Genomic DNA, 72089 nt, shown 5'->3' with positions numbered 1-72089 from the left:
CAACGTTCTGACTACAATATTCATCCAAAGGACTTAGAGCTTTGATTAGGGTACTATCTTCTCTGGTATGGGTGTAGAGCATATCTGTGAACAGGGTGATAATGCCAGGAGATGATTAACAGCTAATGACACGGGATGACCAGGACTTTCTTTCGGCAGGAATCATTTTATTTTAAAAATTGGCAGCAGATTTGTTCCTGGTACTCAGCAGGTTTCGGAATGCCTGGAATGGCCGAACACCTATGATACGTGACTGCGTTGGAATATTATTATTCAGGAAGAAATGATGAATATGAAGACTTCTGGAAATTTCACATTAATGGATGCAGAGAACCAAAAGAACGATGGCTGCAGCAACGCAAAGTAAAAGATCGCTGAATGGAAGCCAAACTTGGAGCAATTGAAAAACTGGTGCTGGTCACTGAGGACAGAAAATAAAAGATACTCCCCACCTTCCCATAGAGGCAGTGGCTAATGAGGACAGTCTGTTCTGTGTATTGCCAGATACAGGCCAAGTATTGGGTATTTTTGCTTAACTATTTTTTTCCTGGCTACAAGATAGGGTTTAATTCGGAGGGAGATGGAGAGTATTTTCAGAAATTATTGTAATGTAAGAAAAAAAAAAGCACCGGTAAAACTTAAAAAAAAAAAGTTCAGTGCTCCTGTGCTATTGCAGATACCCAGAGGAAACTGGAATCTCAAAGGTTAAACCAGAAGCTTTGTTTAGAGAGAGGCAACATTTACTTCCCAACTTTTGTAGTTGTGATTTTTTAAAAACTGGTGACTGAAAAAGATGAACTGGAGAAATTCAAAACAGAAGAAAACAAAGATGTTTTAAATTCTCCTTTGTCACTGCCAAAATCATTTTTAAGTGAAAGTAAACTGCCCAAAATGGATCATACTGTTTGTTTTCTATGCATGATTGATCGTACTTTTGGGGATTGCATTTTAATGGCGTATTGGGGGGGTCTTTCTGGATTTGGCCATCCAAAACCTATGCGACATAATAACAACCCTGGTGGTTCTTGACAGCGTAGCATATGTCTCTTCACGTGTGGTATTCCTGACCAAAAGGTAATTTTTAAAAATTCTATTAAGGATGAGGCTTTGAGATTTCTGCTTTGCTCATTTTCTTTCTCATTAGACTAAAAAAACTAGGATGATCGCAGTGGGAGGGGAAAGGAGGAAACCAACTAGTGATAGACAATATATCATTAAACATTTATAATAGGCTTCCTATGTGCCAGGCACAGTGCTAAGTGCTGGAACTACAAAGAAAAACAAAACACAAAAACAGTCCCTGCTCTCAAGGACCTTCTATTTTAATGGGGGGATTTTTAATAGGTACATAACAGATACCTATGGAGTAGGTGGAAGGCAACCTTAGCAGGCATGGCTCTAGCAGTTGAGGGATGGGGCAGGACAGGCCCTTTGCAGAGGGTGATCATTGAGTTTAGTCTTGATGATACCAAGAGGCGCAGATGAAGAGGAATAACATTCCAGGCATGGGGAAGAGACCTTACAAAGACTTAGAGAGTGTCATGTCCAAAGAAAGTCACGTAAGCCAATGTGGCTGGATTATAAAATGTGCAGAAGGAAGTAAAATCTAAGAAGGCTGGAAATGGAGAAAGAAGCCAGGCTGTGAAGAGCTTTAAATTCCAAAGGACTTTATCCTCCATTCTGGAGGTCAATAGGGAGCCACTGATGTTTATTGAGAAGGTGAATGGCTTGGCGAGACCAGTATTTTAGGAAAATAGCTTCAGCAGCACTGTGGGAGATAGATGGGAGTGGAGAGAGACTTGAGGCAGGAAAAGCAAATAGAAAGCTATTGCAACAGTCCAGTCCAAGGGTGAGAACCTGCAGTCTTGAGGCCACATGTGACTTTCTAGGTCCTCAGGTGTGACCTTCTAACTGAGTCCAAGTTTTCAGAAGAAATCCTTTTATTAAGGGGGTTTTGTGTGGAGTTTGGATTCAGACAAAGAGCCACACTTGAGGACCTAGAGGGCCACATATGGCCTTGAGGCAGCGGGTTCCCCATTGCTGGTCCAGTCCAAAGGGGATAAAAACCCAAGCTAGGGTGGTTGCTGTGTGACTAGAGAAAATTCAATTTAATATTCAATTCAACTAATATTTATTAAGCAACTACAATGTGCCCAGCATTGTGACAAGAACTAGGGATTTATAAAAAGAGATAAAAGACAGTCCCTGCCCTCAAGGAGCTTACAGTTTGTTGGGGGAGACAACATGCAAACCAATATAATACAAAGCAACTTATATACAGGACAAATAAGAAATAATTAACAAGGGGAAGGCTCTGGAACTAAGCGGGCTGGTGAAAGCTTCCTGGACAATACAGAATTTTAGCTGGGACATATGCCAGAGTTATTGGGAATGTAGAAACAGGACAGTAATGGATTGAATGTGTAGAGTGAGTGAGAGCAAAGGATGAGAATGAACACCAAGGTTATATATCTGGGTGACTGGGAATTCTCCCAGATGGTGCTTTCAACAGTGAAAGGAAAATGTGGGGGAGGGTTGGGTTTGGGGGAAAATGTGAGTTCTGTGAGTTTGAGATGCCTATAAGAAGTGCACTCCATGAAGTGGAATCCAAGGAATCCACAGGTGATTGGTGAAGTGTGTGTGTGTGTGTGTGTGTGTGTGTGTGTGTGTGTGTGAATAACGAGGAAGCATTAAAGATCGTTCTGAAGTTTTGAATTTGGAAGAGAAGCAGAGAATGGTGAAACCATCACAGTTATAGAGAAATTAGCAAGAGGGCAAGGTGAGGCTCTTTAATGAATGAATGATTTGTCATTTGTTAAGCAGCTACTGCGCCAAGTTCGGAGCTAAGCCTGAGGAATACAACTAAGAAAAAAAGCAAGAGTCTCTACTCTCAAAAAATTCACATTTTAATAAGGGGTGACAGCGTGTGAAGAGGGTTCAGCAGCAGGTCGGATGGAAAGGCCCTGGGGACCTTGAGGTACAGAGAGTGAGGCCCAGTGGTCTTCCATCTTTGGGGAAAGATGGGAACTTGCTATATCTTGCACTGTCTCCTTACTAAAATTCTGCACCAGGGAGCAGTCACCATGATCTTCATCATCATAGAATGTAAGTGCCTTGAGGGCAGGGACTGTTTCCATTTCTGTATTGATCATGATCATGATCTATCGACATCCAGCATCAACAGTTTTAGTGGACAGAGTCCTAGACTTGGAGTCGAGAAGTCATGGGTTCAAATTCTGCCAAAGCCACTGAATGGGCTGTGAGCTCCTTAAGGCACTCTCTAAGCCTCAGTTTCATTAGCTGTAAAAGGGAGATGATAATAGCACCTACCTGGGGGTGGGTGGGGATGGGTGGGTGGTGAAGATCAAATGATATGAGGGATATAAAGCATACTATGTAAGGTTGGCATTATAAGCACTTCATTCAGCGGTAGCTAGGTGGTGCGGTGAGTAGAGCGCCGGCCCTGGAGTCAGGAGGACCTGAGTTCAAATTCGACCTCAGACACTTGACACGTGTACTAGCTGTGTGACCTTGGGCAAGTCACTTAACCCCAATTGCTCTGCCAAAACAAAAAAAATTAATGTATAAGCATTTTATTCCTGTTTTGCAGATGAGGAAACTGAGACCCAGCGGGGTTAAGTGACTTGCCTACAGTCATATAGCTAGTGAATGCCCAAAGTGACATTTGAACCCAAGTCTTCCTGATTCCAAGTTCACATTCTGTCCACGTTCCTTCCTCTTAGTATTAGTAGTCAGCTGGTGGGAGACGGGAAAACCCTTGGTCATTTTTCTGAGACCCTTTCTGGGATACACATTCCTTTTGCTCTACTCCCCAGAAACCAAGTTTGCAAGACTTATGTGATAAACCTACAATAAACTCAAATCTTTATTAAACCTTGGGGTAACATTGAAATATTTGGAAATGGGCCTGCAAAATTTCAAAGGCGTGACTGGGGCTTTCTCCTCAAGCACCAAAATGTTGAGCGTACTAACTGCATTTATGTTCATTATCACCTAGTTACAAAGAAGAATTACATTAGGAAGCTATGAGGCTCTTCCTTCTTGGTCACACCCCCAATGAGTCTCTCCCTATCCCAGCCCAACCTCAAGAAATTTTCTGTACAAGTTCTTGGTGGCCCAGGGTCTCCACCATGGGGTCTGCATCCTGTGGTCTCCAACCCAAGTCCCCCTCCCCCAACAGAGTAGTGTCCTAGGGTCTATCCCCCACCAACTACATTTGTCTTTTTTTTTCCTTTTTTTCAAGAAGCATGCAGAAGGAAGAATAACACACATTCAAAATCTTTTAAAATGGTACAGCGAGATAATGTGCTAACAATTCTAATTTGCTGATTTCACGTGTGAAAGTATTGGTGAGTTTATTTGTCCATTTACCACTTATGTATTTAATTGCTGGGAAGATAACATTAAAAAGGCAAAATGACAAATGAAGCAAAAATATTTCAGTGCTAAGTTCTTCTTAGAGCCAGAGAGGAAGAGATTTATTCATACAACTTAATTAACATTTTTTTCTTTGAAAGCATTTTATTTTTTAAAGTTGGTTGTTTTTCTTTTTCAAATTAATAATCCTTTTTAATTAATCTGTTCTTCCCACTCTTCTCTCTCCATCGAACACATTTTTTAAAAAATAGAAGCCTCACTATATAGCTGCATAGACTGGCAAAACATTCCCAATTAACTAAATCCAAAAATGTCTGTCTCTTTCTGGATCTTAAATTCATCACCTCTCTGTCAGGAGGGGAGTGGCATTTTCATACTTTATTTTTGCCCCTTGATTCATCATTGTATTGATCAGAGTTCTAAAGTCTTTCCGAGTTGTTTTTCTCCCTAATGCTGTTATCATTGTTTTAATTGTCCTCCTATGTTCACTTCACTCTGTTACGGTTCATAAATGGCTTTCAGTTATCTCTGAAATTGTCAATTTTATCAATTCTTATGGCTCAATAATATTCCACTATGTTCATACGCAGCAATTTGTTTAACCGTGAGGACAGTCCCTTAGTTTCCAATTTGGGGCTACCATGACAAAAGCAGTTATAGATATTTTTGTTCATGGGGTCTTTTTCTTCTTTCTTTATATCTTTGGGGTTATCAGCTTAATGGTGTAGCTGGGTCAAGGGGCAGATAGATGGTGAAGTGGTTAGAGCTGGATATCAGCTGGAACCAGGAAGACTCATCTTCTTGAGTTCAAATTCCTCCTCAGACACTTACTAGCTGTGTGACCATGAGCAAGTCACTTAACCCTTGTTTGCCTCAGTTTCTTCATCTGTAAAATGAGCTGGAGAAGGAAATGGCAAACTACTCCAGTACCTTTGCCAAGAAAACCCAAACGGGGTCATAAAGAGTCGGACATGACTCAACAACTACAAAAGCTGGGTCAAAAAGTATACACTTGGATGAATTTCTGGGCATTCTCCAGAATTCCTGGAAACTAAATTTGCCTTCAAAATTCAGTTTGGGGGTTGTGTTGTTTTTTTCTTTTAAGATTACTCAGGGTGTCCAAATTGCTAATTAGGGTACCACATGTTACTATTTTTTGTCTCTTTCCCTGATAGAACACTTTACACATTAGGGAGTGAGTGGTCAGAAAAAAATAATTCACATGATGCCATGTGACTAGACTAGAGCCATGGCTGGGAGGGCATTATCCCTCTAAGTGTCACCTACAGGAAGACAGAAAAGGGAGGGTATGTCCCCTGTGATGCTTCCTTTTTTTCCTTCTTTCCTGCTCCATCACGCTCTACATTGGGGCCGCCATCCCATTTTAATGAATTTTGCATTAGCTTCAAGATGATTTGGGCACTGACATTTTGCAAGCATCCTTTTCTTCCCAGCCCCCTCTTCCTCCTGTTTTGCTCACAATCGGGGATGCTTACAGCCATCATAAGGTGCAATTAGCACCGCAGCTCTGGCAGATAATGAGAGGCTCATTGTAAACGCAGTAAAGAGAACAAATAGCATTTCAGGCTGGATTTAATCCCAAATACCTGGAGCATTGTGGTAAGGAGGTGCTGAAAGCCAGGAGAGTCACCATGGTGCAGGAGAAAGGGAAATGGATTTATGATCCAGTGCCCTGGAGAACAACATCTCTCTGGGCCTCCATTTCCTCATCAGTAAAACTAGGAGACTGGACTAAGCAAATCTATGATCCTATGACCCGAGCACACCAACTTTCCCATGAGCAAATGGATGGGAGGAATTAAAATCAACCCGGTCTCTAGATTCAGAAGCCCATGAGTAGTGTGTAATGGGAATCAATTCAGAATTGAGAGGCAGCCACTGCCCAGTGGGTTGAGGGTTGAGTTCCAGGATTATCTTCAAATGGTTGTGGGAGAATCACTTCACCTCTCAATGCCTCAGAAGATGCTAAGGCTATAAATTAGAGACATGTTGCTGATCTGTATTGGTGGAGGGAACTTTCATGCCAGGAATTCCCAGCACAAAAGAACAAAAAAGAAAATCAAAAGAAATAAATCAGAGCTAAAAAGTGTGATGGTGTGTGACTGCGTGTGTTTGAGGGGAGTCTTTTGGTTTCATGTATTATTCTGATTGTTCTCGTGGCCTAAAGATGGCTTGGGAGAAGCTGTTCGTGATGCCATTTGGGGTTTTCTTGGGAGTGGTTTGCCATCTCCTTATCAGTACATTTCACAGTTGAAGAAATTGAGGCAAAAGGGTAAAGTGACTTGCTCAAGGTCACACAGCTAGTATCTGGGGCTGGATTTGAACTCGGGTCTTCTTGACTCCAAGCCCAGTATTCTATCCATTGTGCCACCTAACCTCCCCTGGGAGAATTAGTGGACTGAAATACTGACAAAACAGCAGCTTGGTCAGCTGCTAAGAGCTGACCAAGAGCCCTGGCCTCAGGGATACCAGAACTGGTTCAGTCACTACGCAGTTGCCTTGAGTTGGTCGGTAACAACTCTCTCCTTTCTTTTGCAAAGTTAATTAACAACTGTTAATTAGGCAATCTCCCCTGAGCAGTCTGGGCTGACTCCATGATTCAGGGTCACTGGGTGGAGGGGGCGCTGAGGGAAGTATCCAACCCATAGATTTTTAGGATCACAGATTTAGAGCTGACCTAAAAGGCGTCTCATCCAGGAGTGTCAAACACTGGCTGAGGCAGAGACAGTGTCTGGGTGAGAGTATGGATTAAAGAGTATCAGATTAAAATGTAATTGGGAGACGATTGAACACAATAAATAAACATACAATAAAACATAGATAATGGTAATTTGTGGTTTCCAAGGCAATATAGAGATTCTTATGTATGGCTTAGATCTGGTCCAATCCCTCCATTTTGCTGACAATAAAGTTGAGGCCCCAAAATGAAGTACCCAAGGTCACACAGGTGATTCAATCGCAGGTCTTCTGATTCCAAACACGGTGCTCTTTCTATTTTATTAGCTATGTGATGGTGGGCAGATGACCTATAACCTTTCAGAGCTTTAATTTCCATATCTGTAAAATGAGAATAATGATGCCTGTATTTATCTCATAGGTTTATTGTGTGAGAATTCGAGGAGATCATGTCTGCGAAGAACTTTGCAACCCTTAAAGCCTTATATCAATGCTTCTGCTTCTTCTTTTTCCTCCTTCTCTCCTCCTCCTCCCTCCTCCCCCTCCTCCTCCCTATATCCTCTTCCTCCTCCTCCTCTTTCTCCTCCTCCTTCTCCTCCTCCTCTTTCTCCTCCTCCTTCTCCTCCTCCCCCCCTCCTCCTTCCCCCCTCTTCCTCCTCCTCCTCTCCTCCTCCTCCCTATCTCCTCTTCCTCCTCCTCCTCCTCTTCCTCCTCCTCCCCTCTTCCTCCTCCTCCTCTCCTCCTCCTCCTTCTTCTCTTCCTCCTCCTCTTCCTCCTCATCTTCCTTCTTAATCCAGCACTTTAAGGCTCACAAAGCACTTTACATATATTATCTCATTTCATCCTCACAACAACTACCCGACTGATGAGGAAACTGAGGCTGAGCCTGGTTAAAGGACTTGCCCAAAGCCACATAACTAGTGTTGGAGGGGGAATTTGAACTCAAATCTTCCTAATTCCGCATCTGATGTTTTATCCACTAACTTCCTCAAATCAAATGAAATAATATATGTTAATAGCTTTGCAAACCTTAAAGTGCTTTTTTTTAGTGATGGCAGTAATTAGTATTCTTGTTATTGGTGTTTCATTGCTAGTATTATTATTGGTGAGGATTGCCTCAGGTACCCAATCCTTGTGGCTGTGGTTTCTGAACTGACAGAGGAAGTCTGATATTGACAACTAGAGTTAAACCCTATGGAGACCCCTGGAGCAGTCTCAGGACTACCCCTTTTCCCCCTGGCCCTGCTCATACAGCACATATCCCCAAAGTGAAACAGTCAGCAGCAACAAAGCTGTGGGCCATGAGGGAGGAGGAGAAGCAACAGTCCAGGGCCAATGCAAGAGTCAGCAAGGCTGGCAGCTGGACAGGGCAGGGCAGGGCAGGGCAGGGCAGGTCGAAGAAGAAGTCTGGCTGGGCAAAAAGAGCTTACTCCGATTTGTTGTGCTCCACGAATCGGCCCTGCCCACCCGATCTCTGCATCCTCTTGCACTGGCGAGCAGCTGGGTCAGGCAGGAACTGTGGGAAGACGGGACCCTCTCCCAGCATGCTCCTCTATCTCTTGTTCTACCTGGGCCGGGACTAGGGCACTCGAGGTGGGCACCTTCCTAAGGAGAGAGCATGTAGGAGGATGCTTTTCAACGTGACTTTTTACAAATTGTCATCTTTATTCACTGCCAGAAAATTCTGTCCTCAGAGCATGTAGGTATTTATTTTGCTGTAAGTCAGGTTAGAGAGGCAGCATGGGAGAATGAATGAAAGGCCAGCTTTGGAGTGAGAAAAACTTGGATTCTAGTCCTGATGCTGACATATACTTCCTGCGTGACCACGGGCAGCTCACTCCTTAACCTCTCAGTGTACCATGCAACTCTCTAAGGCCACGTTGCCAATCTGGCTCAATAGAGGGAATTTCCACACCAGGAGTGTCAAGGGTCCCTGACCAAAATATAAAGCTAGGGAAAAACTATTGCTTTTATGGGTTCAACTTTTATTGCTGGAGAAGGCAGGACTTCTGCAAGTGAACCAAAGGGGCCAATTGTGCTGTATGTCAGCGTATGCTTTAGGAAAACTCCGGACATTAAGCCAAGACCTACAGCAAGACGACAGAATGAGCAAAATAGAATCAGTCTTAATTCCTGCTTCTCTTGCCTGGACATCAAGCACAGATGTCCTGCCATGGAGCATCAAGTGCAGAGAAATCATCATTTATTAATTATATTTTCCAGATGGAATGGTAGCCTGAGGTTCGTTCTCTCCTTAAAATGGACACCAAAGATGCTGAGACGCTAAAGTATGTGGCAACTGACCTTAACATGGACTCCTTTGTAATCAGTCCCGGAAACGGGGCTGGCAACGTCAGGCCAAGCTGTTCCCTCTCCCAAGGTGTCTGCTTTAGTCTGTGGGAAGGAGACAGCTCTCTTCTATGAACCATCGCCAGCCACATAAGAAACGGGACTTCAATGAGCCCCGTCTCCACGGTGCCCCAGCGTTTAATTTCACAGATTCCGAGCAGGATCACATCAGCATCACGAGAGCATGCCGGCCCTGTTCTAACATATGGTTGGATGGGTGGCTATGCACAAGGCTGATATCTGATGCAGGCTTGATTACTTTGTTCTGTTCCAGAAATGCTCTATCATCCCATGTAGCAATGGACCTTTACATGCCTCCGAAACTGCTCTTTCCCTGTCAATAGAACCAACCTCTAGCCCAGAATCAACGCAAATACTGTGTAAAGAGCTGAAAGCTTTTAGCTCAGAGTTTATCTGCCAGAAATACTTCCGAGCTTTGGTTATTAATAATACTAATAATTTGGTCCCAAAGGTTATTAAAAGTTATTGGTGGGTTTTTGTTGTTGTTTGTTCACTGGCTCAGTGTGAACATGATCTAATTCTCCAATTTGCCCGCGTTATTATTTTCTTATGGTATTTATGGTGCCCGCAGGAAGGGAAAGACTCTCTTATTAGATGTCATTTTGATTTTCATGGTGTGGATTTTTAACAAAAGAAAGGAATTTTCTCACAATTAAAAAGTCAAATAAAGTGGAAAGGCTGGGAAGTTATTATAAAAGATGATTATTTGAAGATGATTCTCTAAGGATTAATTGGGGGAAAAAAACAAACAGGAGGCAAGTGCTCTATATATTTACAGGTTAAACATTCCATAAGTGGCTTGAAATCCGTCTGCCTTGGCACGACCCGGAGGTAGGTAATTGGCAGAACATCTCGCCAATCCTACTTCTCGTTCCCTTGCGAGCGACACTCACAACAGGCTAATTCTTACCCTTATGTGAGCGCCACAGTAGGGACTCGGCATAATTTGCTGATATGATATCAAAAATAGCATTAAGGTAATTACATTTTGCACTTGTAATATTTCACAGGCAATAATCTGCTTGAAAATTGCACTTTTGAGGCAACCCAATCATTTAAAACTTTTTTTTTAATGGAATGACAATGAAGCTGCCTTACTTGATTTTTTCAAAATTCATATATATATATATATATATATATATATATATATATATATATATATGTATGTATGTATGTATGTATGTATGTATAAAGGCAATCATTAACCCAGCCATCTATCCAGGGTTAGAGGACCCTGAGTTATAAAATGCTTCTATCATGTACAGTTTCTTTTAATTATACTATTTCTGAGAAACTCTGAAAAAATTCCTTCTCTTCAAGGTGTAGTGGGAAGAAAAACGGCACTAGGAGGGAGTGTGGCACTGTAGAAATAACACTCGCTGTGAAGTCAGAGAACTTGGGTTCAAATCCCATCACTGATACTTACCAACTGGGTGACCATGGACAGTTCACTTAACTGCCCTGTACCTCAATTTCCTCTTCCATAAAATGAGGGGGCTGGGCTAGATGGCTCTGAAATCCCATTGAGCTCTAGAACTAATATCTAATGTCATGGGTTTTAGAGCCTCTTCTACCACTGATTGGCTGAGTGACCTTAGGCCATATGCTTTATCTCTCTGAGTCTCAGTTGCCATGTTTACCTACTAGGAGGCTGGACCAGATCTTCTGATGTCACATCTAGCTCAAGAATTTTAGGAACATAGACTTAGACCTGGAAGGGACCTTAGAAACCCTCAAGCCTCACCCCTTCCTCTTACAGATAAGGAAAATGAGGCACATATTAAAAAACTTTCCAAAAGTCAGTAGAAAGAGTTTTGGAATTGAGATCTGAGGACCTGGGTTCAAATCCTGGCTCTATCATTTATTCCTTTTATGATCTTGAATGAGTGACTTCCTTCCTGGGCCTCAGTTTCCTTCATTTGTAAAATGAGAGGGGTTGGACTAGATGACCCCTAAGATCCCTGTTGGCTCTATGTCTATGATTTGATGACTCCAAATCCTGTTCATTTTCTGTTTCTGTTTTGCTTAGAAATAGAGAATTTACCATGCATCCAATTGTGACCCTTTCCTTTTCACCACTTAAAATATTTTGGCATCACCTTTTTAATTGCTATATGTGTAATACGAATGAATTATGTAATGATTCATTATGGGACAGCTAGGGGGTGCAATGGATAGCGCTGGCCCTAGAGTCAGGAAGACCTAAATTCAAATCTGGCCTCAGACACTTACTTAGCTGTGTGACCCTGGTCAAGTCACTTAACCCTGTTTGCCTCAGTTTCCTTATATGTAAAATGAGCTGAAGAAGGCAATGGCAAACCCCTTTGGTATTTTTGCCAAGAAAACTTCAAATGGGACCACGAAGAGTCAGACAGAACTAGAAAATGACTCAACGACAAAATTTCATTATCTCCACTTCATATTTTTTCTTTTCATTATATTCATTTCATTTCACAAAGTATGATTCAATTCAACAGAAAGTCTTATAAACTAAGCCAACTTTTCATTTGCAAGGGTCTGTCATAGTCCTCCTTGACACTGTAGTGGTTTGAACGCTGTGTCTCACTCTGATCACTCTCATTCCGAACTTCCTTTTCCCCAGCTCTTCCACCAAATATGCTTATGATTTTAAGCTAGGAATTTCACTTCTCCAGTATCAACTTCCTTGTGACCTTGGGTGGGTTCTTTTCTCTCGTTGGGCACCAGTCTCTCCAACTCGTATAAATGAAAAGATTGGAGGAGATGATTTCTAAAATGAGGTTGTTGGACTATTAAATTGTTGAAGTATTTGATTCAATTAAACAGACATTTAATTTCCTACTATGTGAATGGGCATAACCTCACTCAAACTGAGAACCTGAAAAGACCTTAGTCTTAGAGGGCCAGGGTCTCCCATTGCATCTTGGGACATCTCTAGTCATCCTAATGAATATCTGGCCACTGGACCCAGATGGCTCTGGAGGAGAAAGTGAGGCTAGTGACTTTGCACAACCCTCCCTCACTTAAATCAAAGTCAACTGCAAGTCATGTCATCATCTCCCTGACGTCATGGTCCTCTTCGAGGATGAAAGACAAACACAGTAATGTGAATGGCACTGTGCTAGGCCCTGGGAGTCCTCTGAGGTCCTTTTTAGCACTAAATTTATGATCCTTTTGCGGCACCCCCTCCAGGTTCCTTCTCTCCAACTTGACATTCAAAAATTTGTAGGTTGAGTTCCAGGGGTGACTCTTCCCAGGTTCAAAGGCACTCTGCAGATGAACCTACCTAAAACTACAGCTCATGAGTTCCCATGAGTGGGCTTACTTTTAATAGTCTGACAGTAGACACAATTAACTCAAAGCAAAGGTATTTACTAACAAAGCATAATGATAACAGTAGCTATAAAATATTCCCCCCACCCCAAAACTGGCATCAAGTTCCCCACCCATACACATATGGAAGGAGAAGGCACAAACTTAAAATGTACTGGTAGTGAAGCAAAAGTGAAGGGAACACATGTGGCCTACACAGCTCACATCTCTGATATTGTAGAACTCTAATGTGCCTTCCTAGAGACCACCATTAGACACCACAGAGCAAAACCCACTAGGAAAGCTGTAGGAACCCTTTGTTTCCTCTTCCCCACTGGACCCTGTTCACTCAGAATTGGCCATGGCAGGGGAAGGTTGGGAAAAGAAGAGATCAAGCATTTATTAAGTGTCTACTATATACTGGGGAATGTGCTAAGGACTTTGCAAATATTATTTCATTCGATCCTCACAGCAACTCTATGATGTAGGGGGCTATTATTATCTTCATTTTTCAGTTGGAACCGAGGCAGACAGAGGGTAAGTGACTTGTCTAAGGTCATGAAACTAATAAGTATCTGAGGTCAGATTTGAACTCAGGTCTTTCTACTTCCAAGTCTATCATTCTATCCACTGTCATCTAACCCTAACCCCAATTCTATGTTCCTCCTATATAAAATGAAGGGAGTGGACTAGATCATCTCCAAGGTTCTTTCCTCTTAAAATTCTATTTACATTATAACTTTATTATATATTTAAAAGGAGTAGCAAGTTGTACATAATAGATTTGCAGTTTCATGTGCAATCTTTTTTTGTTATACTACATTACGGAAGTGCTTATTTTATTCTATAAATTAAAAATAAAATAAATATTTCAAAGAAACTATTCCAGTAAAAAATAATTCTATGACTACATCTGATGGGAGTTTTGTAAAAGGCAATGGATTTGTCTAGAGAATATTGTGTCTTAAGAGAACAGGGACAACCCTAATGATTCAGATGTATAACAGGGGGTTTATTGCTGAGGCATGCCAAATACCTCCAAGTCCTTTCTGCAATTATGCCCCATCCTTCCTTTTTCATCCATTAATTGAATCCTCTACATCCCCCGTCCCCCAGAAAAATTAACTTCTATTCTTTACCACTTGAATAGATTTGGATTGGGTGGAGATGGGTAACAGACTTATCATTGCACTTGGAGCATGTAGGACCAATGGAGTTTGGAGTAAGAAGGTGTGGTGCATCTTAGGTATGTACACTGGGGTCTCAAACGCTCCTTTGCCCCATCACTGTCTGCCTCGTGCCATATTTCTTCAGGGTTATCTTTACTCTCAACATCCTGGAACACTGTTTTGCGGTACTAAAGACCTGGAAGCAAAGTGGATGTCCATCCATTGAGGAGTCACTGTAAATCTGGGAGAGTCACTGTGGGCCTCCATTTTCTTATCAGTAGTACATGGATGGTCTCTATGATCCCTTGCAGCTCTGGATCAGGTGACTCCTACTACATATTTGCCAAATCGGTTCTGACAATGTCACTCAGGTGCTTATCGCTTATAATTTTAACATCATTTCCATATTGTCATTGAACTATATTAAAAACCTTTTCACAGACGGAGGAATGTTTGCTGTTGTTTTCCGCTTAAAGGCAACATTGAAATTGACCTGAAAGAGGCAAGAACCGGCCTTCACCCACTAACACGACATGAAAGTTTTATCAGAGTGGGAATTTTCTGTCACAGAGAATCAGTATCAGTGCACATTTTACTAGTGGTTTTCACTAAATCTCTATGAAAAGTGCCAACAGGAGGACCCTTTGGTTTCAGAGGTGGTGACAGTACATTGTTGCGGAAAGACCTGTGGACTTGGAGTCTGGGGATCTGGGTGAGAGTCTGTGTTTGCTTCAACCTGTGTGACCTTGGACAAATCACCCAACCTCCCTGAGACTCAGTCTCACCATCTGTAAAAGGGGAGGCATTTGGACTGGTTGACCTCTACTCTATAGGGTTACAATTAAAAGCAGAGTGATGTGTTGGAGAGAGTACTGACTTTGGGATCAAAAGACTCGAATTAGAATCCCAGTACTGCTAGCAAGTCACTTAACCTTGTTTGCCTCAGTTTCCTCATCTGTCAGATGAGCTGGAGAAAGAAATGGCAAACCACTCCAGTATCTCTGCCCAGAAAACCCCAAATGGGGTCATGCAAAATCAATCAGACATGACTGAAAACAACTAAACAACACCTTTACCCTATTTCTTGAAAAATGACTGGACTGAATCGCTATTTATTATTAATTTGGCAGGTCACAATCTCTCCAGACCTCATAATCTTCATCTGTAAAATGAGGGGTTGGTTGGTTGGACAGTCTCCAGGGTCTTTTCCAGATCTCTAGTTCTGAAGGTGTTTTGATCCTCAGTTTTCTTATCTATATAAGGGGAATAATGATATTTGGATGACCTATCTTGTAGGTTTTTACAAAGATCAAATGGGACGTTATAACGTCGTTCTTTTTATAAAGTTCTAAATGATTATGAGCTACTGTCATTATGAAGAGACAGAGAATTGAAGGCCAGTCTTTCAGGGTTTTCAAAGATAAGGTAAGATAATGTAACATGAAGCACTTTATAAAATGCTAAATAATTATGAGTTACTATCATTATGGAGAGAGAATATCAGAAAGATAAAGACCAATTTCTGATGCTTAGCACTTTTGGGAAGGACAGAGTTTTGAGGTTTTTAAAAATTTTACATCTCTCCCACCTCCATGTCTTTGCTCCTGTCATTTTCTATACATGAAATGCCTTTATCTGCCACACTCTTATTTTCTGTTGAAATCCTATCCACTCTTCAGATCCTAGCTTATATGCTTTCTCCTCTGTGAAACCTTTCCTGACTCATGCTCAGAATCATCTTTTCCACTCAGATCTGTACATATTATTTCATGCATTGTGTGCTTCACTTCATTTAATGGTTATTTGTGCATATGATATAACCTTTTCTAGAGTGTAAGCTCCACAAGGGCAAGGAACGTGTCATATCTAAGTGTTGCATCTCTTCTGGCACCCACCACAGTGTTCCATAGCCAGTAAGTTCTTAATAAATGTATGTTGAATTATACATATCTTTTTCCAGTGAAAGATAGTCACTGCTCTATAATTAATTCATTAAAGTCCCTGTGATTGTCATATTTGAGGAAGAGTTCTCTTAGAATTTGGAACGTCAGTTAACAAAGGCAAGTGTCTTTGTCCTTCACATCCCCAGCACCCAAAAGGAAGTTTACAGATGTACGATGATGTAATGGGCAAAGCATTGCATTGAAAAAGGCCAAAGACCTGAGTTTAAACTCAGGCAAGGTCACTTGCTCCCCAGGTGACATTGGGCAAGTTTCTGATCCTCAATTTCCTCAACTATAAGATGAGGAAAGTAACAAAGATCTCCAAGAAGAGATTGGTTAGCCACTCGTTGGATATGTTAGAATAGAAATTCCTTTGTGTATAGGTTGAAATAGATAGCTATTGAGGTCTGCTCTAAACTCTCAAATTCTGTGATCCTGACAATAGGACTTCTAATATCCCTGCTATACCACAATCCTTGAATCAAATATGTAACATTTGGTCCTATATCTGAAGTAAGAAATAGAGATTGAATTCCAGTGGATGGAGAACTAGGGACAAGCCTGGCAGTTCAATACAAAGAGAAGTGACCTTGAGGCTTTACCTGTGCTAAGAATAAGTTCCTGGAATACCCAAGCCTGAATTCATGCCATATGTAGATTTAAAGATGGAAAGGGACCTTAGAGATATTATGGACCAGCACGTCCCATGTTGCAGATGGGAAGACTGAGACCAAAAGAAGTAAAGAAAATTGCAAGTCCAATTGCCTTCCTTCACTGGCAACAATCCCAGCTAAGATTCTGAAATTTTGCCAGGGTGGAGGCTGATGGGCCTGGGCCAGCCCTAACTTGGGGACAGTAAAAGGGTTTGCTTTTCTAGGAAATGGTTATTCTATGTGACTCAACTACAGAGAAAATTACGTGAAAGAATGTCTCCCCAGCTGTTCATGATGAGATTATAATTTTATTCAAGCTTCCTAGAGAAATCCAAAAACTCAAGGGAAAAATCTCAGATATCCCTCCCCCATGTGATCAGGGATGGGGATGATAACTTCATTCTTCCAGAAGCTGGGGCTCCCCTAAACTAATGACTCAAAAGGAGCCCTTGTCTCTGGGTTCCTCTGTTGTTTTTTAATACAACACTACATTTTGTCTGGGTGGGAAGGAGGGATGGAGGCAGGGACCACTGGGAAAATCACTGAATTACTCTGTGCCACGAGGGGCCCCAGGGGTTCCTCGAGTCGATTCTCTCCTACTGCTCTGAACTTTATCTAAATTTAAAGCAAAATATTCTGTTAACCAACAAAGATTTATTGAGCATCCTCTGGGGGACTGTGCATTGCAGAGGAAATGAAAAGCTTTGTAGGGGGATAGGATGAGGGGCAGTTTTGGTGTAATGGGAACAGAGTGAGAAGAACTGAGTTCAAGTCCCAACTCTGCCATTTATTAGCTGTGTGACTCTAAGCAAGTCCATTAACCTATGTTTTCCTCAGTTTCCTCATCTGTAAAGTGAGGGCAATAATAGCATCTAACTCCCAGGGCTGTTGTGAGGATCACATGAGAGAACATTTGCAAAGTGCTTAGCGCATTGCTTGGCACATAGTAAGCACTATATAAATGTTAGCTATTATTATTATTGTTATGAGACGTGTGACCCTGGGCAAGTCACTTAATCACTGTCTGCCTCAGTTTCCTCACATGTAAAGTAGGAATAATGATAGCACCTACTTTCTGGGGTTGTTCTGAGGATCAGATGAGATCTTCCACCTGAAGATTGCAAGCCCTCATGGAGGATATGAACTGAAAAGGCTGTGAATTTGGGTCTTTGGTAACATATTGAAAATCTGTTTTCTGAGAACCGCCAAGCTACGAAGAAATGGCAAGTGCATCCACAACAGGTCTCAAAAGCCAAGTACTCAAGACTGGAGAGAATGGATCCCACTACAATGAAATCACAAATCATCGAAGCAACAAAGTGCCTACCACATAGTATTGTAGGAAAAGTGCTTTGAAATCCTAAAGGTACTATAGAAATTGTGAGTGATTCTCCTAAGTATGACAATCGTAATCTCTGAACCAAAAATCAGGACATATGATAGGTAAGAGATTTTCTCATTTTATTTATGGTTTTTATGAGAAAAATCTTGTATAAACAGTTATAAAATCTTCCATTAAAATTACAAACATTCAATCATATTTAGACACGTAATGAATCATCTTTACTAGAAATAAAAAGATTATGTGTAGAGATACACGAAATTTTGACAAAAGTGTCTATGCATAATATACACATGTACAATATATACATAGACATATATGTATGTATGTGTCATTCATTGTATATATCTACGTATGTGTCTGTCTGCCTGTCTATCTATCTATCTATCTATCTATCTATCTATCTATCTATCTATCTATCTACCTATCCCTGTAGATTTCCCTCCTCTAAAAGACTGATTAGAGGCTTCTTTCTAATAACCATCTCTATGACTCCTAACCCCAACCCAGAAATCTACCTTAGGAACATCCGGATATGAATTATGCTACAATATTGTCTTTAGCAGAGTCTGAAGATAGTAGGTCCTTACTAAAGGTTTGTTACCTTGAATTGAATTAAACTAGACAGTTATCTTTCCCCCTATAAGTGAGTTACAGTCCCCTCAAATTCCTTGTACTACAACTAGAAAGGTCCTAGCAGCAAGAGTGGAATCTTGGGTTGCAGTGCATCACCTCCTTCTGGCTCCTCTGGTGGGTTGTTGTGGATCCAGGAGCTTCTCATTGATCTGGTTTTTTTCTAGCATCCCTTTCTCTTAGTGGGATCGTGGCCATTGGTCCAGTCCCCTCACTTCTGCCTACACCCCCACAGTCACTCCCAGTATCTGTCTCTCGGCATTGTTTTCTGACTCTTACAGGTCACTCCATGCCGTCCTTACCCAGCAGAGATTGTTATATTCACCTATAGAGACTCGCTCTCCCTCAGCAACCCATTCTCAGAGCTTTTCATGTATATGCACAATTAGGTCCAACTCTAGCTAATAATGCAGCTGGAAAGGGCTGGCCTCCCTCCTTTCTCTTGGCACGTGCCCGTGTCTTACATATCAGTCACTTTCCTCATTTACCTGCTCTTGAGCCTGGGGGAAGGGGGGAAATGTTTCTCTCCTACTTGTTTGAACAACTCAGCTCACTTGATCATTTACATTCTCTCTCTTTTTTAATGTTTTCAGATGCTTCTTAGCAAGTGTCTGAGTAATTAATTTGGATTAGCAAGAGAGAGTTTACAAATTGTATGCTAATTCATTAGGGGGGTGGTATGAGACAGTGGAAAAAAGGCTGAATTTCAAGTCAGAGGACTAGAGTTTGAATCCGGCGCTTAAGCCTCGGTTTCTTCATCTGGAAGTCCTTTTGATATCTAGAACTACATCCCTATGATATTTTCAATGATCTCCAAAAGTTGTTCAACTACAAAAATTACCCGTGGAAGGAAGCAATGGCACCAGGCAGTGAGGAGCGAATTTGCGCATTATCTTTGTTTTTAGAATGCTAATGTTCAGTTATTCCTTAACAAAATATTAGCGTGTCTAGTCCATTTCAGTGATTTGTGAGGGCAGCATCATGTAGGGGAAACAACTTTGTTTTTGGAGTCAGAGGCTTTGAGTTTGAATTTTGGTTCTGCTACTTACTACCTGTGGGATCTTAAATGAGTATTTTAGACTTTCTTTGCCTCAGTTTCCTCATATTTAAAATGAAGAGGAAGGAAAAAAGGGAGGGAAGGAAGGAGGGAGAGAGAACGCAAGCAAGCAAGAAAGATGAGGGAAGGAGGGAGGATGGAAGAGAGGAAGGAAGGAAAAGTGAAAGGAAAGAAAGATGAAAGGATGAGGGAGGAAGACAAAAGAGGAAGGAAGGAGAGAAGTAATGAAGGAAAGAAAGAAGGTAGAAAAAGAAGGATGAGAGGAAGAAAGATAAGAGAGATGAGGAAGAAAGGAAGGAGAAGAAAGAAAGATGGGAGAGGAAGGAAGGCAGGTAGGAAGGATGGAAGGAAGGGAGGGAGAAAGGGAGCGAGGGAAGGAGGGAGGGAGAAAGGAAACACATTCTTACTTTTTGACACAAGGGAGTAAGCTCCAAGTGTATGCTTTGGTTTACTATCAAAATGAGTATTTTGAATCCCCAAGGATCTAAATGCAAATTCAAACAAATAGCTTGGGCCGGGAGGGAGCTTACAGTTAGCTTTTCTTTGTGGAGATGAAAAACTTGGAACAGGAGACAGCAGGCTGTGCTTTCCTCTAAGATGTTGTTGAACTTGATGGGAATCTTGGGGGGTGGTGCTCTAGTCACCTTTTAGCACCTCTCCTCCTAGCCCCAGGGTAGGCTTCTATTGGTAAGTGGCGAAGGTTGGTGACAGTAGAACGAGGAGTGGCTGCAGTGTGAGATAGGAATAGAGGAAGAGTCCAGATTTAAAGGGATAATTATAAGATGAAATTTGGTTCATTTTTTGTTTGTACACTCTTGCATGATTAAACCAATAAAGTCAGTCCCCTGTCCTTTGTTTCCAGTCCCATCCCCAGGAGTTTTAGCCCCATGTCATCCGGGTGGGCCTGATTAAACAAGAGAAACTCAATCTCTCCCTTACCCCTCTCCATCATTACCACCGCATTATCTTGCTCTTCAGACTGATTTTTAATTTTTATATTTGCCATTACAAGTGATTTAGGGGGACATTCATTGCCTGGCTTGCCCTGAGTCATTAAATTTGCCTAGGTTGAATAGCCCGATGTTCACCTGAAATTAACCAAATCGGAGACATTATCTTGCTGGATTTTCAGCGGGCTGAGAAATAGACCAAAGACTCCAGTCTCCTTCTCTCCTCCAGTGCTTAAGGGAAAAAATATTTTAATTGATAAAAGAGGTAATTAGCCAAGTCTAAAAGGTGCCTGCTAATTATGCTGTATATCTTACAGAGTTACTTTGCCTATGGTTTCCAGAATGGAACTAAGTTGTTCTAAATTTTGTTTTACCCCACATCCATTTATACTGATGGAATAATTGGAAGAGGATTTGCCTCGGTAAGGTGCTAGGATATCTTTGTAAGCTGTATTGAAATGGACTTTGGGCCAAATTGATACAAGGAATCATCTACCCTTACCAATTAAATTTGTAGCCTTGGTTATATTGAAGAAGTTAGATCAACCAGTTATAGATGGAAGAAATGCCGGCCCTGATGTCTGTGATCACTTCTGAATAACCAGGGCATGAATTTCTTAAATGGACCAATAAGTTAAAACTCAAAACAGCCAGAAATTGGATGGAGCCAAGCTAAAGCAGTTGTTACCAGGTCCTAATTTGCCATTCTGGAGAAAAAAAAAAGCTAGGGAAAAGGAAGGTCAAAGGTGGTAGCACTCCCAGAGATCCAATATGGCAGCATACTTTAACCGTAGAAAAGGGATAGGGAAGAAATTCAGTAGGTGAGATAAGAAAATTTGACCGCTATCCAGATGGTAACGGATAAACTTCTTATATGATCTTTAGTGCAGTAGATAGAGTGCTAGACTTGGAGTCAGTTCAAATTCAGCCCCAGATACATACCAGCTGCATGACCTTGGGAAAGTCACTTAACCTCTATTTCCCTCAGTTTCCTCACCTGTAAAATGAGAAGCACCTACTTCCCAGGGTTGTTGTGAGGATGAAATGAGATATTTATAAAGTGCTTAGCACAATGCCTCGTACATAGTAAGCTCTATATAAATGCAGGCTATTATGATTATTATGATCGGGCAGGAGAGTGGCACAGTGGATAGGGTGTCAGCCCTGTAATTCTTGCTACTTTGGAGAATGAGCCTGGTGAATATTCCGAGCTAGAGTAGGGCTAAAGCTCACCAGGTGTCTGTACTAAATTGAACACCAATATGGAGAAGACCCAAGAACAGAAGTCCATTTGGATATCTAAGGAGGGGCAAACTAGCTTAGATCAGAGACAGAGAAAGTCAAAGCTCCCATGTCCATCCCCTCGTGCCTGGACTATTGCGATCTATCCTTCATTCAGCCACTGAAGTGATTTTCCGAAAATCCCTTTTTATGGATATGTAGATATATACCCTCCTTCCTCAGGCTGCCATGGCAGACTGTGACCTGGAGCTGGGTCTACAGCAAGAGATTCTGCTGGACTGACAAGATCAAGAAAAGCAACAGCAACAGTGGAACTATGAAGCACCCGCTCTGTTCTAGGCATTGAGAAATCAGGGAACAAAAAGAAGTCCTTGCTCTTAAGGGCAGAGACTGTAATACAGCTGTAATATACAAAATAAATGTAAAATAAATACTGGGCAGTTTGTTCGGGGCACTAGCAGCTGGGGGATCAAGCTGGGGGTCAGGAAGGCTTTAGGAAAGGGGTGGCTTTTGAGCTGAGCTTTAAAGGACACTGTAGATGCTAAAAGGTAGAGGCTGGGGGCAGTGCAGCAGACAGATGGGCAGCCCAAGGGTTGTACTGTTAAGATGTTTGTGTGTGTATGTGTGTGTGTGTATACATACATATATATACACATATATACACACATATACATATATACACACGTACATACACATATGCATATGTAAACCTTCTGTTTGCCTATATACATGTGTCTATGTATCCTATATCTCATATATGTGTGTGTGTGTGTTCTATATCTATCTATCTATCTATCTATCTACCTACTTTCTATATTTTCTCTAAATTTTTTGATCTCTACTCTTTCCTAGGGCTTCTACGGACTTGACGCCTTCTTTTCAAACTCTCTTGGAGATCTTTGTATAGGTATGTGTATGTGTGTATGAATGTGTGTGTGCGTATATACATAGATATATAGAGAGTGTGTGCATATATATAGATATATAGAGAGGTATATGTGTGTATATTTGCTATGTGTGTATATAGTGTATATGTGTATATGTCTATACATGTATGTATACATATGTGTATTAATAGAGAAAGGCATTTGGTGTGCTGGATGGATCCTCTGTGGTAGACTTATGGAAGACATAGATAAGAATCACAGAGTATGGTATGAGAAGACAGGGGTTGCAATCTGCACATCTGGAGGGAGTACCCTACTAGCTGAGACCATGGGGTCATTAAAGGTCTTTAAGCTCATATCTAAAATGGGTTTTATTCACTCTCAAAGCTCTAAGAGCTACAAATACCCCTAGTCAGAGACTTTCTGTCCCTTGCAAGTTCACAGCCAAATTTGACCTTTGGAAGCTCAGGCACAGTGTCTTGAGGACTCAGTCCGGCCCCAGGTGAGTCCAAGGGGTTGAAATTTATTCTTAGCTGAGGTCACTGTGGGGAGATTCAGCAGGCCAGAGTGTCTCGCCCCTCAGTGGCAAGTAACCAACCATAGAATGTGGACCTTTCCCACCCTCAATAAATACCCTGGCACTTCCCACAGAGCTGTTTAGAAGACTGGGTAAACTGCTGTCAAGGGTGTATTTGTTTCCAGTTTCTCCCACTCCCTCTTCTGTCAGACTAGCTGTTTTTCTACTGACCACAAACATCACACACATTTCTGTTCTACACACTCAGCGTGTGTCCAAATTCCTACCAGGAGCCACAGGCCCAATATACCAGTGGTCTTTTAACCGAATTCAGGGGGTCACAAGATCCTAAATTTAGAGCTTCAAGGAAATTTAGAGGCCACTTAGTCTAGCTCCCTCATTTTATAGATGAGAACATAGAGGCTTAAGGACATTAATTAAGTGACTTGTCCAAGGTCGCGTGGGTAGTAAGGGTCAGAGACAAGATTTGATCCTAAGTCCTTCCTCTGACTCTTTTCTGACTGAATCATAAAGTCATAAATTTATAACTGATTTTAAATTTATTTATTTATTTTTAGTTTTCAACATTCGCTTTCATAAGATTTTGAGTTCTAAATTTCCCCCACCCCATGATGGGAAACGATCTGATACAGGTTGTACGTGTACAATTATATTAAACACACTTTCCACATTAATCATGTTGTGAAAGAAGAATCAGAACAAAAGGGAAAAACTATGAGAAAGAAAAAATAAAAAAAGAGAAGGTAGTATGTATGTTTCGATCTGCATCTGGACTCCATATTCCTTCTCTGGATGTGGAAGGCATTTCCCACCAAGAGTCTTTTGGAATTGTCTTAGATTCTTGCATTGCTGACTTTAAATGCCATCTCATCTAACTCCATGATTTTACAAAGAAGGAACTGAGGAGGGAAGAAATTACTTCCTCAATGTCATACAGAGAATGGGATTTGAACTCAGCTCCTTTGACTGCAAAGCCAGCGCTCCTTCCATTGAGGCACAGTGCCAGGCAGTTATGTCTGGAAGGCTCCACCGAAGGGCATGGTCTCTACGAGACCTCAATAGCTACTTGAGAAATGCATCTTCCTAAGAGTTTTTCCAGAATGAGAATGATTTGGAAATAGGGTGTTTTGGTTCATTGAATTTTCAGATTAACTGAGAGTTGCCATATATTCCCAGACTTGGATTACCACTTTTCAAAAGATTCATGGATTTATAGTTGGAAAGGATCTTAGAAATGAGCTAGTCTGAACACTCTGATTCTAAAGATGGGGAAACTGAGGCCCAGAAGAGAGGAAATTACTTACCTAAGGTCACTCAAAGAGTAGCCAAAATTTGTATTCTGGCTTTCTAACTCCAAATTCAGTACTCTTTGCACTGTACTCTGCTGCTTCTAAAATTAAAATACAATTCATTCATTCAAAAAACAATTAAGGAAGAAACAATTGTTCAAGACACTGGAAGAAATACAAAATCTACATAGAAGGCTTCTCTTGGAGTTTAATAAACACAGGTAATTATAATATATAATATTACATAGTAAATTTGTTGTTCAGTCATTTTTCAGACATATCTGACTCTTTGTGACCCCATTGGGAGTTTTTTTTTTTAGAAAAGATACTGGAGTAGTTTGCCATTTCCTTCTCCAGCTCATTTTACAGATGAGGAAACTGAGGCAAACAGGTTAAGTGACTGGCCCAGGGTCGTACAGCTAGTAAGTGTCTGAGACTAGATTTGAACTCACAAAGATGAGTCTTCCTGACTCCAGGCCCAGTACTCTATCCACTGCGTAACCTAGCTACCCTAAAAAAAAAAAATACATAATACCAAAGGTAATCTGAGCGTAATTTAATCATAAATTGGTTGATTCAGTATGTCCTTCAAAAATGAAAATTTATCAAATACCTACCAGAGCCAGGCACTGTGAAACTCAGGTTGTGGCTCAGGGTTATGGGACACATTTTAGCTTACTTGAGCTTCCTGATAAATTGGATTGTGGATAGCACCAATGAAGGCTCTGGGGAGGTGTGGGTCACCATTGTCTTACGTGATAGACCTATTGTCTGGTGAAAAGACAAAGATCAAAGAATTGGGATGCTGGAGACCTGGGAGGTTTTGATACAAAGAAGGTTTTGATGAGATCTTGGACAAGAAGAGGCAGCAGGGGCTGTGGAAATTATGCTGTGTTTGGAGTAAAAGGACCCAGCTTCAAAGACTGGCTCTACCATTCTTACCTCTGTAGGACCCTAGCCTGATCATTTCCCTTTTGGACACTGCCAAATAAAATGGAAGGGAGGGGTGTTAGACTAGCTGGCATCCAAAATGTATATATTAAATCAGATGATTTCTGAGCTTATCTACAGCTTTAAAATTCTGTGCTTCTGTGATTATACTGTCCCCCTGCCCCACCTCCCCCCCCCCCCACTCTTCTGATTTCATCAGCAAGGAGGACTCCCTGATGTGGACACTTTCTCCAAGGGTACAGATCAGCAACCCTTCTTTAATTTAGAGTTGAGGGGGCATAATCTGGGGCCCTGAGAGATTAATCATCTCCCACATGAGAGATAAGGACCCATCCAATGAAAAGGTGACCTCCAGCTGTCCCAAAGTGGGGTGGGCTACTTTAGGAGGTTGCCGGTTCTCTCTTGCTAAAGATTTCCCCTATATTGGTTGGCTTTTTGTCTCTTGTGTAGGAGAGAGGAATTCCTATTAAGGTATGGATTATACTTAGTGGCCAGGAGAATACCTTCCAACTCTGAGTCTGTGATTCTTTCACATTTTATTCTAGATCAGAAAGATCAGGAGCTAGGAAGGTATACAGTAGACACTTAATAAATGTTTCCTTTGTCCTCTTGTATGGAATTTTTTAAAAATATATTTCTAATGCAAGACCACTCACTGCACAAGATAAAACAATGCTTCAAGAAAACCAGCTTAATTAGTATTTGATGCCAGACTTCAAAAACAGGCCAATTGATTTTTCAGCTTAAGCTTCATCTTATAAATAGGAGCCTGAAAAATCTGGGTGCATGTTCATTCATTCATTTAACAAGCATCTATTAAGCCTGTCCCACATGCCAAGTAATTTGGAGGGGGGAGGGAGGAAGATGCTAGCAACCGAAGGAATTAAAATCAGCTTCTTGTAGTAGATAATACTTGAACATAACTTGGAAGAAAAGGAAGGAAGGAATATGGTGAGAAGCCTTTTAAAAATATTTATATTTTTGTTATATTTTGAGTTCCAAGTCTCTCTCCCTTCCTCCCAACCCTACGCTACAGAGGGCCACCATTTGACACAGTTATATAAATATATGTAAAACCACACTATTTCTCAGTTCTTTCTCTGGAGATGGATAGCATCTTCCTTTATTTATAAGTCCTTTGTAATTGATTTGAATATTCATATCACTCAGAATCCTCTTAGTTGTTCACAGATACTCTTTGAATAATATTGCTGTTCCTGTAACCAACATTCTCTTGGTTCTGCTCATTTCACTCTTCATTATTTCATGCAAAGCTTTCCATGGTTTTCTAAAATCAGCCTGCTTGTCATTTCTTACGGTGCAGTAATATTCCATCACAGGGGAAAGTCCTTAAAAGCCACACAGATGTAAGAAATGGGAGGAAGAGTTTTGTTTCCACAGAACTAAAGGTGTACTTCCCCCACCTCCCCCACCCCAGCTTTAGCAAAAACCAGGCCTCAAGGTCGGTCAGGTGAGAGATCAGAGATTTGTACGCATGTGCATGCTTTTTGAGAAGGCAGTCAGGGGAATTAGAGAGGCCAAACCGCTTGAACCAGTTCAAGCTCATCTAGGGTCTGGTCTTGGTCAAGAATCCAGGCCTACTGATTTGCACAATTTGCATATGTTAAAGAGGGAAAGTAGGGGAAGTAAAGGACTGTAGTTTAATCCTAAACTAAGACAAGGAAAATCTAATTAACTTCACTTTTGCTTCTGTATCCTTATTATCCTACCTATATAAACTGTATAACCTAGGAAAACTATGTAAAAAAATAAAGATTGTAAACTAACCATAACTCTAGCAGGAGTGGAAAGAATGGTTACCCCTGCTCCTGCAGCTGTATCAGTGTGAGTGTTCCAGTGAGCACTACACCTGCTCTCTTGAGGAGCATAATAAAATGCCTTCCTCTGCCAACTCTAGTTCTGAGTTCTTTGGGTGAGAATGGGCAAATCACATGGATTTTCCTAAGGTTAAGGAAAGGAAAGCAATGAACAGTGGAAGCCTGTCTTGGGCTTACTTCCTGATCCTGCCTTGGGGAGTCCTGCGATCCCTACAGCGGTGTTAAGAGGGTGACCACTTGGGATTTCCCTGGGGAACCCTGTGGTCTGCACAGCCTTCTTAAGGGGACATCACTTGGGGCTTCTGGCCCTGTCTCGGCAGCCTTGTGATCTTACTGCCGTCCTAACGGGCCATCACTTGGGTCCTCCTTAGGGTCTGACCCCTAGGAGGCCCTGTGATCCCCACAGATTAAGGGGGGCTACCACTTGGTCTTTCTCTGGAAGTCCTGTGGTCTGTACAGCCTTCCCTAGGGATTATCACAGGGTTCTTCCTCGGGACTTTGGCCCTGCGTAGGAAGTCCAGTGATCCCCAAAGCCGCGTGTTCTCACAATTTGGGGAAGTCCAGTGATCCCCAAAACCACATTTCTCACACAGAGAAGGTGGAAGTTTTTTGCCCACTGGCTAGAGGGAGCCACCAGAGTTTTCTGAGTAGGGGCAAGATGTGGTGGAATTTGCGCTTAACAAATCTTGTGAGCTCTGTGGAGGATGAGGAGTATTAGGGAGAGAAGTGGAGACAAGGAGACCATCCTAGGAGTATTGGAAAGACCTGAACAATGTGAGTTTCTAAACTTGTACTGAGCAAAAGTCATTTTTTGCAAACAGAAATAACAATGGAAAATTGCTTTGGGTTCGTAAATTACACCAGGTTGTCACAAAATGTCGTATTTATTTTTGAATAACAGAAATACTTACTGAACACTGACTTTGCCAACTGTAGCAAATGAATGTCACTTTGGTTTTGACTGCCCAGAAGTCTTGGAAGTTTCTCCTTTTTCTGTTAACAGTGCTCTCTGATGGAATTGCATTGTTCCCCTAACCTGGAATTGGAGGCAAAACTGGGGGGCTTGACATATTGCCCTTGACATAGGCCATGTTGGCTGCTATGCAGCAGCAAGATGTTACAGGAGGGGCAGGAAAGGTGGGTTGTTGTTAAATCGGTTTTTTAGTTGTGTCTGATTCTTTGTGACTCCATTTAGGGTTTTCTTGGCAGAGATACTGGAGTGCTTTGCCATTTCCTTCTCCAACTAATTTTATACATGAGGAAACCGAGGCAAACGGGTGAAGTGACTCACCCAGAGTCACACAGATAGTAAGTGTCTGAGGCCAGATTTGAACTCAGGAAGGTGAGTCTTCCTGACTCCAGGCCCAGGACTTTATGCACTGCTCTACCTAGCTGCCCTGGAAAAGTGGGGAAGAACCACAGATTTTGAGTTTGAGTCCCACAAAAATAGGATAAATTAGAACTTCAACGTAATGCAGGATACCCCAGCTCATTCATTCAACCCTGTGCTTCTCACGTTTGTCTTTGGGTCAATATGAGCCAATAGCCAGGAAGGCTATTGTGTTGTTAAGGTTGAATTAAATGGACTTGAAATGTGAAAACCAGAGAAACAGGTTTTCCTTTGCATTTAGGCCACTCAGAAAAGAGGAGCGTTTTCCTTCTTTTCACTTTCCAAAAACTGGAGGCCATTTGGCCAGGAGAAGTAGAGGAGGATTGTCAGTAACATGTAAGCTTCTTGAAGACTGGGACTGTTTGAATTTTTGTCATTGTATCCTCAGCACCTAGGACAGGATCAGGTACCTAGTAGATGCATATTGAATGAATGCACTCATTTCAACCCGGCAAGCATTTATTAAGCTCCTACCAGGTCAGTTAGTCAGGCAGTAAATATTTATGAAGTCCATGCTATGTACCAGGCACTATGCTAAGGGCTGGAGATACAAAAAGAGGCAAAAGATAGTTCCTGCGCTGAAGGAGATTCCAATCTAATGGAGGAGACAATAAGCAAACAATATGTACCCCAAAACCTATATATACATATAGGAGATAATTAACAGAGGGAGGTCACTAGAATTAACAGTGGTCGGAAGAGGCTTCCTGTAGGAAAGCCAAGAAGTAGAGATGAGAAGAGCATTCCATGGAATAGCCAAGAAAATGCCAAGAGCTGAGAGATAGAGAGCTTGGTTTGTGAACAGCAAGATCAAAGAGGCTGTGGGGTTGGAGAGGGGTGGGAGTGTAAGGTGTAAAGGTGAATTGTGTGTTGGAGGTTGGGTGGGTGATATTATGAAGAGCTTTGAATGCCAAACGGAGGATTTTAGATTTGATCCTTGAGTCCATAGGGAGCCGCTGGAGTTTATTGACCTGGAGATAACATGGCCAGCATGGAAGGGACCTCAGAGGCCCTTTAATCCAGCCTCTGCATTTTACAGATAAGGAAACTGAAGCCCAGGGAGCACCAGTGACTTACCCAACATCACACAGCTAGTATCAGAGGTGGGTTTTGAAGCCAAGCCTAGACCAAGGCCTCTTTCCCTTGTACCGCACTGTTCACCATGGGGTTCTTAAACTGGGGGCTGTGAGCTTCAGTAGTTTTTCAATATATTTGGTTTCCTTTTGTACATTTAAAAAAAATTATCCTGAGAAGGAATCAATAAGCTTTAGCATATTGCCAAGCTCCCTACTCGTGCCTTCCTATGAGATTACTTCTCGTTTACACTATCTATATGTTCTAAGTATTGTTTACTAACAAGAAAAACAAGGGATTCTCCTCCCCTTGGAATGTGAGCTCGCCAGAGCATGGAGTGTGTTTTTCCTTTCTTATACCCCCAGTGCTCAGCACAATGTCTGGCACATAGTAGGTGCTTAATAAATGCTTCTTAACAATGATGATGATGATGATGGTGGTGGTGGTGGTGGTGATGACGATGATGAAACCCTGCCTAGAGAGAAGGCAAAAACCTCATTGTAACTCTTTGTTCAGGTTTCTCTCCCTTCTAGTAGAAAGTAAGTTTCTTGAGGATAGAGATTATTTCATTTTTGTCTCTGTAACCCCAGTACCTAATACATTGCCCGGCACCTAGTAGACACTTAATACTTGTTGAACTGAACCAAATGGAGGCCAAATGTGATGCCAACCAGTAGCCAAATTGTTAACTCTGTTCATGCTGGCTGTTTTGGGGTGCTGATGGCTTCATGCACTAGTGAACAAGAAAATAATCTCAAGAATCTGAGTGATTCTAAAAAACCTTCGGGTGGAGAGGAGCATTTTTTCTAACGAAATTTTTGCCACATCACAATTCATTACCGAGACCTGCAGGGTCTGACAAGGGAAGCACAAAATGTGTCCTCATGTTGCTAGGCCAGATTATATCTCCAAGCAATTAATGCTTTTAGTCACATTAAGCCTAGAAATAATGCTTTCTGACATTACAGTATTTCCCATTACAACCGCATTCTGTTGCATTGGTGCATAATCGGACTTGAAATATATTACCTAGGAAGAATATGTTTCTCTTTGAAACAGTCAAACCTCATTAGAAATCCAGGGCTTGAAAAAATCACGTTGTTAACAGTTATGTCCCCTAGCAAAGTTTTGCTTCTCCTAAACAGCGTTAAGCCCAGACCCAACAGCCCCGTCTCTCCCAAGTCTTTCCTCTTCATTGCACTGGAAGGAGAGCCCAGAATGCATTTAACATGGGCTGATTCTCCACGTGTCTCTCTTCTCACCTTTTTGAAACTCTGTTGATACTAAATGGAAGGTATTTTGTACACAAGAGGGTTCCACAGTTCAATGGTTAGAGACAAGGGGTTGAGAAACTAGGTGTCACAAGGTTGATTATGACCAGAGCCTCACCTGTTTCAAAGACAGTGTGGCATGTATTAGAAAATCCTGCTTCTGACACACACTTTGCTACCATGGGTGAGTGACTGGACTTCTCAATGCCCACAATGACCTAAGATTGTAAGTCTCAGACGAATTGTCCATCAGTATTGCTGGGGAGAGTTTTTATCCCCACCCTAATGGATTCATAGGTCTAGGCAGAAATGTGTGTATATAACATTTTTGTCTATATAGCCTATATATACTCTTGATCTATCACTTAAACATTTCTGGGTCTCAGTTTCCTCATCCATAAAATCAGAGCTTTGCTCACTTCAAGGTGAACATTCCCTGCGAAGATTGCAATTCATCTATGCCTGCCCATCTGGTGCCATCCTCAGCCATGACCTCCAGTGTTTGCCAGGGAATCTATCCAATATGCCAGGAACCTTCCTTGATTTTTCTTGCTATCATGTGTACACAGGCTATCCATTGCTTGCCTCTTGTTACAAATACAAAATATTATTACTACAAACATTCTTATTAAAGATGATCTTCAGCTGGAACATCTATTTTCCCTAACATGCCAAACTCATGTTTTATATCTGTTTGAAAGTAAGGAGTCATTTCTTAACCACATAATCCTACATTGTAGAAATGCAAGCTGGAAAAAAATGGAACCTCCCTATATATTTACTCATGGCAGATTCTTCCAAGAAATGTTCCCCTTGGTTAAGGTTACCACTCTGTCTTTAAAAAAAAAAACAAAACACAATAATAAGCCTGACCCGTAAACCCATAAGCTAGCAGAGATACAAAAAGTATTTTGAGCCAGGCCACTGGCAAAATGCATAGAGACCCTACAAAGCCGGGCAAATCTTAAACATTCTGATTTGGTTTCAAATTTCAGTGCTGTCCCCTGAGGATCCATTAAAACTTTTCACTTCTTCGTGAATAATGACGTCATCTACATTAGTTACAAAATCAAGAGACAGGACACAGATAATTCCCATCAGGATCCTTTATTGTTATTGATCTCCAAACTTGTGAGGATGTTCTCACTCATCCTGCTGGCCCCATCCCCCCTCCTTTGCTCCACAGTTATGGTGGATGGTTGGTGAGAACTGACCAACTGAGCCTTTGTTCACATTGAAGACTCAGACTAAATTCAACATAATCTCGGAAAAATTCTCTCCTTTATTTGAAAATGAAAAAAATAAAGAACTAGCCATTTCCTTCTACTCATTAGAATGTTTGAGAGGCAATATGGTGGTAGATGGAGGGTTGAGTGGTCAGAAGACCTGAGTACAAATCCTCCTTTTTGAGATGACTGAGTGAAGGGGAAAAGTTACTAAATCTTTTAGTGCCCCAAGCTACACTAAATAAATCCCAGTGAAATTGCAGGATTTGCCTGGAGAAATGGAGTTTTCCCAGAGGGGAGTTGCTCAGCAATCCCAAGACCAAGAGGGAAAAAGATTCAAATGCCTCCAGGCAGAGGCTCAAAGAGCCTCTCATTCTTTCTCCACCTTTGTCTAACCCAGGGGTGAGGAATCTAAGGCCTCCAGGCCACATGTGGTCCTCTAGGTTCTCAAGTGCAGCCCTCTGACTGAATTCAAACAAGACTGCACCTAAGGACCAAGACAGCTATGTGGCCTCGAGGTCCCACCCCTGGTCTAACCACTCTTGCATTATTTAAAAAAAGAGTTGGGTGGGTTTATTGTACACATTAACAGGTCCGTACAGAACAAAAATACAAAGATTATAGAAACCATTTACAGTAACATCTCATGTTATCAAGTTCAGATGAAAGAGAGATTTCCAATGGAAGCTTTCCAGGACTTATCTACAATGAGGAAAGTTGACTGTCAACTTGAAAGCTTCCCTTTACTCACCCAAAGGGCCGCCTGAAGACCATGTTCATCCCAGACCCCACCCCCTACAATTCTCAGTGATTTGATGGAATGTCTTGACATTGCTCAAATTTTATTTCCCTCTATTTAAGAAAAACAAAAACAAAAAACAAAGAAAAAGCCCTTTAAGAGCTCTGCGTTGCCAAAGTACATTCCCCAAACAATACTGCCACCTATTGAGAACAGAAGACATTTTGAGAGATATCTAAGACAAACGTGAGGACTAAATTTCTTCGGGTGAAATCCCAGGTAACAGACTATTTTCCATCCCCGTAATGAGGTAATAAAACTGCTTGGTTGGAGACACGCTGGTGCAAATTAGAAGACCATGTCGACTGTGGCAGCCAGCAAGGAAGCTGGCCAGAGTCTAAGATTCTACAGGGAGGGAGCATCATAGCTCATCGTGATTCTTTGTGAGGTCTTCCCCATAGTTGGTAGCCTGGCTGCCGACGAACATGTTCCAGTTCTCCAGTATCTCTTCTTTGGTTAGCTTCTGATCCTGTAGAGGAGGAAGAATGGGGGGAGGGGAAAAAGGGGAGAAAGCTTTTTTAGTGGGGTGATATCATGATAGGGATGTTATGATTCAGTTGTTTCAGTCATGTCGGACTCTTTGTGACCCCACCATTTGGGGTTTTCTTGGCAAAGATACTGGAGTGGTTTGCTGTTTCCTTTTCCAGCTCATTTTACAGATGAGGAAACTGAGGCAAAGAGGGTTAAGTGACTTGCCTAGGGTCACACAGATAGTAAGTATCTGAGGCTAGATTTGAACTCAGGTCTTCCTGACTCCAGGCTCTATCCCCAAGCCATTTAGCTGGGGACAGAAAGCTAGATTTGTGAGTTAGGAAGAACTACATTCAAAAAAATCGCAGTTATGTGATTGTGGAATGCACTGCCCCTGCTGCCCTCTGCCTCACAGAATCTCACCTCCTTTAACGCTCAGTTCTGCCTTGGGCATGAAGGCTTCCCCAATTTCCCCAGTGGCTAGTGCCCTCCCACCCAAACACCCTTGTATCTCCTCTGTATATATATATATATATATATATATATGTATATGATCTTAAGCATGCTCTCCCCTCTGACAGAATGTAAGCTTCCACAGGGAAGGACTTTTGATCTTTGTATCTCCAGCATCTAACATGGTGTCTAGCACACATGGCAGGTTACTTAACCTCAGCGGACCTCTTCGTCTTTAAAATGAGGGACTTGGACCAAACGATCTCTGAGTTTCCTTCAGCTCCAAGTTTATGAGCCTATGAACCTAGGACTTCTTACTTGTTTTTAAGCCTTGGACATTATCCGGGTAGTTTCTCCCAGACCTCAGTTTCCTCGTCTGTAACATGACGGGATTGTACCAGATGGCTTTTGAGATACTGGATTTGGAGTCAGAAGACTTGGGTTTAAATCCCACCTTACTGTGTGATTTTGGGCAAATGACTTAATCTCTATCAGCTCCGTTTCCTTATCTGTAAAATAAAGCATTGGGCTGGATGGGCTCTGAGATCCCTTCCAGTCCTAAACGCTATGACCCTTTGGGTAATCTAAGCGTGAAGAACAGCACAATGATAAAAATCATTGGCAACTCCACCATGTGGGCCAGGGTCAAAATGACCAAAGAAGAGACAACTCGAAGCAGTCTGAGGCAAGCTGGTTGAAAGCAAGGAATGCTCCCCTACCTTGTCCTGGTCTGACTCATACACCAAGTGCCTTGCCTCTGCTTGGGCATGGTCATAATCTTGGGGAAGAATCCAGTGCCGAATCTCCTCTTTGTCCATCTTCCCATCCTTGTTCAAATCCCGGAAATCTGAAAACTGCTCCCGTTCAGTGACCACCCAGTCTGGCTCTGGGCCATTCTCCTCGTGGGCAAACATATCAGCTGGAAAGGAAGGAAATGCTGGTTTTAAAATGTTCTCTTCACATAATATTACAATCAGTGCAGAAGTTAAAGATGGAGAAATCCCAACTGATTCCTTAGGGAAGATATCAGCAAACCTAAAGATTTCAGGCCATTCCCCTATTCCCACCAAAATGGACAGCTGAGATCACAGGGTCAGCATGATGTGATGGGAAGAGCACCAGATTTGGGAAGGAAAACCTGGCCTCCAACCCTGGGTTTTTTGACTTTGGGTAAGCCTTTCTCCCCTCTCTGGGTCCCAGTTTGCTCATCTATAAGACTGAGATTAGGTTAGATGGTTTTCATGGTCCCTTTACAGATTATATATTTAGAGCTAAAAGGGATCGCAGAAGCCAATCAGTCCAGCTACTCCATTTTGCTGATGAAAGGAAATGACTCACCCACAGTCTTACCACTAGTAAGTTTCTTAGGTGTGATGTGAACCCAAGCCCTCAGACTTCCAAGTCCAGCGCCCTATTCACTAGACCGTGAAACTTCTCAGAATTAGAATCAACTCTAGGCCTCTAATTCTGATTCTATAACCTCCCTCAGCCTTTCTAAACCCCACTTTCCTCATCTGTAAGATGGAGATACTAATACCTGCAGTAATTATTTTACAGGATTGGTCTTTATGTAAACAAGTACATAAAGCATGTTGTTAATATAAAGCAGTATACAAACACACAGGTTTTGTTGGAGGTTTTTTTTTTAAGCCACCTAGGTTGTACATTGTTTCTCAAGGGCCAACCCCTAAAGTCATAAGCATGGCTAGATGGTATTGCTTGAGGGTATGGATGTAGCTGTTAGGAATCTTAGAGGGTATGGAGTCCAATCCTCTCGTCTTACAGCTCAGAATACTGACCCAACTAAAATCCTACCTTCTATAGCCTTCTCCCATCCCTCTTAATTCCAGTGCCTTTCTCCTGTTAATTATTTCCTATTTGTCATGCACATAGCTTGTGTGTGTGTGTGTGCGTGTATTTGTGTGTGTGTATGCACACACATATATACATACATACATACGTGTGTGTTGTTTCCCCCATTAGACTGTAAGCTCCTTGAGGGCAGGGACAGTCTTTTGTCTCCTTTTGTATCCCCAGCACTTAGCACAGTGCCAGGCTAATAAGTGTTTTTGTGGACAGCTAGGTAGCAGTGCATAGAGCGCCTGTCCTAGAGTCAGAAAGATTCATCTTCCTGACCTCAGACACTAGCTGTGTGACCCTGGGCAAGTCAATTAACCCTGTTTGCCTCAGTTTCCTCATCTGTAAAATGAGCTGGAGAAAGAAATAGCAAACCACTCCAGTATCTTTCCCAAGAAAACCCCGCACGGGGTCATAAAGAGTTGGACACAACTGAAATCACTGAACAACAAAAACAATAAATGTTTATTGAGTAATTAATTATTGAGTGATTAAGTGATTTGCCCAAGGTTACACAAGCTTGAGATGGAAGACCTAAACTTTGAACCAAGACCTTCTAAAGCCAGTATCCTTTGTGCCACACCATGCTTGCCTAGTGCAAAAGACAAAAATGTCCCTTCCAGGCAAAGCCAACTCCCAGGGTCAGGTCTCTAGCTCTTCGCCATCCCTGGGCAGAGTTCAAAAGGCACTGGACAAAGGGGGCACAGCTAATCAAAGAAGCTCCAGTGTTTGTTTGAATCAACCGGCTGCCTCCTGTCAATTCGATTCGGTCACAACTGTCAATTTGATACCTCCCCCCTCCCTCCAACTCCGAATGCTTCCCTCGATTATGTACTAGATGAGGGGAAGACACCTGGTACACACACTTATAAGACACCTGTCAACATCTGTTATTGCAGGGAGGGAGTGCCGCCAAATGTACTTTAATTACAGAGAGCGCAGGCTTGTCTGTTATTTCTGTTGGACGTGAAAAGCGTCCAGATCTTAAGGATAAATATGATTTATAATGATTAGAAAAGCTCCGCTTTTAATTAGCATGACACGTGCTGGGTTGTAGCACTGTATGATGACAGCCTTAGAAACAGATGAGATTTTAAACTTGGGCTTTCATGGATTGAAGCAGCTTTGGAGAGGAGAGAAGGTACTACAATGCTTCCTCACCAGCCAGCTTTTTGTTAATGAAAGGTATCTGGGGACACTAAAGGCAGGTGTCTGAGTAATGCAGTGGATAGAGATCGGGACCTTAAGAGTTTAAAAGACCCGAATTCTAATTCTGCCCCAAGTCATTTATTAGCTGAGTGACCCAGGACCAATCACTTGACAGTGGTCTGCCTCAGTTTCAGTATTTCAGCATTAGAAATAATGCTAGGTCTTCCTCCTGGATGTATTGTGAGGATAAAATGAATTAATATTTGTACTAGTGTTTTGTGAACTCTAAAATGAGATACAAAAATTAGCTATGAGAATGGGTAGTCAGTGCAAGCAGCGATAACACCATCAATTTACAAAAGTTGTAGCTACAAGTCAACCCCCCAAATGGGACAAGATTCCTTGAGGACAGGGACTGTTTCCACTTTTGTACTTGTATGCCCAATGCCCAGCACAAGGAGTGATATATTAGAGAACCACAGAATTTCAGAGTTGAAAGAGACCTAAGCAGCCATCCAATCCAACCCTTATCCAAAAGGAATCCCCCACCACAGAACATGACAAGTGGTGATCTGGCGTCCACTTAAAGATCTCCAAAGAAAGGGGAATCCATCACTTCAAGGCAGCCCATTTCACTCTGGGATAATTCTGAGTGGGCAGGAAATTTCTCCTGACTTCAAGCTTCAATTTGCCTCTTTGCAACTATTATCCAAAGCTCCTGGTTCTTCTGTCTTCTGTGGTCAAGCAGAACAAGTCTAACACAGTAGGCTCTTAGTAAGTGTTTATAATGAATGACTAACTTAATAAATGGCTAATTTGATGAATGAATAAACTTGTTTTTAGCTTACACTGGACCCTTATGGCCAAAAATGTGAGATAGAACCCTCAAAGTGGGAGCAGATGATACAAATATGGAAAGGATCCCCAAAGAGTACAAGGGTATAGTGATGAGCCCAATCAAAGAAGAAATTTCATAGGGATAAACATAAAATTTTATGCTTAAGTTAAAAAAAATCCATTTCACAAGCACGAGATGGAAGAATCACCAATACGCAAGGTCAGGGTTTTGGGGCCCCAAGAATTCACAGGTGATTATGAGAATTCTGGTCTAGGGATCACAGAGTCATGGCCTGTAAACCTTTGAGACCAGCTAGTTGTATGATCTGCCCATCAAGGATTTAAGCCAAGATGGGATTTAGAGGTCATTTAGTCCAACCCTCTCACTCTACAGAGAAGGAAGCTGTAGCCCAGAGAGGTACAATGCCTTGCCCAAAGTCACACAGCCTAATTCAGGAGACATTCTAAGGCTTAAACACAGACTTTCCCTCCCTAAATCCAGGGATCTTTCCATCTCTCAATCTCCCTCACTCCCCCCCGATATATATGTATAGATATGTATATACACACATATATGTATATACACATTAATGTGTGTGTGCACGTGTGTGTGTGTGTGTGTGTGTGTGTGTGTATTTTGGCTTTTCTTTGTATCCCCAACACTTAGGATATGCTGTTGTTGTTCAGTCATGTCTGACTCTTCATGACCTCATTTGGGGTTTTCTTGGTAAAGATACTGGAGTGGTTTGCCATTTCTTTCTCCAGCTCATTTTACAGATGAGGAAACTGAGGCAAACAGGGCAAAGTGACTTGCCCAGGATCACACAGCTGGTAAGCTGTCTGAGGCAGGATTTGAACTTAAGTCTTCCTGACTCCAGACCCAGTGCTCTATTGACTGCACCACCAAGCTGTTCTAGTGCTTAGCACATAGTAGGCACCAAATATATGCTTTGTTGTTGACCATATTGAAGTAACTTGGACAAATAAGAAGAGGTGGATCTAGAATCCAGGTCATGTGACTCAATCAATAAACATGTAAACAATAATCTGGTATTCAGTCAATAAACATTTATTAAGCACCTATTATGTGCCAGACACTATACTAAGTTCAGAAGACACAAAAAGAGGCAAAAGAAAGTCCCTCTTCTCAAAGAACTCATATTCTAATGGGAGAGACAACATGCAAACAACTATGTACAAACAAGTTATATATAGGATAAATTGGAAATAATCAACCAAAGGAAGGCACTAGAATTAAGGGGAATTGGAAAAGCTTCCTGTAGAAGGCAGGATTTTAGCTGAACCTTGAAAGAAGACTGGAAAGCCAAGAGGTAGAGATGAGAAGAGAGCATTCCAGGTATTGGTGAAAATGTCCAGAACTGGGAGATGGAGATTCATTTAAGCGGAGGGCTCCCCTAAGGGGCTCTTGAAATATTCCACTCAGAAAAACAGAACTGTCCTTTCTGGGGGGACACCATCATTAAGTAAAGTGAGGCTGAGCTGTAATTTTGCTCCAGTGTCCAGTTTTAAGCCCTCCTTCCAAGAGACACCAAGCCCTGGGTCATCCTTGATCCTCAGCTCATCTCCTCCTACACTATACCTAGGTGTGGACGGGACAGTCTTGTGCAGGGGACAGAGAGCTGGACTTGCAATCAGCACCACCAGAGCTGAAATGGTAGATGCCCCACCGGCAGCTCCAATTCAATACTCACCAATGTACTCGTCCTGATCCACGAATCCATCACCATTCTTGTCGATATCTTCCAGCGTCTCCTGAGTAGGGAAGGCGGGAGGTGGGGGTGGGGAGAAAAATGAAAAACTTCTCCGATGTGAAAGTAGTGGATTTCCCAACTGCCTGGCTATCAAAGGCACATCCGAAAGAGGGCTAGTCTTTTAATACTGGTCAACTCTCAAAGCAAGGAATTAAGAGCACAGAAAAATCCCAAAACCAAGATTTAAAAAAGACTATTGGAATCAATTATTTATTTCTGTAGCAAATTTAATATCCTAACTGCGCTTTTTTGGGGTTTGTTTACATTTTTTTCATTTCTATCTTGTTTTCACATCATCTACTGTTCCTGATAACATTCTGACACTGCCCCATCTTTCTGGTCTTATCTCAAATCACTCCCCTCCTTTCACTGACTCCAGCGAAACTACAGTTTTAGGTTGGGTCCAGTTTCTGGCCACCTCTGGGTCCTTGCTTATCACCTTTTTTTTTTGTTTAGAAGGCCCTCTACCTCCCTGACTCCCTCCACCCCCAACATACCTTTCCTTCAAATACCACAAATGATAAGCACCCCAGTAAAGCTTTCCCCGACCCACTCTGACATTTGCTGCCCAAATAACTTTGGCCAGGTCATTAATTTTTCTGTGCCTCAGTTTCCCCATCTGAAAAATGAAGGGGTTGCACAATTGACTGGTAAGGTCTCTTCCCCAGCTTTCGTTCTGTGATCCTACCATTATTTCATTCCCCTGTCCTAGCACTGTGTTGTTTCTTACCAAGACTACAATATCCTTCATGTGCTCAAACTCCTCCGGGTGCATGAAGGCAGTGAATTCCTCCCGAGTAGCTGCTTTATCACCATCAAGGTCAGCTGTGTTGAACCTCCTCTCATCACGGGGCAGCATCTTCTTAAAAGTGTGTTGATCAGATCCATCTTGAAACTCTTCTGGGTTCTCTAGATGGAACGTGAAGAAAAAAAAGTAGGACATAAGCTCCCCAGGGGCAGGATTATCTTTGCATCCTCAGTGCCCATCACAGAGCCTGGCACACAGCAGGAGCTTAATAAATGTTTATTAGGTTGAACATAAGTTCCATCACTGCTGCCTGAAAACTGAAGCTCTTTCTTCCTTTCCAAACTTTCAGTCACCAAGTTGAAGGGACTATGGAAAAATGTTAGTTATGGCCAGACTGTGGCAGGTCTCAAATGCCAGGCTAGGAAATACCATACAATTTAGCACGATATACCTATTTGTTCTTTAGTTGTCATGTATGTTAGTCTCCTCTCTCTCTCTCTCCCCACCCCCTCTCCCTCTCCCTCTCCCTCTCCCTCTCCCTCTCTCTTTCTCTCTCTCTCTCTCTCTCTCTCTCTCTCTCTCTCTCTCTCTCTCTCTCTCTCTCTCTCTCTCTCTCTATCTCCTCTGCTTGTCTATCTGTTTCTCTCCCAGGCCTGTGGTTTCATCCCTGTAGGGAACTTCCACTGTGGAAACTACCTCTACTAGCAGAGATGAGCAACTGATCTGTAACTTAGAGTCTTAAATCGTTGCCTGGGGCACTTGCTCAGGGTCATACAACCAGTATATGTTACGGGCAGGACTTGAACCGAAGTTTTCCTTGTTCTAAAGCTGACCCTCTGACTATTGTATCTCCCAGTGTGTTAGCCTAATCTCTCCAAAATCTTAATGTGGGACAATGTCTTGTATTTTTAAAATTTTTATTTTTGTATTATTTTATATTTTGTATCATTTTATATTTTTAATTAAATTTTTATTTTTAACTATCTGGTTGCCCAAATGAGTAGACATCCTACCTTAAAAAAAAGGTCAGAGACAGAAGCACAAAAAATCAGCAGTAAGACTTCCCCAGAGCAGCGATTGAGGGATGAGGGAGAGAGACAATGCGTTTCCATGCCTTCCCCCTTTGAGTAGAGAGGTGAGGGACTACTATCAAATATGATTGCTTAAATATTTGTATTTTGTTAGAAGGAAGGGTTCAAGTTTGGGGTTGGGGAATAGTTTTTAAAAAGATAACATGTTTCCTGAAAGAAGTAAATAATTTTAGCCATCAAAAAATGACTAGTAGGTGATCCTCTTACCCAAGTAGTAGCCATATGTAGCCTGCTTATATTCTTCCCAGGAAATCTTCTCATCTTTGTTTCGATCGTAATCTTTCCAGACTTTTGCCACGTTTTCATAGATGTACCGTTTCTGTACTCGTTTGATCCAGGTTTTCAGCTCCTCAGTTGTGACAAAGCCATCTCCATCACTGTCTATTCTGCCAACAATCTTTCTGTAATGAGAAACCGGGGGTTACTGGGAGGGCAAAGGTGGTCACGGCATGGGAGAAAACAGAAAACCTGACTATCTAAGCATCTCCCGTTCAGGAAAGCTGCCAGGCGCTGCTTTTGGCTGGACCAGCATTTCCCAAACTAATTTGGCCACAGAACAATGTGGGGCTTGAAACAGACGAATGGAACCCCATCGATGCCCATTGGGGGAGGAATCAGAGGGTTTGGCATGGCTCCCAAAAAAAGAGGAGGGGGAATCCTGGAGCAAAATAAGGTATTGGCTCTGTTTTCGCACTGAAAAGCTGTTGCGCAAAAAACATATTTTAAATAAATACATAAAAGAAATGGCACTAGCAAGCGATTCTTCTCACTTAGACATATCCTGTGGAACCCAGGGCCTCCCACGAACAGTTTTGGATTTTGGAAAATGCTGGTGGGTGTAATCATAGGGATGACTTCACTTTGTATCTGATTTATGTTCCTTTTTTCATTCAGACCTACACTTGTGATTTTATCATTGCTGCTGGAAACCTCCCTGGAGAGGAACCCCACCTCTCTGCCAGTGCTGATCAATACCTGCTCCTGGGAGCCCTGAGAGCTTAAAGGATTTCCTCTATGTCTTATATATTTATCAATCAACATTTATTAAGAAAGTGCCTACTATACACCAGGCACTGTGCTAATCAATCACCTAGGATACAAAAAGAGGATAAAGATAGTCCCTCTGGAAGCTTAAAATCTTATCAGTTAACTCATCAGATGCTTAGTTTCTATTTTATGTAGCAGTTATTGTTAGGGTGTATTCCATTCCCTTCCACTGGACTGTGAGCTCCATGAAGGCAGGAACTATATTTTACTGGTCATTGCATTTTCCCAGTCAATGCTCATTATGATTCAATAATGCAGAGAGGTCCCACTGGAAATTCCTCTACTAAGACAGGTCTGAACCTTGCTCACTTATTGAAATGAATGGGGGAACAGAAGAAAAAATTTGGATGAGTATCAAATAATCACAGCAAGGATAACATAGAGTTCTATAGCTTACAATGTGTGTTATAGACATTATTCTATTAGAGCCTAACAACAAGCCTATGAGGTAGGCACTACAGGCATCCCCATTTTACAGACATGGAGACTGAGGCCCAGATAGATAAAGTGATTAGCAAAGGGTCACATATCTAGTAAGTGTCAGAGACAGGATTTGAAGCCAGGACTTCATTAATGCAAGTCCTAGGGGCAAAGATATTTTATGGGACTTTTAAAAACTGCATTATTTGTCTCAGATACTCTACTGAGGCCTGAAGGCTACAAAATCTTGTCTGAGATGAATTACTCACAAAAATTCCAACTTCTCATATTGCTTGGTCACAATAACTGTGGACTTTAGATACTCAAGAAACACTTTAGGCCACTTTGTGTTCACTCCTTTCAGTCATGTCTGACTTTGTGGCCTCATTTGGGTTTTCTTTGCAAAGATACTGGAGCGGTTTGCCATTTCCCTCTCCAATTCAATTTACAGATGAGAAAACTGAGGCAAACGGGGTGAAGTGACTTTGCCCAAGGTCACACAACTAGAAAGAGTCCAAGGCCACCATTTGAACCCAGACCTTCCTGACTCCAGGCCAGGCACTCTATCCACTGCACCACCTAGCTGCCCTTAGTGTAGTAACCAAGAGAGTAGGTCTAAGAGACAGGAAGACCTGGGTTCAAGTCCCACCTTAGACACATATTGGCTGAATTACCTTGAGCAAATCACTCTTTTTCTTCATTTCCTTTTTTAATGTATATAATTTTTTTTTATTTTGGTAAATGGTATTTTAGTTTTTCCAATTACATGTAAAGATCATTTTCAACATTCATTTTTTATAAGCTTTTGAGTTTCAAATTTTTTCTCCCTCCTTCCCATCCCCCTTCCCCAAGACAGGAAGCAATCTGCTATAGGTTACATGTGTGTAATCACAGGAACACAGCAAATCACTTTTAATCCCTCGGCATTCCAGGAAACTCTCCAAGACAAAGTCCCCCAACAGCTGCCAGTCTTTGTTGGTAGAGGGAGTCTACAAAATGAGAGCTCCCTGCACCAAAAAAAGTCATGAGTCTATACCAGAAACCAGAGATAGAAACTAGAGACATAGTCCCAGAATCTCATGAGTTGAAAGGGGTCATGGAATCACTGATCTGAAGCTAGATGGAAGCTCAGGAACCGAGATCATTCTCTTAGAACAGCCCCTAATAAGTGTTCTTCCAATATCTTCTTCTTCTTCTTCTTCTTCTAGGAGAGTCCCCTAAGGGAGAACCCATCACACCTGCAGAGGCAGACCATTCCCCTTCTAGATGGCTGGAATTGTTAGGAAGTTTGGCCTGACAATAAGCCCAAACTGGACTCCTCATACCTGCCAGGCAGAGGTCCCATAACTCTGCCCTCTGGGGCCTTTCCATGAGGGCTGGGCAGAGTGTGCTGGAGCCAGCTCACATCAGCTCACAGAGCTGACAGGTAAGTTTTCGGTGGGCACTTTTATACCTTGGAAATCAGCAAACACAAATCTGGGCTTGATTTATTGTTTTTGTTAATTGTCTACACTTAAGTGATGGAGGGGCAGCTAGGTGGTGCAGTGGATAGAGTACCAGTCCTGGAGTCAGGAGGATCTGAGCTCAAATATGGCCTGGGCAAGTCCTTTAAGCCCTATTACCTTAAAAAAAAGTGATGGAGAAGATGTTAATGATTTTTTAAAAGAGCTGGTTGTTAAACATTGACTAACACATCCCTGGGGAAAGGACTGGGTTTTACTGCTCTCTAGGTGTTCACAGAAATGGGCAGCTAGGTGGTGCAGTGGATAGAGCCCTGGGCCTGAAGACAGGAAGATCCCATTCAAATATGGCCTCAGACACTAGCTTTACGCCCTTGGGCAAGTCACTTAACTCTTATTTGATCTCAGTTCCTTGTCTTTAAAATGGGGGCACACTGGAGAAGGAAATAGCAAAGCACTCCAGTATCTTTGCCAAAAAAAAACCCCAAATGGGATCACAAAGAGCTGGACTAGACTGAATGACTGAACAACAGTGACAGCGTGTTCCCAGTAGATGCTCATTATGCTTCTATCGGTGTAGGAGCTTCCAGGAAGAACTTTCTCTTCCAGGGCAGGTCAGTACCTTCTCTGGACCTTCCAGTCTTAGGAAACTGCTTAGGACACTGAGACTTTGGCTAAGTGCAGCTTAGATCTAGAGCACTGAAGGATTAGACCACAATGCTTACTTCATTTATTATACAGTAGTTTTACTGAGTCGCACAAGTTAGTTTATGTCAAAGAAGAAACTCAGACCAGGTCTTCCTGTCTCCCAAGGCCTAGCTTCTGACAAGCAGCTGGAGGGCTCAGCCTACTGAGTTCATGATTCCAAATTCCAAAATCCTCCTGCTTCAATCATTCCACACATTTCTGATGCTCCAGGCCCACTAATGAATAGGGTTCGAGCCCTACAGGGCAGGGGCCTATCAAAAGCCTTCATTGTTAAGTCAGAACGACAGGGGTGGAGTGGCTGGGTCTCCCTTGGTGAGAAGAACACAGAGTTGTTTACACCTACCACTTTGAAGGCCAGAAATCTGCTTTCAGGGAGTTCAGCAAATAGGATATCTAGCCAAGACCCATCATTAACTTCCACATCTCCAAGGAAAAGGTTAGGCTGGAAGATCTGAAAGCACTGGCCACTAGCACTGTGGACAGAGAGATGGCCTTAGAGTCAGGAGGCCCAGGATTCAAATTCTACCTCACATGCTTAATGCTGGTATGACCCTGGGCAAGGTCTGTAGTCAATCAGGGACTTAGTTTCCCCATTTGTAGACTGGAGATGATACCCAGACTACCTACCTCCCAAGGTTTAAATGTGTAAAGTACCACCTACCCCACTCCTTTCTATGAATGCTGGTGGTACAGTGGTCAGGGCTCTTCTGATTAACTACCCAATCAGCTTCAAAATGCCTGTGTCCAAAGTTCTGACTCCTACTTATTACTTTTCCTTTGGTGTCTAAACACACAGGCCTAAGGGAAAGGACCTTGAGTGGAGTGTAGTGGAGTGACTCATACATCTGGCATCAGAGGACCAGGGTCCAAATCCTGCCTCTGAGGTTAACTGCTTGTGTGACCTTAGGAAAAGTCACTGAAATTCCCTGTGCCTCAGTTGCCTCTTCCATAAAATGAAGGGGCTGGATGAAATGGCCTCTCAAATCCTTTCCCAGTCTCCAACTACAATCCTATGACATTCAGCTGGGAAAGGCTATACAGCCTAATGGAAAGATAATTTGGAGTCAGGAGAGGCCCAGGTTCAAATCCTGCCTCAAATACTAAGAGAGTACCCACAAGCAAATCAATTAACCTTTCTAAGCCTCTTTTTGCTTATCTGTAAAATGGGGTAATAATATGGTACCTACAACACAGAGTTGTGATGAGGATCAGGTGAATGGGAAATACTGTGAAAACCTCACCATGCAGTGCCGGCTCTAATTCCCCTGAAGGATCCCCAGGTAGAATTCCAGAAATAATCAACCTACAACCCAGTATTCCTCCCAAAACCAAGCTGACATTTATCAGAGAGGCTTTTAAGGTTCACAGAGTGATTTGCACACCTCATTTCACTGGATCCTCACAACCCCTATGAGACAGACACTGTGGGTATCATCATCTCCATTTGACAGATGAAGAACTCGAGACTCAGAGAGATGAATTGAACTTCACCTTCAAATTAAGTCATCATCCACCCTATGTGATTCAGTGGCCCAGGTTCAGATTCCAGCTCTGCTACTTGCCACTTGGAACTCAAAGCAAGTCATTTCTATGGGCCTTACTGTACTTACCCATCTAGAAAACGGGTGTGTTGGCCCCTGACTTTCTATCCATGATCCTGATTCTAAGCATCAGAAGTGGAAATCAAGCCCAGGGCTTTTCTGGCTCTTTCAGGACCCTAGCAATCCACAGCCAGTGACCAACACATAAGATTTTAGAAATCATTTAAGTTCAAAATCAACCTTTCATTTTCCAGGGGCCCAACCATCTCTTAACAGTAATGGGTCAGCTAATAGTGGGGGTGGGGGTGGAGTTCTGAAAGAACTCCCTGGGAAATCCTGAGATGGAGAAATGCCAACAAATTCCCTATAGTGTTTTTTTCTGATTCTGTTGAGCTTTAGATGACATTAACTAGAGCAGGGGTGGGGAGCCTTCGACCTCGAGGCCACTTCACCCCTGATACTAGTAGCCAGCAGATAACAAGCAGCTTGGGGTAGAGGGAAGCTCACGAATTTGGAGCCTGGCTGAATTCCAGCTTCTATACTTATTTATCTGTGTGACCTTGGCCAAGTCACTTCTCTCTAAAACAAAGGGGTAAGACTAGACGATCACTAAGGTCCCTTTCAGTTGATTCGGCTGAGGGTGATACCACCTTCTCATTTCCCTCCGATCCCTCAAACTCCTTTCTGATAGAGGTTGGGGGCTGCCTAAAATTTGAATTTGTCTTGGCGGCAGGATAAGGAGTTGCAGGGGATAAGGTTTTTTGGGTTGGGTTTTTTGTTTGTTTGTTTGTTTTTTTGGTAACTTTCTTAAAAGAGGGCTGAAGACTCGTCGGTCCAAGTTGGAAATTTCTTCCATTGTCATCTCCCTCCTGTCCCCTCCCCTCTGATGCAATAATGGGGGGTGGGAGGAGAGGCGGAGGGGGAGCTCTCTCTGCTTCCTTCCCTCCCTTCCTCTGCCACGTTATCACTTATCAGGGGAGGGGAGAAGGGTTTCGTTTTTCTGGTGCAGACAGAAGTTAGGGGAGCTACCCCAGCCCAGGCCCGGGATCCTTTGAGATCGCCCTGCCCACTCCGGTCTTCACTGCTCCCAGGGGCCTCTCCCAACTTTGTCCCAAGTTCCAGCCAGGCCCGGCCCGGTGGGCAGTCCCAACGCTGCCCTGCCCAGAGCCCTGCCCCCAGACCAGCCGGGGAGCCGGACTCACTTTCTCTTTGCCCAAGAGGGTGCGGGCTCCCAGCACCTGCCCCGCGGCTTCTCCCTCGTGCCCCCGGGGCCCCAGCCTGCCCGCCTCACCCCAGCCTCTCCTTGCTCTCCTCCGGAGTGAGCTGATCAAACGTCTTGGCTTCCTCCTTGCCCAGGAAGGCCTCGTGGTCGTACTGGAAGCTCTGGTTGTCCTCGGCGGGCCGCTCGCCCAGCTCCGAGTCGGGCCGCACCACGCGCTCCTTGCGCACGGTGGGCTTAGCCCGCAGCTGTCCGGGCCCCAGCAGCAGCAGCATCAGGAGCCCCAGCCCCGGGCAGCCCAGCGCCATGGTCGGTCCAGCGGCCGCCGCCGGGGAGGAAGGACTTGAGAAAGAAGGGAGGCGGAGGGAACTCTCTGAAGGGCCGGGCCGTGCCGGGCTGGGCCGGGCTGGGCTGGGCTGGGCTGCGAGGCGCTGAGATCGGCGCGCTGTCCAGTGAGCCCAGGCACAGTCTAGGACTCCCCCTGCACGGCGGGCGGGGCAGCTCCTAAGGGGAGGGGGTACCGGAGGAGGGGCGGGGACGGGAACGGGCTTGCCCTCCCCCTGCCCTCCGAAGGGCCCGCCCCTTCTGCCTGCAGGGGGCTGGCAAGGGGAGAATCTTCCCTGGAATGGGCACAGACCGAACTAGGGCTTTTGCACACACGTGCACGGAGCTGTGTCCATTGGACCGGATCCGGGCTAGGGGTGGGGGCAGAGGAGGGGAGAGAGCAGCGCCACGTAGCCGGACTCGCTGAGAGAGAGAGAGAGCAGGAGGGAGGGCGCAGAGGGGCTGGGAGAGGGGGAGCTAGGGGCTAGGGGCAGGGGATGAGCTCTGTGCCCCTCCCCTGCCTGCAGAAGAGAAGAAGCGGGAGGCGGGACAGGATGGAGGGAACTCAACCAAGAAAGTCGAGTGAAAAAAAAAAAGTCACATGTTGGAAATAGAATTCCCACTCTTCACTTCCCCTTTCCCCCGAAACTAAATCCCACCAAGCCAGCATTGCAGTCTACAGCCAGTAAAATGGAAGCTCCTGAAAGACGCTGAATAGCTCTTGTTTGAAGACACCAGCACACGACACTCAATCCGCAGCATCATGGATTTAGAGCTGAGCGGAACCTTAAAGGCCAGTCCTCTCATTTTACACACGGGGAAACTGAGGTTTAGAGGCAAGAAGTGACTTGCCCACTTCACCACAGGCAGCAAGGGGGCGAAAATTCAAATTTGAATTCAGATCCTTTTACTTCAAATCCAGTAGTACTCTCTCCACGGTGCCAACCTGCCTCCAGTAATAAAGACTTGCTTGAATTACCTGGAAGTTAAGTCACTTATACAGGACCACAAAGTAGCTGAGAAGAAATTTGAACCCGGACTTCAGATATCTCATTCTACTATTTTTTTTGTGTGTGTGTATCTTCTTTTTATATCGCTAACTCCCAGCCCAGCCTCTTGCGCATAGTAGGTATTTAATTCAAATTCAATTCCGTTCAGATTAGCAAGTATTTATTAAGGACCTGCTGCGAGTCGGTGCTAGGCAGGACCTGGAGATACAAAGATTGTGAAACAGAATTAGTACTAAAGAAACTTTGATGCTCCGGGCGTGGGGGTGGGGAGGGGCATGGGGCAGGGGGTGGGGTGAGGGATGGAGGGGGAGGGAAGAGAAAAGAGATTCTGTATCAGTTAGTCAATCAACGTGCATCTCTTAAGTTCTTACTAGGGGCCAAGATCTGGGCCAGACAGCCCTCAGGGAATTCAAATTATAAAGTCACTGACAACATGTAAGTAAACACTGTCCTTCGTTTTCTTTTTTTTAAAAAATATATTTAATTTTTTAAATAACTACGTGTAAAAACAATTTTTAACATTCATTTAAAAAAAAATTTGAGTTTCAAATTCTCTCCCTTCCCCATTGAGAAAGCAAGCAATTTGATGTAGGTTATGCATGTGCAGTAGTGCAAAACATATTTCTATATTAGTCATGTTTTGAAAGAAAACACAGACCAAAACAAAATCAAGAAGAATTTTAAAAAGTATGTTTTGTTCTTCATTCACACTCCATTCTTTCTCTGGAAAAAGAAAGGATGGGAGGAAGGAAGGAAGGAAGGAAGGAAGGAAGGAAGGAAGGAAGGAAGGAAGTGTAGCAACAATCTGCTAGCAGCTGCTATAGGGATGTAAGACCCGCCAACAACCAGCACACAGAAAGCTGCCAACACAAGTTCTTTGATCTGCTTTACTAAGAAAAGCAATGTTAAGGGGTTAACAATCTTAGTTTAATCAAACATACATATTAGGTCAGGGGGAAAAGATCAGCCCCCTGAATTTCAAGGCAAATACAAACAGAAATTACAAACAGTTACCAGAGAAGAACCAACATCTAGGTTACAAAGCTGGGGGGCGATTACAGCTTGCCCAGAGTCTCAACACTCCTTCCATGAGTGTGCCCCAAAAGTCAAAAGCCAAGCTCTCCTCAATTGTATCCCGTTCAGAGCCCTGAGGGATCTGACCTCACCTAGGCTGGGTGTGGGAAATTTCCCCATGCCCAGTATCACATCATATACAAATCAATGACTACCAATTATCTCAATGCCATTTGTTTCAACAATTCAGCTAGCAGCTGCTGTGGGGGTGAAAAACCAACATAAGCCCAACAATTAGAATGCTGCAAGCACAGGTTCTTTTGATCTGCTTTACTAAGGAAACCAATGTTAAGGGGTTAACAATCTTACTTAATCCAACATACAAATATCCTTCACTCAGCTCAGGGGGAAAAGCCAGTGCCCTGAGCTTCAGAGCAAATACAAACAGAGCAAATAAACATGAATCGAAGGACAGATTTCCAACTGACAAAATCACAATATACAGTTACCAGAGAAGCATCAACATCTGAGTTTTCTCCAAAGCGGGGTGGGGTGGAGGGAGCTCATAACAACTGCTGGCCCAGAGTCACTCACCCATCCTGCTGTGGCTCAGAACTCTAAGACAAACAGATCCCACTTTATCTGCCCCATTCAAACAAAGGCCAGAATCATTAAAGGCACTTAAGAGAAGAACAGCAAAAAGTCCCACCTTAATTACTATTACAGGAAGGCAGAAAGGCAGGAAGGCTGGCAGGAAGGAAGGAAGGAAGGAAGGGAAAATAGTATGCTTCAGTCTATTCAGACAGTTTCAGTTCTTTCTCTGGAGGCATAGCATTTTTCATCATGAGTCATTTGGGATTGTCTTGGATCATTGTATTGCTGAGAAGAGCTAAGTCTATCATTGATCATTGCACAGTATTGCTGCTACTGTGTACAGTGTTCTCCTGGCTCTGCTCACTTTACATCATTTCATGTAAGTATTTCTAGGTTTTTCTGAGAGCATCCTGCTCATCATTTCTTATAGCACAGTAGTATTCCATCACAATCATATGCCACCACTTGTTCAGCCATTCCACAATTGATGGGTATGCCCTCAATTTCAAGTTCTTTGCCACCACAAAAAGAGCTGTTATAAATGTTTTTGTCAATGTGGGTCCTTTCTTTCCTTCCTTCCTCCCTTCCTCCCTCCCTTTCTTTCTCTCTCTCTCTGTTCCTCCCCCCTGCCCCCCATCTGTTTGGGATACCTAGTAGTGGTATTTCTGAGTCAATAGGTATGTGTGGTTTTATAGCCCTTTGGACGCAGTTCCCAATTGCTCTCCAGAACAGTTGGATCAGTTGAGACAATGCATTATTGTCTCAATTTTCCTACATACTCTCCAACATTTGTAATTTTCCTTTTTCTATCAAATTAGCCAATCTGATAGATGTGGAGTAGTAGCTCAGAGTTGTTTTAATTTGCATTTCTCTAATCAATAGTGATTTAGAGCATTTTTCATATGACTATAAATAGCTTTAATTATTTCATCTGAAAACTACCTGTTCATATCCTTTGACCATTTATCAATTGGGGATTGGCTCTTATTTTTATAAATTTAACTCAGTTTTCTATATATTTGAGAAATGATGCCTTTATCAGTGAACTTACTGTAAAAATATTTTCATGGTTATGATTACTGTGTATTTCCCTCTATCCTGTTTTCCCCCCTTTTATCCTACTTTCTCTCCTTTCACTGTCCATCCTCAAAAATATTTTGCTTCTGACCACTACTTCCTTCAATCCTCCCTCCCTTCTAGCAGCATCCCCTTGTTTCTTATTGCCTTCCCTTCTTACCTTCTTGTAGAGTAAGATAGATTTCTATACCCAATTGAATGTGTATGATATTCCATCTTTGAGATGGAATGAGAGTAAGAGTCAAGTGCTTCCCTCCTACTCCCACATCTTCCTGTCCACTGTAAAATTTGGGAGAGCTCAGTCAAGCCCCTGCCTTTTCTCTGCCATCTTGGCTCTACCCCTCATTCTTAGGTTTTAAAAAGGACCATTTACCTCAAGATGTTTAGGTAAAACAGTGGATAATGGGTGATGTCTCGGCTTGCTTGTGAATTGGATTTAAGTGAGGCAGAGTTGTGTAAAGTCATCAGGTTGATTCTCTCTTCCAAAGTCATCAAAGTCCAATGGCAGGACAAAAGTCAAAATGACTGGCGATGGCCTGAAATGCTGTGGAAAACCTTGGCTTCTTCAATGTCTGACCAAGCTCTAAAAGCTCAATAGAGCTTATTTCAGTCACCTTCATGGCCTTAAGAACAAATTATTCTTATCTGACCATCCCACCAAGGGAAGACATCCCCCCAACAGATACACCTCTGGTATGAGGGATTGCTGAGTCTTTTTCAGGGCTACTTATCACCTTAGGTGTCCACCTAATTCACCCAACTCTCACTGGTGGCTCCAAGAAGCTGTAGCATGAGCACAGGCCACACTCTGGTAAAAACCTTCTTGGCAGATGGGCTAAACCAGGCTGAGGAAAATGGATAGACATCAGGTATTCTGAGAGGGAAGGGTTGGGAGGAAATTTAAAGGTCTCTGCAGAAAGTGGGATTAGATCTGAGTCTTGGAGAAAGCCAAGGAAGCTAAAAGGCAGAACTGAGGAGGGGGAATTTTCCAGGTATGGGCAAGTAAGTCAAGAGATAGAATGTCCTATGAGAGCTTCTGCAAATTAGGCTGGATTATATAGTGCATAGAAGAGATTCACATGTAAGAACACTGGAAACAGAGAAGAGAACCATTGGTAAGGGCCTTAAATGCCAAAACAAGGATTTTATTTTGGATTTAGGGGGAAATAGGGAGCCACTTGGGGAGAAGATAAGGGAAGGAAGATGGTAGGCAACATGGTCAGATCCGCATTTTGGAAAAATCACTTTGAAGATGAGTGTAAATTGGATTAGTGTTGATAGACTGGAGGCAGAGAGACTGATTAGAAGGCTATTGAAATAGTCCTGGTGAAAGAAGATGAAAGCCTGCATTAAGATGGCAGCTGCATGGTTATAAAGAAAGGGACATATGCAAGAGATGTTGTTAAGGTAGAAATGACAAGATTTGGCAAGAGATGGGCTATGTGGAGTGAGTGCAAGTGTGAGTTGAGGATATCATCAAGGCTGGGAGCCTAGGTGACTGGGAGGATAGTTTTGTCCCAGGAGAATAATAAAACTGTTGGAAAGAGGGGCATGTTTGGGGTTCAGTTTCCTAGGCTGTTCTCCATCAGGGTATAAGGGGGGATCATGATAAAAGTGGTAGGTGTACTCACTGATGGAAGTAGAAGAAAAGTTTTTGAAGACATGGGTGGCTAATAGCCACCCCTCCAAGGGCTTGTTCCCAATGGCCATCACTTCAACCTTTGATTATTGCAATGGCCTGCCGGGGGTGGGGGGCGGGGGAAGGAGGAGCGGAGTTCTGCCTGCCTCAAGACTCTCCCTACTCCAGTTCATCCTTCATTCAGCCACTAAAGTGATTTTCCTAAAATGCAGGTCTGATCATGTCACCCCCCTCCCCACCCCCTCACCCCCCACATAATAATCTCCAGTAGTTCCTTATTGCTTCCGGAATCAAATCCAAAATCCCCTGTTTGGCTTTCAAAGCCTTTCATAATCCAGTCCCCTCCTACCTTTCCAGTCCTCCTACACCTTACTCCCCCATATGTACTTTCCAGTCCGGTGACACTGACTTCCTGGAACTTTCTCTCAGGAGACACTCCATCTCTCAGTTCAGGGCATTTTCTCTGGCTGTCTCCTATGTTCCCCCTCCTCTGCTCTGACTACTGATTTCCTAAAGTTCCATTTAAAATTCCACCTTCTACAGAAAGCCTTCCCCAACCCCTCTGAATTCAATTGACTTCCCTTTATTAATAATTTCTTATTTATCCTTTATATAGCTCACTTTGTAGGGTTGGTTTTTTTTTTGCATGTTGTCTCCTCTTTAGATTGTAAACTCCTTGAGGACAGGGACTGTCTTTTGACTTTTTTTGGTAACCCCAGCCTGGCTTATAGTAGGTGCTTAATAAATGTTTACTAATTTATTGATAAAGTTTGGGATTTAGGTGTAGGTTTCAGCAGTCAAGGTGGTGGGGACAGTTTGACTTGCCTGGTGCATGACGATTGCTATCTGTCTCCTAGAATGCCCTGCTGCTTCCACTCCACTGGCTCATCTGCTTTCTGAGTGGCAGTTGGGGAGGAGCAGATGGTCAGCCCCTTCTCTACAGAAGCTGCATCCTTAGATGATGGCTGTGAGGACTAGGTTGGGTATAAGCAGGACCAGTGGTCTGAGGAGGGTTTGGGGCTGCGGCGCCCAGAACTGTCCAGTCTATTTGGATTTCAATATAATTGATCTCCTTTGGAATCCTATGAACTTTGTCCATCTAAAAACCTTCTTAAAAGGGGTCCTTAGGCTTCACTAGACTACTAAGGGGGTTCATCTCTCACACACACACACACACACACACACACACACACACACACACACACAAACAACCTCTGTGACTCATTTTTGTGTTACAAGGACATTTCTCCAGGCAATGAAATCCAACAGATCTTGGGGAGAAAGTGGTTTTGAAAGGTAGTCACCAAATAAACCTCCTAAAAGCAGCAGGAGCTAAACCTTGCAGACAGGATGAGGAAAACTGGATTGAGCTTGGCTGGGAGAAGGGGGAGATTCTTGGCAAAAAAAAAAGAAGTTACCTCTACTTCATAGAGACTGATAAAGGGGTGAACCTGTCATCAGTCCAGACCTTCCCTCTCCTCTTGGACCTTTCCCAGCACATAATACATGCACATGTGTGTATGCATGTGCACTGTGTACACACGTATATTGTGTTGTGCATGTGTGTACTGTGCATATGTATATGTCTGCATCACAGTGTTTGTGTATGTGCATATACATGTGTATTTGTACATGCATGCACTTATGTGTATACAGATACACATGTATGGTATATGGATATGTGTGTATATGTATACTTGTGTTTGTATGCATGCATATGTGTGTATGTCTATCTATACACATGTCAATATGTGGCTGTATGTGTATTGTATGTTGTATGTATGTATATATGTATTTATGTGTGTATGTGTGTGTATACATATATACACACAAGCCTCATAGGGAGAAAACCACTAACCAGATAATCTGCCCACAAGGTAACTTCACCCTTGGGGCCAATCTAATCAGGAAGAAGATAATAACAGCTTACATGCCACAGCCTCTTTTCTCCTAGGCTCCTTCACTGACAGGGGTTATCACATTGCCTTTCAGATATCCCTGTGGGTTCACCAAAAATCATTAGGAAGTCAGGTGTTGATCAGCAAAGTCCTAACCAGAGCCATCTCTCCCATCCCCATAGTTCCCCATTACTTTGTGCTTTTCTTCTTGGCATTTGCTGTCTCTTTTGGTCTTCTCACGTCCCATGGTCCAATCCCTCCCACAGAGCCAGTGGGCTGTAAGGAATCCCGGGATCCTTGGAGCCTCAGAGCAGAGGCACCTCTATGGTTCTTCTCTGGATCTTTCCCAGAGTTGAGAAGAGAAGAAATGTTTGTGCAATGGATAGGTGCCAGTGTATCCATTGTTTGGTAGAAAAAAGCTCCCCTATAGGGCTGCCTTTTAGGGATATGGTATTTTCAAACCTGGAGAGTTTTCAGATACAGTTCTTTCACTGAGAATATTGGTATAGGGAATTGAGAGCTGGCCTCACAGTTAGGGAGCCCCAGGTTCTAGGCCTACCTCCTGACACTAGTTTAGCTGTACCCTTGACCTCTTGGTACCCCCAGGCAACTCTCTCTCACTCCAAGCTCCACCAGCATTGGGAAAGGGGGTTTCCTCATGGAGACTTCCTGGTAGCAATGAAATTACAAAACTGATAAACAAATAAATGAATAAATTGCCTCCCCAGTCCTAATCCTGTCTGGAGCAACCTCGGAATTTTTGCAGATACAGGTTTTAGAACATGAAGTAAGTGCTTACTACATGACCTTAAAGGCCATGAATAGAGCCTTGGATTCAGGAAAATGTGAATTCAAATCCTGCCTCAGAGGCTTACCACCTGTGTGACCCTGAGGAAAGTCATTTCATTTCCTTCAGCCTCAGTTTCCTCATCAATCTATCAGCCAATAAACATTGAGTAAGCCAGGCTCTGTGCTAAGTGCTGGTGTGCTAAGATCATCGATAAAATGAAGGGGTTAGACTTAGTGACATCTAGATGTATCATCTTCAGATAGGATGGTATAGTGTAAAGCGTGTTAGATTTGAAAGCCAGAGGATCTGGGTTCCAATCTTGGCTTTGGAAATTATTATGTATTTAACTTAAACCCTCTGAACCTAAATTTTCTCAGTTGTAAAATAAAGTCAGTGTCTAAGATGCCTTCAATGATGTCGATCCTCCTACTTTACAGATGAGATTCAGAGAGGTTAATCAACTCGGGCAAGGTCCCAAAAGAATCAAGTAAACTTTTTCTTCCCCAATTTTTAAACATTTTAAACATCCTTGAGATGGTAAGCAATCAGTATAGGTTATATATGTGCAATTAAGTAAAACATTTCCATATTAGTCATTTTGTACAAGATGACTCAAATAAAAGGAAAAAAAAAGAAAGAAAGTGAAAAAATAGCATGCTTCAGTCTGTATTCAATCAATATCAGTCCTTTCTCTGGAGGCTGATAGTAAGCTTCATCATTACTTCTTTGGGATTGTCTGGAATCATAGCACTGTTGAGAACAGCTAAGTCATTCATGGTTCCTCATCAAGCAATATTGCTGTTTTTATGTACAACGCTGTTCTGGTTCTGTTCGCTTCACTTTGTATCAGTTCATGTAAGTCTTTCCAGGGTTTTCTGAGATCATCCTGCTACAATCAAGTAAACTTTTGTTGAATAGACTGAAATGAAGTTAAAAGAGTAGTCTTGTCCTTTGGATTAATGGTTGTGGCAAGCATGGTCCCAGAGTTCCATCATCTTAGTTAAACCTATAGGATCCCAATGAGTTATAGTCAGTCAGCCCTGAAACAGCCCTCCAATATGGCACTGAGAACCACTGACTTTCTGTGGAGGTCAGACATAGTGAGCTTATGAGATAGAGCTTGAGACTCTCTCTATCTCAAGGTCATGAGTTCAAGCCTAAAATTGGGCATAATCATTATTTGAGGAAACTACGTCCTGGGGTAGAAAGAACACTGGATTTGGAGGTAGGGAATGTGGGCTCAAATCCCAATTGTGCTACTTAATAAATATCTCCATGTGTGACCTGGGGCAAGTCATTAACTTGGTAGGTCCTCAGTTTCTTCATCTGTAAAATGAGGGGTGTAGGCTAAATGACCTTCAAGATACCTTCCAGCTCAAAGGTGTGATGGAATGACCCAGTCTATGAGTGAACAAGCATTTATTATTTTGTCATTGTGAATTGGACCAAGTAAATAAGAATAACAATAGCTACCATTTAATAAAGCACCTACTATGTGTGAGGCACTGTGCTAAGCACTTTACAAATACTATCTCATCTGATCCTCACAGCAACCCTGGGAGGTAGGTGTTACTATTATCCCCATTTTACAGAACAAAAATTTGAGACAAACTGAGGTTTAGTGACTTGCCCAGGGTCACACAGCTAGTAAGTGTCTGAGGCTGGATTTGAACAGAACAAATTCTCCAGGGAAAGTCACTGTTTCTTTACATGCAAGTGAGGGTGGAAATAAAATGTTATTTGAAGTATAAAAGTCATTGTTCTTACTTTCCTCTTGAAGCCCCACCCCACCAAGCAAAGCTGATCTCCTAAGTAAATATTTTAGCAGCCCCAAAACTATCATTCCCACCATCTGTCAGGATGCCTGAAATTCCACCATTAGAAATACATTACTTTGGAACATGAAGGCTTTGCAGTCTTTGGAGATCTCAGATAAAAGAGCAAATCCGCCTAGATGAGAAGTTACCTTGAATTCACCCTTGAATATCTTATTAGATGAGAGGATCTGAGTCTCTCAGACACAGGCCCTGAGGAGGGATAACTGGATGAAGGAGGGAGGGAGGAAGAAAAATGGGACCATAAGATCAAGAGGTGGGCATTAAACGTGTTTCACAGCCTCGTAGTTTTTGCTCCATCCAGGCCTGAGTCATTAGGATTGGTCTGACCTTTTCGAAGGAGGGCCAAAGACACCATTTGCTCCCTCTAAGTTTATCCCAATGTCACAGCCAGATGATTGTGTGAACAGATGGCTCCTGAGGAAACTCGGCCTCCCAATGGGATTGACCAAGCATTCTGGGCATTTTGAATGTTTTCCTGCCCTTTTTTCCTCCCTATTTGGCAGGGGGGTGGCAGGGGTAGGAGGAAGGCAGCATCGTTCTTTTCCCAAAGAAGGTCAAAGAGTTCTTCTTCCAACCAAGCATCAGCCATGGTGATTTGATGCCCGAGTCTTAGGCTCACAAACCTCTAATTTTCTCTTTTCCTTTTTTTTAATCTTTCTTCCTGTGTACATTAATGACCCTGGCATATTGTCCTATCTCAGGCTGGGGCCCTGTTCCCAAGGCAAAGGAAGTGGAAGGAGAGGAGAACAATAACAGAGATTTGGGATTCGATTTGCCTGGGTCTTGCACCAATAAGCTGTCTGGAAAAGCAAATTTCATATCGGATGAAGGAAAAGTAGCCTCTGTCCTTGGGGAAACTGTGATTCTGTCTCTTTTAGGTGAAGTCATCAGGTCTCTAACTGCTTCAGTATCTTTGCCAAGAAAACCTCAAATGGGGTCACAAAGCATTGGACATGACTGAAACTCAACAACAAGAAGTCAGATCTCTAACAGTAGCTGTGTGGTCATGGACAAATTGCTTAATACCCTCAGCCTCTGGCAATTGTCTAGGGGAGGGTTTTAATGTACTGAAATTTCAACATGAGTCAGGAGTGTGATATGAGAGCCTAAGAAAGCTAATGCAATCCTAGGCTTCCTTAAGAATGGCGAGATGATAGTCTTAACATCCTCTACCCTGGTCAGGTGATATCCAGAGGATGATGCTCAGCTCCAGGTGTCACAGGTTAAGAAGGACATTTGATCAGGCAGAGAATGGCCAGTGGGATGGTATAGCTGTCTTCAAGTATTTGAAGGGATGTCAGGTGAATGAAGGGATCCTATTTGTTATCTTTTTGGCTCATGAGGGGCAGAACCAGGAACAATGGGTGGAAGGTGGGAAGGTGAATTGAGACTAGATGTAGGGAAAATCTTCCTAACCATGAGAGCTGTCCCACAGTGGAATGGGATGCCTAGAGGGGTGATGGGTTTCCCCTCATTGAGTATCTTCAAGTAGAGGCTTTACGTGATAGAGGGTATTTCTTTTGTGTATGGGTTGGATTAGATGGTCATTGAGGTTCCTTCCAACTCAAAAATTTTGAGATTCTGTGACTTATCTATGAAGTGGTAAACTGGTTGCCAAAAGACATTTTATGCTGGTTATCTCTCTAACGATGGGGCCCCTGAAAACTCTGAGAACCCCATCTCTGGAATTCCTTGCTACTTCTCTCAAGTTCAATGTGGACTATGTGGATTAATCATTTCTCAAGAACACGTTGGGTGTTCCCATCTGGGTACTAATCTATTTACAGATTGTACAGGTCACAAATCCAGTAACAGAAGCATTTAGTCAAGATATAAAAACCAATGTAAACTGTGGACCAGATATAAGTAGATTTATTCTTTTTAGTCATTTCCAGATGGTTACAAACCTCCAGGGAAAATTTTAATTAAATTCCTCCCCGATTCCCGGTTATTCTCCCCTTCCCCCTCCCCAGCATAATGTAAGAGAAACAATCATTTTAGAATTCATGGCCCAGTGACAAATGCTTAGGTTTTCATCATGGAGTTTGGTAGAAGGCTCTTGAGAAAGGCTAGAATTAATCAAGCAACGAGCCTTTACTAAGCACCTACTATGTGCTGGGCCCTATGCTGAGTGCTCAGGATACAAACTGAACTAGCTTACATTCTACTGGAGAAGACAACATGGTCACAGAGAAGTAAATAGAAGATATAGGGTCAGGATAGTGACTGGACTTCTGACTTCCTAGAGGTTAAGAGAAGAGAGCCCTTCTGTCAATGCAGATGGGTACCTTCTCAGCAATTCACAGTCTTAAAGAATTCCTTAGAATATTGAAAGGTTAAAAAACTTGCCCAAATTAAGTATGTACAGTCATCCCTCCTTTTATTGTGCCTTGTAGACATTGCATTTTTTTTTTTACAAATTGAAGGTTCATGGCAACCCTGCCACGAACAAGTCTATTGGTGCCATTTTTGCAACAGCACATGCTCACATCATGTCACCATGTCACATTTTGGTCATTCTCACTTTGTAACTATATGTGATAGAAAGAATCTGTAAAAAGCAAAAGAAAGAAGAAACACTTAATTTTTTATTGTTCTTGTTAACTTTCAATATGTCCACCATCATTACTAATACAAAGGGTAATACGATTCTGTAGTTCATGGAAAACATTTTCAAGCTGATTTTCAGTAATGCCAGCAATCACATCATATGTTTTCATCCATCTGGATATGGAATTCCTGTGTGGTGTATTTTTCTTGTACTGGGTTCTAAACCTTCTTTGGACAGTGGTGGTAGATTTTAGTTCAGCCAACCAAAGAACACAGTTTACTTTCTCTTCTAGTGAAGCCATGGGTCAACAGTAATCCTGAAAAAAGAAGTAACTTTTAAGTTGAATTTCTAAAAATAAAAATAAAAAACATAAAATTTCTAAAGACAAAAATAAACTAGATACATCAAGCTTCCTAATTCTTGTTACAGATTCGTTCTGTCACATATAGTTACAAAGTTACAACTACTTTAAATTGCACGCTGACTTTATGGACACCCTGTATTTTAAACTTTTTAATTATTATTATATCTCCTATGGTGATCTGTGATCAGTGATCTTTGACATTGCTCTTATAATTATTCTGGGGTGCCATGAACCCTGCCCACATAAGATGGCAAACTTAATTGATTAATGGTGTATGTGTATTCCGACTGCATATTCATTGGTCATTCCCATCTTTCTCTCTCTCCTTGGGCCTCCCCATCTCTGGAGACATGACGCTATTGAAATTTGGCCAGTTAATAACCCTACAATGGCCTCTAAGTGTTCAACTGAAAGAAAAAGTCAGTTGATGTGGCAAACTTCATTGTTATCTTATTTTAAGATTGCCACAGCCATCATTGATCAGTCAGCAGCCATAAGCACTGAAGCAAGACCTTCCACCAATAAAAAGATTCAGATAATGGTTAGCATTTTTAAGAAATAAAATATTTTTAACTAAGATATGTACTTTTTAAAAGAAATAATACTATTACATACTTAATAGACTACTATATGGTGTGAACCTAACTTGTATATGAATTGGGAAACCAAAAAATGTGTGTAACTTGCTTTATTGTGATATTTACTTTTTTGCAGTGGTCTGGAACTGAACTCACAATATCTCTAAGGTATGCCTGTATGAGAGGTGGTACCTGACTCCAGGTCTTTCTAGTTCTGGGGTCATCACTCTATCCAATAAGTCACACTGCCTTTTCTTCCTTCAAGTATAGGTGCAAACCTCAAGCGCTAGAAATAGAAAAGCAGTAGCCAAACAGTGTCTCAGAGGTTAAAATATTACCATTTCATTTATCTCTAGTAAGTCTTATTTATTTGACTTCATTTTGAGTTCATTTTAGGCTGCAAAAATTACTCTGAAAGTCTCTCTAGACTCTGGAAATATGGATCGAGATGATTTTACCTCAGATTGTGAATTGCTCATATTAGATAGATGTTGGTAACTTGATGTCTTGGGGTAGGAGATTGGGGTGGGGGTGGGTGCTAGCAATTGGGCATAAGGCTGTTTAACAGACCAAGTTACTGGGAATGTCCCAGCTTTACAGGATTGGCTCAATGAACTGGGGATGTTTACCCTGGAGAAGAGTAGGGGGCTGGTGGGATCTATCTATGAGTTTTTGAAGGATTGTCATTTGAAAGGGCGATTAAATTTGTTTTCCTTGCCCGCCCCCCGCCCCAGGCAGAATCATTTAGGTTGGAGGTGCCATCAGCTAGAGCTATGCAGAGGCAGGGTGGGTTGCCTGAGGAAGCAGTGACTTCCACCTTAATGGAGATCTTCAGTCTGTTGTAGAAGGGGTCCACATGGGACTAGATGGCCCTGAAGTCCTTTCCAACTCTGAGATTCTGGCATCTTTGGATCATAGATTTAGAGCTGAAGGGATCTTAGAAAACATCTTGTCCCACTCTTTCATTTGACAAATGAAATAATAGAGGTGCAGAGAGATTCAGGGACTCTCCGAGACCACACAGCTAAATAAGTGTCTGAGGCTGGATTTGAACTCAGATCTTCCTGACTCCAGGCCCAATATTCTATCCACTGCTTTGTCTCTGGGTGTCTCTGTCTCTGTCTTTCTCTCTTCTTTCTCTCTCTCTGTCTCTGTCTCTCTTCTCTTTCTGTGTCTCTGTCTGTCTGTCTCTTTCTCTCTGTCTCTGTCTTTGTCTCTCTCTCTGTCTCTGTCTGTCTGTTATCATAGCATATGTATAACCTATATCTGATTGTTTACTATCTCAGGGAGGGAGGAGGGGAGGGGAAGAGGGAAGGATAGAATTTGAAACTCAAAACTTCAAAAAAAATTTTAGTTTTAACATGTAATTGGGGAAAAATAAAATTTATTACATATGTGTGCATATATTTTTGTATGTATATGTATGGCAGTTCAGAAGACCTGAGTTTAAATATATATGTACACATACACACATTCTATATATAGTATATCCTATGCATAATTATGGGATTGCTTCTACTTTTAAAACCTGGCCCTGCTAGAAAGCTGTCTCTACATACCAAGTACTTGGATTTCAGTGTGGATTTCACCCACTTCATGAAATCAGTCTACTAGTTCCTGTGTCTAGTCCGTTTTTTGCACCGAGAACCTGGACAATTCTCCCTATTTCATAAGATCCTAGATTTAGACATTGAAGGAATCTTAGAGACCATCCAGCCCAAGTTCTCCACTTTATAGATGAGAAAATTGTGTCACAGAGAGGTTAACTTGTCCAGGGTTACGGCTAGTGTCTGAAGCAGGATTCAAACTCGGGTCTCCTGAACACCAAGTACTACCCTCTGTTCACTAGGTCTCCTAGCTTGTGACCCTTCTGCAAACTCTGCTAATAGGGATGTCATTAAGAACCCTTGACAGGCTGGGGAAGGGTTATTAAGAGCTTACTATGTACCAGACATTGTGCTCAGTGCCTCAGATACAAAAAAAAACAACATAATAATAATTGGAAAAAAGGCCAGGAGTGAGGGATACACCAGGTTTATGGATGGGTTTATATAAGATGATACAGACCTGAAAGCCATAAGGGATTATGCTCAATCCAGTGACCATTCATGATTCCTGAGGACCAATAATGAAATATGCTATTCATATATTCAAGTATATATTTTCATATGCAGCCATTAAAGGAATTTTTTGGCTTGATTACATATATTTGTTTATAAGCATTTGTCTTTCTTGTTTTTTTCCAAGGAATGATGCTTAGAGAGAAAATGGATTCCTGTTAATTTTTTATAAATAGAGAAAAGGAGTGGGCATGCTATGGATGTGGAATGTTGCTTGAGCTTTCTGATGAGGTCACTATATTATTATTTAATTAATTGGTTTACTTTGTTCCAAGAGACCTCTCACAAAGTAGGAGTGCTCTGTAAATGTTTGTAATGTGAAAACAAAACACATCTATAACACTTTTAGAAAGAAAACACATACTTAACAAAAAAGACACAGAGAGTAGATGTAAAGTAACTTGGGAGAGGATGGCATAGGGGAGAGGGAGGCAGTAAGGAGGGCTGACAAAGGTGTCCTGCAGAAATTGGGATTTGAGCTGAGTATTGAAAGAAGCCAGGGTAACCAAAGGGCAGAAGTGAGGAGGGAGTAAAGGCATGGGAACTGAAGATGGATCCTCATGGATGAGGAATAGTCAGAAGGCCACGGTGGTTGGACCACAGAGTGAATGTACAGGAAAACAGGAAAAGAAGGAAAAGGTCAGGTTGTAAAGAATGATAAATGTTAAATACATAAGGAACATTGATGCCCAGAGAGGTGAGGTGGCTTGCCAAAGCTGACACAGCTAATGTGTAGCAGAATCAGGATTTGTACCCAGATCCTGTGATCTCGCCCAGTTCTCCATCCTTTCCACTTTCTCATAGCAGCCTTGGGCCACTATTTAGGAATACCAACACTTCTCTCCTTTTTAATGGTGCATTTGAACAGATTGCTTGCTTTTTCACTTTGGTAATTACAGTATTCTTGTCCACCGATTGACTGAAAGAATTGCATTGTGGGATGATCACTACCGCTCACTGGATTTGAGCATTGACTTCCCTTTGAAAGTTGTGCGACTGCCATGATTAATCTGGCTTCTTGTCCATTTAGCACCAATGTAAAACCTTGCAAAATATTGGGTCTTCAGCTTGGGTAACGTTTTTGCAGCAATCTGTTTAAGCAGTGCCAGGCAAGCTGAGTGGTATGTGAGCTCTTAATGAAACTCGGGAGATATTAGAGTTTTATCGTCTGGAAAACGGTGCAAATCAAAGAGCTTTGCTTACTGTTTATCTGTTTATAACATTTTTATCTCTTAAACCAATCCACATTTATCCTTTTTTTTTTCTCCTCCAGCTTTCATTTTGGCTCTCTACATATTTACTTTCCCATTCAGCATAATTCCCTGATTAAACTGACCGGAAGGCATTCAGGTGTGTAGGAAGTTTGGGGGAGTATAGCGGATGAGATTCGATCCTCAGACATGTGTCACCTCCTGTGGGATCATGGGATATTGAAGCTCGATTCGGGGAGGCAGCCGCAGTGTTGTGAGTACGTTATACAACCTGCTACTAGAGAGGAGCCTGAGCTTAGGGATAGAAGGAAGCTTAAATGTCATTTACTTCAATTCAATTCTCTCATCATTATTGATGAGGGAACCAAGGCTTAGAAATGTAACTAGAATGGGGCAAACAGGACTTTGCTTCAGGTTGCTAGAGTAGAAAGTGGCAAATACATTTACTCCTGACTTTTCACTTTGAAAGCCTCTGCTGGTCTGTAAAGCCATCTAGTGTAACCATCCCTAGAGCCCCTCTCCCAAGAACCACCTCTCCCAGCATAGTAGTACCTGTGATTTGATTATCCTCTATGTTGCTCCTCTGCCCTGCCCTCCTCCAAGCCCTGTCACTCAACTGTTTTTGTACCAGGTGAAAAAATTCCTAATTATGGCTTTGCCCAGACTTTCCCAAGATCTCCCACTGAATGGGAGCAGAAGGGACACTAGAATCCAGGGCTTTTGAACCCCATCCCCCTTTCAACATTCCATTGTTCTTTATCTGTCTACTTACTGAGGGAGGCAGCTTAGGTGGTACCTTGTGTGGAACATAGGGCCTGGAGACAAGAAAACTCAAATCTGGCCTCAAACAGTAAGCTATGTGATCCTGGGCAAGGCACTTAACTTCTGTTTGCCTCCCTTACCTCATCTGTAAAATGAGCTGAAGCAGGAAATGGTAAGCTGTTGTCTTTGCCAAGAAGAGAGAGTAGATAGGGCACCAGACTTGGATTCATGGAAACCTGGATTCACTTTGGATTCACCTCAGATACTTACTAGCTGTATGACTCTGGACTTAACCTCTGTCTGCCTTGTTTCCTCATCTGTAAAACGGAGACAATAATACCCAGGGTTGTGAGGAACAAATGAAATAATGTATGTAAAATACTTTGTAAACCTCAAATCAATATATACTAATATTCACAGAGCTAATTAATAAATAATTAGCTAATAATATATATTAGCTAATATTTACAGAGCTGTTAGCTTTTCAAAGATATACACACATCCCCACCCCGGATGACTGATCCTTCATTCAGCCAATGGCTAGCTACCCAATTATTCCATCAAATTGACTGAGGAACTTCTTGCTATCTCCCAAAGGAGCAATGAAATGTGTACACTTCTTTACAATTTATGCATAGGCTACCAGAACTGAACAGATAAGAGGCCTAACGAGGGTGGATAAGAGGAGGCCTGATCACCTCCTTCTTCCTGGATGCCACGTCTTCTTAAAGCAGGTGAAGATGGTGTAAGCTTTCTTGGGTGGTGTAGGGCATGGTATTTCTAACCTTGTCTTTTCTCAGATGTGGGAGATTCTCCTTGGCCCAGTATACAGATGGTGTAGACTGGCTGTGTCAGGGAGTAACTTGCACTTTCCCCGGTAATTACATCCGCCTGGCGATAACCATGGCAACCTCGAAGGTAGGAGAGGATAATTCCATGCAAATCGCTACAGCTACAGGGATGAGGATGCTCACAGGGCGCCTTCCCCTCAGCCTTTAGTGTCTGTCAGTGACTTTTTATTTCAAGAATACATGAGGTTTCACAATCACTCTGGGTCCCTTTCAGTGGAATCCGAAGGACAGGGAGAGAGAGAGGAGATAGTATTTTAAGATCATTTTTTCCAAGCACCTTGAACTGCTATGGGATGGGAAAACTGCCTTGCCAGTGGCTTTCTAATGGTAGTTCAGGGCCTGGCACAAGTAGGCATCCAATAAATAATTATTGTGTTTAATTGGCAAGTCAGACAAAAGAAAAGGAAGAAGAAGGCATGAACGTTCTGATCAGATTTTTAATTGGTAGAGCTAGAAGAGATTTTAGAGGTCATTTATCAGTGCTTGGCACATAGTAGGCACTTAATAGATGCTTATTCCTTCCCTCCCTGAGTGCAATCCCCTCACTTGCAGAGGAGGAAACTGACACTCACATATGCTGTGACCTGCCCAGGGTCACACTGTAAGTTGTGGAGACAGGAATTGGACCCAGGCCCTCCTAGTCCTGGGCCAGCTCCCTGCCTCTTGTGAAATGAAGTGATGCATGTAAAGGGCTTTGCTATGATAGAAACAGTGGGGATCTGTAGTCAGGAAGAACAGGATTCAAACCCCACCTCTGACACACACTTGCTTTATGACCCTGGGCTAGTCACTTAACCTCTTAGTGTCCTAGGCAAATCTCTAAGGCTATAAGTGTCAGAGAAGGTTCTGACTTGACAGTGAGGTTCCTCACTGGAAATTCCCTAAATCAATGAAATCAGAGGTCCAGTCCCTATCTCATTTCCCAGAATCCCAGAATTTGAATTGGAAAGGACCCCAGAGGTCACCTGGTCCAATCTGTACTTGGACAAGGAGGCCCTCTACAATATTTCCAACAAATGATCATATATTGTGAGCAGGGAGGTCTTTTGCGTTTGAATACCCAGTGGTTAGCACAGCACTGCGCGTGTAGTAGGCACTTAATATTGTTGTTTGTCCTTCATGTTCCAAGAGCACCAAAATGACATCTTGATGTCAGGGTCAAGGTACAGGATGTCCATTTGTGGTTGATCAGACCAATATGAGCTTGGAAGATTCTACCACAGGTCTGGCACAAATAGTCCATAGGAACATTTGAGATGGCTATGTCTCTAAATTTGTGCATCTTGCATTTTTTTTGAGCCACTGTAATTCTGCTTTGCTCATAGAGCGCAGCACCTTCTTTGAGGTGGGCATGCCACACTGGATGGTCTTGTACCAGTATCTCCCGTTTCTCACAATCTATACCAAAGTTCTTCAGAGAGATGTTGAGAGCGTTCTTAGCTCGCTTCTGTTGACCTCCGTGTGAGTGCTCGCCTTATGTGATTTTTCCATAAAAGCCTTTTAGGCAAATCTGTGTTTGGCATTTGAACAACATGGCCAGTCCATTAAAGCTGTGCCCTCTGCAGTAGAGTGCTTGGCATTTCGGCTCAAGAAAGGACCTTCATGTCTGGTACCTTATCCTGCCAGGTGATCTTCAGAATCTTCCTAAGACAATTCAAGTGAAGTGATTCAGTTTCCTGGCATGGCTCTGGCAGACTGTCCGTGTTTCACAGGGATTCAACAAGGAGGTCAGCACGATGGCTCTGTAAACCTTCAGTTTGGTAGGGAGCCTAATACCTTTTCTCTCCCACACTTTCTCTCTGAGCCTCCTAAACACTGAGGTATCTCGGCAATGTGTGCATCAACCTCATCATCTGTGTGGACATCCCTGCCAAGGTAAGTGAACTTATTCACAGCATTTAAAATTTCTTCATTTACTGTAGCTGATGGTTCTATGCATGGATGGTGTGGTGTTGACTGGTGGAGCACTTCTGTTTTCTTGGTGTTAATTTTTAGGCCAAAATTAGCACAAGTGGCAGAAAATTGATCCATACTTTAATAAGTGCCTACTATGTGCTAAGCTTAGCATAACACTTGAATCAGAAAAACTCATCTTCATGGGTTCAAATCGGGCCTCAGACACTTATTAGCTGTGTGACTTTGGGCAAGTCGCTTAACTTGTTTGCCTCAGTTTTCTCATCTATAAAAATGAGCTAGAGAAGGAAATAGCAAACAACTGCAGTATCTTTGCCAAGAAAACCCCAAAATGGGGTTACAAAAAGACACAGGTGAACAACAACCAAGGAGAGATCATTGAAAGAATAAAAACCCTTAGAGAAAGAAAAAAGGAATTTCCTTTCCTTTATGTCTCCAAGTGGGGGGCTGGTTTGGGACTGGGGAGCATAAACTTACTCATAAGAACGTACTATAGGAGCCTAGATTTAGGACAAGAGGAAATAAGAGGTTATTTAGTCTAAGATAAAATTCACATGCCCCTGCTTGGTGTTTGAAATCCTTCACAATCTGGCTCCAGATTATCTTTCTGGGCTTATTAAATATTAGCCTCCTCCACACATTCTATGGTCCACTCAGCTGGCCTGCCCTGCTGCACCCCATGCCCAACATTCCATCTCTAGTCCCCATGCTTTGCGGTAGCTCTGGCTCATGCCTGGAATGCATGCCTTACGATCTCCAGTTCTCTTCAAAATTCACTCCAAGCACTGCCACCTAAATGTAGCCTTTCTTGGTCCCTCTCCCAGCTATAGTGCTTCCTCCACTCCTCCCAAATAATTGCTTTGTATATAATAGGATGTCCCCAAAATCTTAATGCAGTAGCTTAAAACCCCACCAAGATTTTTGGGACACCCTATAGTTTGTATTTACTTACAAAGGAGCATAGGTTTAGAGCTGGAGGGAATCTCAAAGGACAACTAGTCCCATTCCTGCATTTTACAAATGAGGAAACTGAGACCCAAACAGATCAAGAGACAAGGTCAAACAGATAGTGTCAGAAGCAGGTTTTGAACCCAGCCCCTCTGACTCCGGAGTCAGTGTTCTTTCTTACACTTCCTGGCAAAAAGAACGGAAACTCTTTGAGGGCAGGGAGTCCTTCTTCTCCTTCTCCTTCTCCTCCTCCTTCTCCTCCTCCTCCTCCTCCTCCTCCTCCTCCTCCTCCTCCTCCTCCTCCTCCTCATCCTCCTCCTCCTCCTCCTCCTCCTCCTCCTCCTCCTCCTCCTCCTCCTCCTCCTCCTCCTCCTCCTCCTCCTTCTTCTTCTTCTTCTTCTTCTTCTTCTTCTTCTTCTTCTTCTTCTTCTTCTTCTTCTTCTTCTTCTTCTTCTTCTTGCTTTGTATAGCCAGGGTCTAGCATAGTGCCCGGCATATAGTAGGCACTTAATAAATGCTTGTTGAGTGACTAATGATATAGTACAACCCTCTGATTTTACAAATGTAGTAACAGATCTCAAAGGCAATAAGTGATTTGGCCAAGGTTTCAAGAGTGCCTTAGCTGTTGTTCTGTTGTTTTTCAGTCACGTTCAACCCTTTATGATCCCATTTTGAGTTTTCTTGGCAGAGATACTGGAGTGACTTGCCATTTCCTTTTCCAGCTCATTTTACGGATGAGGAAACTGAGAGGTAAACAGGGTTTAAAGTGACTTGTCCAGGGTCACACAACTACCAAGTGTCTGAGGCCAGATTTGAACTCAGGAAAAATAAGTCATCCTGATTCCAGACCCCTCTTTCCCCACACTGTATCCACTGTGCCACCTAGCTGTCCAGAGCGGTGCTTACCCTGAGGCAGAGTCAATGCAGATTTTCCCTGTGAATCTATAACATAAATCAGACCAAGATCTCAGTTCTTCACTTACTCTGTAGAAGTGAAAAAACAGACAGCCCTGGACTTTTCCTGGAGTTACAAACAGCCTAGACCAAAGGTGTCAGACACTGGACTCAAGGGCCCTAGGGGGCCATAACACTCCCTTGAATCATATTAAAATGTAATTGGGAAATATTTAGCAAAATAAATTAAAATATAAGAAAATACAGATAATATTAATATGTGATGTTCTAAGTTAGTATGTGGCCTATAAGGGACCCTTATGTATGGTTTGGTGGCCCCATTTCTATTTGAGTTTGATACCACTGCCTCAGAATATTTTGTGGGGTAAATACAGAATAGAGAAGGGCTTTTACAAGTCAGTAGACCTTTCCTCTTTTGTGTAAAACCAGTTCATTTTCATTTTAATGAGGAAACCAAGGGAAAATGTAGCAGCCCATAGTTTGTTTGATGGAGTCATAGTACTTGACACACACATTTAGAAAAAACAAAGTGACATTTCCATTGGAAATCTTTAGGTTCTCATCTAAAGTACTTGAGTAAATTTGGCTGAATTCTTACAAGAAATCATATATTTCAAGGTTTAATTTGGGCCTAGTAGGAAAAAATCTACACAGACCTTCAGTTTTCTATCTATTGATCAATCAGTCTACTGGCAACTTAACCCTCTTTGCCTCAGTTTCCTCATTGTTAAAATGAACTGGAGAAGGAAATGGCAAAACACTCCAGTATCTTTGCCAAGAGAACCCCAGATGGGGTCACAAAGAGTCTGACATTACTGAAATGAGTGAACAACTAGTCCAACAAAACTGCCTTTAATAGTTTGCCCCTGATGCTCAAGGTCTTCATTATGGAAGGACAACCTAGTTAGAGAATATAACTCATGAGTGTGAAACACCACTCCAGCACCCCCAAAAAATAGCAGGGTGATTTCTGCCTGAATGAGAGAATAATGCTGCATTAGACAGAGAGGGAGAGAGAGAGAGAGAGAGAGAGAGAGAGAGAGAGAGAGAGAGAGAGAGAGAGAGAGAGAGAGGATGAAAACCAGGAGAGGATACTATCATGAAAATCTACAGAGAAAAGAGTATCGAGAAGAGGATGATGAAAAGTGTCAAAGGCTTCTAGGAAGTCCAATAAGATAAAGATGGAGCCGTTAGCTTGGACAACAGTGGGAGCCTTAGCCCTCTGGGCCCATCAAGATTCAGGCACTCAACTTCCTTTCCTTTCAGAAAAAGAATTAGCTTAACCTACAAACTCTAGTAGATATTGATCCTATCACAAATGGAGTACATACATAAAGTGGTTTGGAAACCTTAACAAAACTATCTAAATGTCATTTATTGCAACTGTTATTATTTAGTTTAGAATCCTGCTCCCCATCCCCCATTTTACGGATTAAAAAAAAACCAGGACCCAAAGGCAAAGGGACTTGCCCAAGGTCACATGGGTGCTTGGTAGGATTTGAACCGAGGTCTTTAGACTTTAATCAGCTGCTCTTTTTACTATATAGATTTTGGTCAAGAATAATAATAACCGGCATTTGTATGGCGCTTTAAAGAGTGGGGTTTAATGACAGGCTAGAAGTCTAGCCTTGGAATTAGAAAGATCTGTGTGCAGATCCTGCCTTTGAAATGGATTAGCTGTGCGACCCTTAACGAGCTACTGAGTTTTTCAGTGGTGGTCCTCTAGGACCATGAGTTACACGCGAGTTGCCAAGGTCCATCAGTGGAGGTAGTTTCCATACCAGGAGTTCCTCACATGGATGAAATCCCATACTCCCTCCCCAAAACAGAGAACTTTCAGCTTTGCAAAGTGCTTTTCAACCATCATCTCTTTGCTCCTCATAGCACCCTGTAAGGTGAGTACAAAGAGT

At 42.5% G+C, this 72089-nt stretch overlaps 1 protein-coding gene across 1 annotated transcript; it reads right to left on the bottom strand.

Moving 5' to 3' along the window:
- Window positions 1-32074: 32074 nt before the first annotated feature.
- Window positions 32075-48362, bottom strand: RCN1 (reticulocalbin 1). The gene is made up of 6 exons (XM_036765485.1): window positions 47854-48362; window positions 41594-41787; window positions 40278-40456; window positions 39488-39548; window positions 34652-34851; window positions 32075-33477 (listed from the first exon to the last, which is right to left on the bottom strand). Exons 1-6 carry the CDS (start codon window positions 48087-48089, stop codon window positions 33370-33372), a joined length of 978 nt encoding a protein of 325 aa, XP_036621380.1. The 5' UTR covers window positions 48090-48362; the 3' UTR covers window positions 32075-33369.
- Between the last annotated feature and the right edge of the window lie 23727 nt (window positions 48363-72089).

This window comes from Trichosurus vulpecula, chromosome 6 (assembly GCF_011100635.1).
Source record: "Trichosurus vulpecula isolate mTriVul1 chromosome 6, mTriVul1.pri, whole genome shotgun sequence".
Taxonomy (NCBI): Eukaryota; Metazoa; Chordata; class Mammalia; order Diprotodontia; family Phalangeridae; genus Trichosurus; species Trichosurus vulpecula.
The sequence above is the reverse complement of the archived record's forward strand: the minus strand, read 5'-3'. Positions and strand labels throughout refer to the sequence as shown.

Excerpts from the sequence above, each read along its gene's own strand:
- RCN1 (XM_036765485.1), bottom strand. The coding sequence starts at position 48,089 with ATGGCGCTGGGCTGCCCGGGGCTGGGGCTCCTGATGCTGCTGCTGCTG. Across the intron at positions 40,457-41,593 it reads TACATATGGCTACTACTTGG|AGAACCCAGAAGAGTTTCAA; the intron begins GTAAGAGGATCA and ends CGTTCCATCTAG. Across the intron at positions 34,852-39,487 it reads GGATCAGGACGAGTACATTG|CTGATATGTTTGCCCACGAG; the intron begins GTGAGTATTGAA and ends CTTCCTTTCCAG.